The sequence below is a fragment of the Protobothrops mucrosquamatus genome, unplaced genomic scaffold, assembly GCF_001527695.2.
Source record: "Protobothrops mucrosquamatus isolate PMUCROS unplaced genomic scaffold, P.Mucros_1.0 scaffold10, whole genome shotgun sequence".
Taxonomy (NCBI): Eukaryota; Metazoa; Chordata; class Lepidosauria; order Squamata; family Viperidae; genus Protobothrops; species Protobothrops mucrosquamatus.
Genome location: NW_015386397.1, coordinates 2,137,575 through 2,206,873, shown reverse-complemented (window position 1 = coordinate 2,206,873; position 69,299 = coordinate 2,137,575). Strand labels below are relative to the sequence as shown.

Below are 69,299 nucleotides of genomic sequence, written 5' to 3'. Positions count from 1 at the left end.
CCTGTGACGCTGGATGCCATAGCCTTGGAGGCAAACCTGGTGGCTTGGAGAGATGCATCTGATGCATATTCAATTGCCGCTATCATTTTACTAAGGTCTTGGTGAGAGCGGACATCCTCAGTTGGGGTCCGGGCCTGGAGCTGTTTGAGCCAGCGATGGGCGGATCTATTAAAGAATGAAGCGGAGGAAGCCGCTCTAATCGCCCAAGCCGCCGCCTGGTGGGTCTTACGATAAGCAAGCTCGGACTTACGGTCCTCCGCTTTGAGGGCTTCAGAGACATCCCCGGGTATGGCGGTGGCTGAAACCAGGGGACCGAGTGGTTCATCCACTGCAGGTACCTCCAAGGTCTCTTCCAGCTCCTTAGCCACATTATAAAGTATCTTGTCAGTGGTGCTAGGTAACGGGAGAGAAGCTGGGGAAGCCCATTGCTTTTGTATAGCCGTCATGAACATGGGAGGGCATGGGATGCGATGTTGAGCCGCCACTGGCTCAGTAAAATTGGGATCCAACTCCGGATCAGGGGAAACAGTAGCCGCCATTGAAGGGGGCTCAGATCCCCGGTGGGCTGTTGATGCGGCCTTTCGGAGCAAGGTGACGAAAGCAGAAGGATTAAACATGCCACTGAATGCCGGAGCATCAGGGGAAGTCTCCTCCTCCTCAGACATTGGGAACCCCTGGTCAGTGCCCTGGTCCTGGAGGGATGGACCCTCTGAGTACGAGGAATCTGATGGTGAGGAGGGTGCGTCATAAGTCTCCTCAACCTGACCCTGTGTAGGGGTGGGGGTCGCAATCGGAGGTCTAGGCTGAATCGCTCTGGCGTTCAAGGCGCTCTCAACTGCTTGCGCAATCAGGAAGGTCAGGCGATCCTCTGAAGGCATGGGGACCGACTCCGTAGGTCGGAGACCTGCAGCTGTAGGGGTGAAGGTTGCCTCTGGGGGGCCGTAATGTGACCTCGGAGCAGGAGGTACGGGGGAATGAGAGAGTTCTCCCGTAGTCCAACCCCTCGGGGAAAAGGCGGGAGGTCCCAAGGGTAGAGAGGATGTTAATCCCTCGGTTTGAAGAAGATCTAGCCTAGCTGCCTTTTGTGCTCTAGAAAATTCCTTTTCAAGGGCCTGATGTCTCCGGCTGGCTTGTTTGTCTGCCCTCTTGGAGGTTTTGTTCGTAGACCTGCCCCTGGTCTTAGATGTAGGCAAGTCAGGACCCTCCAAACTGGGTGGAGCGGCAGACATCAAGGTGGGTAGAGGAGGCGCAGCCTCTGCTGAGGAAGAATTGGTAGCCTCCATTCTCAGATAGCACAGGGACTCGAGTGGGACCCCCCGGTATCTGGAGAACACAACTTCTGGGTGAGGACACACGCACTGAGGGTACGGATGGAACCCAGGAACTTTCTACCCACTAAGTAATCTTATTGGTCGGAAAAGGACAGGCACAAGTCGAGTATGTCTGGAATCCGGCCTAATTTGAGGAGGAAAAGGACAGGTGCTCTGATGGAACACCTGGAATCCTCGTGGCCAAACTGGCAACAACAGTCACGAAAAGAGTGACTTTTGCTCTTAAATTGTAAGTAAGCAGGCTAGGAGACACGAGGGCCTGAGGAGGAATTTTGTAGGGCTGCTCAGGATCCCTAGCACAAGCTAGACCTAACTGTTGATAATGGGTGTGAAATTCAAGTCAGAGGTGGTTCCCAAAATGGCGGCCGAACCTCAAAATGGCGGCCCGTTGAATATTGGGCGGTTTGCGCAATGCCAAAACCCCCCTGACTATTCCTTAAACCTGAATTCAAAATACAGATGAGGAAAAGAGCTTTCCTGGCTAATTATCCCGACGCGCGGCTCAAAATGGCAGCCGTGCGCGATTGGCAATAAGTCCCGAGCCACTGCAAGGCTTTCCCAGCTATTCCCCTCGTCGCGCGATGCAAATGGCGATAGCTCGCGCCGGCAATTAGCCCCAGGAGAGCTGCAAGACCTGAGGAAAAACAGCTCCGACGATCGAGGGAACCCCCGCCGGTGCGCCTAAAATGCAAATGAGGGACGAACGGCCGTTCGTCTGCTCGTCAAGCCAGCAGGTCTCCCTCGACACTCGTGCTGCTTCCCCGGCCGTTTGAAGGCCAAACGGCCCGAGCGGTGTGAGGCGCGCGCGCGCGTGTCTCCTCAGCAGGGAAGCCGAGCGGGGAGGCCCTGAGTGTGAAATCGCCTCAAAACGGGCCTGCAAGGTAAATCTTTTACTCTCCGTTCGTCACCGGGCCGCAGCCGCGAGCTCCAGTGAGAACGGATCCAATGGATGCTGGAGGTGAGAGGGATAAGAAGGATCCCCTTCTACCCTGTCAATCCTGGGAGGGGGAAAGGAAGAAGGAGCCCCTTCTCTTCAGTAACCAATTTCCTACTCCCAACTGGAGACTTGGTTAAGCTATTATTTTCTAACAGCTTATCCAAGATTGTTGATTTAAACTAAATAGCTAAAGAAGGTGGAGGATTCATCCAGAGTCTAGACTATACCTGCCTGAGAGCCAGAGTTATACGTCCGTCCATGGGCAAGATTAAGTCAAGACTGGGATCTAGGGTCCAGGACGGGCGTGGCAACTTTGGCTGACTTAATCTGATTGGGCAGGAATACAGTCTACTACCCATGGGTGGATCCTCCATCTCCAGTGCTGGAGAACTATAAAGTTTCTTAATCAAATTTTCATCTCTTTTCAAGAGTATTTGATCAAATTCTATCTGTTCTTTATAAAATCCCACTGTCCTTAGATCTTTCTCATATTTTGTTTTGATTTGTAAGTAAGGCCACCATGATAAGTCAATACCTTGTTGTTGTAGATCTTGCCTGTCTTTAAGTTTTCCATCATTATCCAAAATATCTTTATAGGTGACAAGTTTATTATAATTAATTAAATTTGGGTAAGCAAAAGCTTCCATTGCTGAGAGCCACTCTGGTATTTTAATATAGATTTTTTGTTTTATTCTGTCCCATTCTAAAAGGAGTACATTCCTTATAGCATGGCATTGAAAATATCTGTGTATTTTATTTTTCCCATACCACAGAAAGGCATGCCAACCCAATTGCAGGTCATGCCCCTCTAGGTAGAAAAGTCTTTTATTTCTCAGCATTATCCATTCTTTAATCCACAGTAATAAACTAGAAATATCTACTAAATTGTTGCAGAAAATAGAAAAATTTGGAGAAGTGGCTGGTTTGAAAATAGAGAAAAGACTAAGGTATTAACAAAAAATTTAACAGATAAACAGAAAACCTACTTTACAAAAAAGACTAATCTGCAAATAGTGAAAAAAGTGAAATATCTAGGCATCTATTTAACACCAAGATGTACAACATTAAAAGAAGATAATTATGAAAGACTGTTGAAACAAATAAAATTAGATTTGGAAAAATGGAAAAGCCTCCAACTTTCATTGCTAGGAAGAATAGCAACAGTGAAGATGAGTAACCTACCGAAACTACTCTTTTTATTTCAAACAATCCCTGTAAAACTGGGGAAGACTTTCTTTGATGACTTAAACGCAACAATATTAAGATTCATATGGCAAGGGAAGAAAGCACGAATTAAAGATAAAATGTTACAAGAAGCTAAAAATAGTGGAGGATTTGGACTTCCAGATTGGATTCCTTGGGTCTTTTCAATGATGGTTCTAATGTTAAGTATCCATTTTAAGCCCTGGGAGATTATAAAACCCCCAAATCTGAAGGACTCTGCTGCTGATATTGTGCTATCGAATGTGGTAAGAGATGGTAAAACACAAGGGCTCCTCCTAAAATCTGCTTTCATCTCTTTAAGTTTATTCAGCTCCAGATTGTTATGGCTCACCCAGGGGCCAGTTGTTCAACCTCCTGTTTACATGCAGACTCTTCCCTGTTTCGAATGAGGCCAATGACAGTTGTATCATCTGCAAATTTCAGAACAAAGAGTTCCCTTGAGATGCAGTCATTGGTATAAAGAGAAAAGAACAATGGAGAGAGCATATAGCCTGAAGGGAGCCTGTACTTTCATCGGGTACTAGATGAAATTTTCCCTAGCCTTACCTGTTGGTTCCTAACACAAAAATAATTGTGGTCACAAATCAAGAATTATTTGTATTCTTTGCTTTTTTCTATCAATGTTCTATGTCACTTCATTACAACTGGATTTCTTTGAAAACTAGACAATTCTCTATGATATAGAGGACCTGCACAGAGGGGATATGATTTAAGGACACAATTGCACTCTTATTCCAAATAATAACTAAGGTTTCAGTCAAATCATGCACAAGAGTTCCACAAATGACCCCAACCCTCTTCTGAAAACCAATCAGCCTGGGGCAGACTGATCAAATCGTTTCTACCTCTCTGTAGTGGAATACAGCCCAAGAAAAATCAAAGACCAAGTGGGAGTGATCTGTTCATGGCAAGGGATTTATGTTAGTACTCTTCAAGTCCAGTTTATATTGCAACTGTCCCAAGATAAAGACAAGGTTCAATGTGTGACACTTTTTGGCCCCTGTTTTGGCATAGAGGTAACTTCAGTCAGGTACTTGGTAGCCACTTGAGTAGCCTCCAAATTTGCACTTGAAATCAGCAGATTAAAATTTGCCATACCATAAGCCCATGGAACTCCACTGCCAACCCAGCTATGAACTCCAACTAGCATAATTCTCTCTGAACCCCTACTGCCCAACTTCACAAACAGGAATTCACAACTGGGTATTGCAGAACAATGCACCTGAAAGCCATCAGACTTTTCAAATGACAATGGCTATACCACCATCTTAACCTTGGGCTACCCTTGCTGGTCAGCTAAGTTTTGGTAATTCAAAAAAAAAATCCAGCCCTTTCATCCACAATTAAGCTGTGGAGGAGGAGAGCTTTATTATAAGTCTTATCCATTAAGTAGCAACAATTAGAAACCAGGACATTTGAGCCTTCATTTCCAGATCTTGCAGTATAGCACAAGCGTCTATCAAGACTGGTACCAAATACCAAGGCGGTCATTCCTGGAAGTGGCTATAAGGAGCATGGAGATGATGTTGGAGAAATTATCCAGAAGCCATTAAGAGGACAGCACATGCAGAAGTAAGTGGTGAATCTAGAGAGCCTAGGAATATTAGAAACTAATTTGGCTATCCTGATTCGTGGAGGCTAAGATGGAGGGAAGGAAAAACACAGGCAGACTTGTAAGACAAATAAAGGAGAATATTTGTAGCTCAGGGTTGAAATGAGGAGTCCTTGGTGCTCTCTGAGCTTGCTTATTTTCTTGCAGATGTTTCATTATCCAAACTAGGTAACATCATCAGTGCTAGTAAGGAGTGCTGTTTGCTGTCAGTTTATATTCTGGTGGCTTGTCTTGTCAGTGCTGATGGGGGTGGTCAACCAAAGAATCTCTAAAACCACCCAATCAATATTGACAGGGCAAGCCACTAGAATATAAACTGATGGCAAACTACATTTCTTACTAGCACTGATGATGTCATCTAGTTTGGGTAATGAAACATCTGCAAGAAAACAAGCAAGCTCAGAGAGCACTAAGGTGCCCTCAAACTTGTAAGATTCTGTTATTATAATCTATCTCAATAAATACAGTTCTAGTTTTTCAGTGAGTTGGTTTCCTTGTCTAACCTTGTCTACCTCATATATTTCAGTGATCTAAACTGTTTTCTACCGCATCTTCCCCTGCCCAATATATTTTCCTCTGGCTGCAGTGCAGCACCATAATATCCTTGGTTTCTTATCAAGGACTGATACATATTATGATCATCACTGAAATATAATCCATTTCTGGCCTAGATTTAAGAAGGCACCATGACAATAATTTGCAGTGGAGTGTGAGCATATTACTATCCTGTCTTGTTTGTATGCTGGTAACTGTAAAAATAGAATATTAGATAAGAGATGACTTTGATTTATAGCACAGATTTTATTGTTCATGTCTATTCAATTTTAATATTACTTTATAATTATATGCTTGTTTTTTTACAATTAGACATTGAGCAGAATTCATACCTCACATCGGAAAGGCTTCTCTCCTGAATGCTGTAGTGAATGAACCTTTAACGACATACTGCGTTTGAAAGATTTTCCACAGGTTTCACATGTAAATGGCATGTCCTTAGTATGTGCTGAAACATCAATCAATTAAGTAAGTCAGTCATAACTAGCTTAAGTCTCAGTGGTTTCAAGAGGTATACTCTAAAAATAGATAAGATTGGATCCAATTGTGTTTTTATTTTATTTAAAGTATTTATTTGGGTGTCATTCAATTAGAATGGTTCTTGTGGTGGTCTATAGTTAAATTATAATATAAGCAAAATAACTTAAAGTAGCAGTTAACATTCAGGAAATAAAAATGCTATTTATTGTGCCTTATAATACAGAAATCAGCTTAGTACAGAGTAAAAACAAAGCATGCTAATTTGACTATAAATTATGATAGGCATGGACACAGAGAACTACATAATTAGACTTCATGTAATCACAGGACAAAAGTGCCCTTTTTCATTAATTCCCTTTCTCAACAACTCTCTTCTAAGTTCGAACTTCCTAGCTATCTCACTAGGTCAAAATTATTTCAGCCAAGTGAGAATATTTTTTTAACAGTTTAGTTCGCCCTGAAAAGGAGTTCAAATGTTTTTCCTATATCATTTAGGTCTACAGATGGGTATTTTACCGTGAAGGTATCCCACATTTTACCCATATTATATGCTTTAATTCTTTCAAATATAGATTCTAGTTCCAAAGGCAAGAGGAAATGTATAAACTCCCTAACCTCAGTGCTTGCATTCAGGAAGATGCACATCAAAATATACAAGTTTTATTATAAAACTAGTACCCTTGTAATAAATGGGGCTTAACTAAAACAACAAATTGCAAATAGACTAAAATGACATTTACCTTCTCCAATTGCATCTAAAATATATTCCCCACATTAGAGCCTCAGATAGTCTTACATTGGGCAGATTGAGAGGCCAAAGACTAGATTTCTCTTTTTACTTCTATGGCTTTCTCTATCCCATCCAGTAATGACTAACGGAGATGAATAAGGACATAGTTTCAGATAGGTGTTTTTAAAATGACTAACCTATCTGTAAACAAGGAGCCACGTGAAATTCTACATGGACAGTTGGCTGAGCATCAGAATCATAAGTCTGAAAGAAGCACAATGCTATGCAAAAACAGACAGAAAAACTCACCAACCATGTGCTTTCGCACGTGAGCCATGGTGTAGAACTTCTTTTCACATATTTCACAGGAGAATTTTTTCTCTGCATATCCATGGACAATCTTGATATGCTCATGGAGGGACCAAAGCTTCTTGAATGACTTATTACAGGAAACACACTGAATGGGTGGACAGGATAAAGAAGAATAATTTAAACAAAGTTCACTTCAGATGGCACCAGGAAGCTGTAACCAAATGAAATGAACATACAGAAGGAAAAGGCTACAACAGTATGTACACTGTTTGTGACAAGTATTAAAATGCCATTCAGTTGATTCAGTCACTGAAACCACAGATACAAGGTTTAAGTGAGTACAGTATTCGTGTGCTTACATCGCCACCTGCTGCTTCCTCAAGAGCAGATCAGCAGCAACATCCAGGCTTCTACCAGCCCTTCACACAGGCGCAAAATACATTGATGGAAAGAGCAATGATGTTGCAGAAGGATATTGACTAAATTCAATGAGCTAGCCTGATAGCTTGAAAATGATGTTTGATATCAAAATAGCTCATTTGTATTTAAGCATAATCTTGGAAATATATCGCTATGAACTGTGGGATTATAATAAATTACTCAAAATGAAACAACTGTTTTTCCTATTTGGAGTACAGGAAGTTAGACTACGGATAGGAAATAAGAGAAAATGAAATAATACATTTTCCTCTAGCCAAAATCATGACAGATTATATTTAAAGAAAGTAATGTGATTTTGTATTAATGGCTAATTTTAGTTGGCAAGGACACTTTGTAATTTTTATCTTGTGTAAGATAAGATGGTAAAGCAAAGCAAAATAAAAATATTTGTAATTTGTGTCATTATTCAGTACAAGTAGTCATTAATACATCTTACCATAACCCTAGCAGACCAGTTATACAAGAAAGTAATGCTCTCTCTCTCTCTCCCCAAATTTAAATTCTGTGCCAAGAAACCAGAACATTATCAGTTATTTATATTGTGCGAAACATTCAGGAGTAAGTTAGCAAAATATAATTTTAAACAATACATCTAGTGAGATAAATATAAACTCCGTGAAGATTTTTTAAATTAGTCCAAAGCACTTTAAAAATAATAAACCTACTACAAAATGCAGATTAGAGTTATCTGATTTGAAACTCGTTCTTATTTTCCATTCAAATTGGAGGACAGAAGTAGATTCCAGTTCCTAGGGCATAACAGCATAAGAATTCTGGACCAAAGGATTGCTGAAGCTGGCACAAGGAATAACAACGAATTGGAACTGTTGAATAAATTGAACAGAGCAGTAGCAGAAGGAACATCTGTGTCTTATTCCTCTGGATTCACATATATATCAGAAATATCACATCCAGTTTACAGAAAAGAGACAAAAATCAGAGTCTGGGATAACAGAATACTAAATCAAAATTCCACTCTTGATCCCAGCAACAATAATCAGCACATTGAAGGAAGCAACTGCAAACCGATCACATAATTGAAGATCACTTATCCTTTAATCCAGACTGGGCATTTAATAGCTAATAGGTGGAAGACCCACAGAAGAATTTGAAGGTTATGTTTTTATGTCATATTTATTTCAAATATTTATTATTTTTTAAAAAATCAAAATCGATTAGAATAAAAAGTATAAATGCTACCAGGTTAAATATTGATATTCTCAGGCAGAGTCTGTAGTTGAAAATAAACATCTTGCTGATCCATTTATTAAACCCACATAAATGCTGACCATATGTACACGGATTCTTCATCTGTATTCATCCAAAGATTCTTGGATTTGCTCATTCTGCATGTTAACTTACTAACTTGAATTTAATCTCCAATGCTATGGGAAAGTAATTAAAAATGTTTTTTTTTTTTTTAAGGGAATCTTTCTTTAAGGGAACCTGCTCCAAAATGTTTATCACTTTGCTCTATAAGTCCCTCTATGATCTCTGTATACAATACCTAGATTGGTAGATATTTATCTACTTATACTTTATTAAGTTTCATTCAAGAACTAACTTGAATAAATTGCATGCAAAATGCAATGTATTTTATCCAATAATTTTCTGATATTCAGAATTATCTGTGTATAATTCACAACTATCTTTCATGGAATCAAAAAGCCCAAACTCACTTTTTTCTTGCTGTCTGATTGATCTGCTGTTAACTGCTGTTCCCCATCACCCATTAGCAGTCATGAAGTCCATATTTTGCCTTCACCGTGATTATAATGGTAAGTTAACCATTGGTAATAGGAACAACAACAATTTCTGATAAGATGGATGAAATAGGAAGGCTAAAATACTGTTTCTTAAAGTGTGAGAATGTGAATGGTTTTGAGCTTGTTTATCCTGGCTGAATGCTTTATTTCTTATTCATCCAGCTCTACCCATTCAGGCAGTTCCAAAAGGATTCTGAGGAAATAATAGCTCTCAGTCCCCAAACATAGGTCACTTATTTTTAAATAATTATTTCAAAATCTAACAACAATCCATAGCATACTAAATAGCAAACAGATATTTGACACACTTACAGACCAAATGTTTTTCTTACATTTACTGAAAAGTACAATAGGCTGTTTAGTTGACATGAGATGTCTCATTGTATTATATATTTCCTAAACAATTTATAGCTAAGTAAGATTTATGCAATTTCATTATTACAAATTACTTGCATCCTGTCGTATCTTGTCTACATATGCAAGTCTACATATCTTGCATAATGGTTATTTTTTTAACTAAAGCAAACTGCAGAATGTGTCTTCCATTTAATACTAACCAATGTACAATATATGTGTATGTTTAGAATGCAATGTTCCATTTCTTCTGCAAGGTTGTGTGGAGAACTCTTATAGCCAAGCATCATTCCCTCCCCTCCCCACATCCATGCAAGTCAATTTCCTTAACTATGCAAGAGGAAATGTTGATCAAAGTAGAAAGGTTTGGGAACTTGTCCTCCTCAAAGGATTTCCCCCCTTGCAAAGTGTCCAGGGGACAGCAGAAGGTAGGGAAATCTGGCAAACCAGTGAGAAAACCTACCTGAATGTTTTTTTCACAGTCTGTTTGCTGGTGAAGGGAGAGCTCACTTTCTAGAACAAATTTCTTTCCACACTTGTCGCAGATCTGCATGCGCCTATGAGTGACGTTCATGTGCTTCTCCAGATACCAGCGTGTGTTAAACACCCTGGGGCACTTCTCACAAGTCAAAGTCTCCTTTTCTTCACACTTTGATTTCTGCACAGGTGCCTTGGGCTCCTTTGCAGCTTTCTTCTTACGCTTGGGAGGCTCAATGCTCTTTCTACGGCCCCTTGTAGTTCTGGAAGTAGGGGAAGATGTGGCGGCTGCAGTAGATGCAGCTCTCCTTGTCCTCCTTTGTGCAACACTATCATTTTCCTCTCTTTGCTCTTTTTTCTTCTGCCTCTCATTTTCCTCATCATTACTGTCTTCAGTGGCCTCTTCCTCCCCACTGTCACCCTCCTCTTCCTCACTGCTGGTCTTAAGAACAGCAGTTTCTTTGGATTGGGAGGGGACCCCCTTCTCCCCTTTTGATACATTTAATGTTTGGTTGTTAAGGTTTACCTCTACTATTATCTGCTCCCTTTTGTAAGTCACTTCATCTTCTTCCTCGTCCTCGTCCTGCAAGTCGTCAGAGTTCTCCCTGTCTTCTTTCACGGCTCGGGCCTCTCCTACTGTTCTGTCCTCCCTGAAATATGGCTGCTCCTCTCTGTCATGAAGATGTGGCTTACTTGCTTTTGGGTCCACCAAGACAGAATAAGGACTCCCAGACTCCCTTTTGTATACCTTGGTGGATAAATCAAGTTCCTGGCTGGCACCATGATAGAAAGTGGGTGATACTTGACCCCTGTCCTCCTGTGCCATCCCTGCTACATGTATGGTGCAATTTTTAGCCATCTGCTGGCAAGAGCTGGCTGTTTCATTCATGGGGGCTCTCGATTCATTGAGCACCTTGTATTCCAGAATATCAATGAAGTAACTCTTTTGGAAGAGGATGAATATCTGGAAATAGCTAACTCATGACTGTTTTGGGGGAGCAGAGCAAGAAAGCACGTGTAGGTCATGGAACTCTGGTTTTATAGCAAGAAGACATCGACAGCAGTTCACAGGAAGAAAGCTGCCACTCAACAGATGAAAATTTTGTCTAGAAAAAAAGGAGAAAATTAAGTTAGTGGCTTAAGCATAGCTGGAATAAATTATCCTTGGAAAAACCTGTTGCTTAGTATAAGCGGTATATAGAATTTGCTCCAATAATTGTTAACCATTTATATTAATAATAGGCTAATCATGTTATTGTCTACAGGATAAAAATGGGAAATGCTTTTTTGCATTGCTGACAAATATACATTATTATCTGAATTTTAGAGCATTAGAAGGTGCTAAATATAGTTAAAAATGGTTTTATATATTTAAGAGATGATGTGTAATAGTTTCTCTTACTCATGTTTAACCATAAATAAATACCAACATCACCTCAAATCTGGTATTTTTAATATCAGATTTAAGGTATTTGCCTATTCATATATTCAAAATTAAAACAGAACTGCAAAAGATATTATACAACTGTGATTAATTAGGAAGGAGAAAATTTTCAATCATTTGAACATTTAATATTTACTTAACACTAATCTAAAATTCTTCTAAATTTTTCAAATGAGTATTAAATGCTAAATAAAAATGCAGTTATGTAAGATTATGGATGTAATTATATGTTCAGTTATACAGCATAGAGCTTTGCATATAATGAAAATTTATAATTTCATTTTTCAGAAGATTATAGTTATGTAACTATAAAGATCATCTTGAAATATCATGATTGTGCCTAATGAAATAGGAATCTGTGATTTGCCCATATAACCTAGTATATATGAATATGTTCCTGAGAAAAAGCTTAATATACAATTCAACCATGATGAGCTTCCATAAAGGCATAAAGATCTGGGGTAAGATAGAGTGATCTGCTCCATATTATTTATATATATAACTAACGCATATTCTTCTATTAATTGTGTCGGTGATTTTTGCTGTTATTCTATCCATTAACACCTCCCCCCACTTTTATAGCCAAAAGATCAGAAAAAGAGCAAGTGAATGTATAATTTAATCCTATTTAATAAGCCTCCTAGTTCCACTCTGTGATTGAAAAGGCATATAAGTTGACAAACAAAAGTTCTGTTCCAAATTTGAAAGGCTTGACAGCCTTTTAAACTGGCTATGTTTTAATGGAACAAAACTCAAAATATTTCCAACTTCTGCCATACTGAATAGTAGGAGCATAAAACAAGTCTTTTGTTTTTTGTCCTGGAATCACAGATATTGTATTGTAGTCTATTTCCTCCTATTCAATTGACAGAAAATTTGATGAAAAAGATGACTTAAAAAGTTGTTATTGCTTCTTAATTAATAACAAAAAGAAAAAAGAGCAAAAAGAAAAAAGAGCAAACACAAAATAGTGATGATACATACATTGTCAAAAAAAAGGAAAAAAGAACTCATAAAAAGTGCTCTAACAAAAAAGTGAAAAAAAATACAACAAAGAAAAATATGCAGATAGAAACCTCACAATATTTTGATTTGAATTCAGAAATACTAAGTGCCCAAATTTTGAATGAAATGCATATAAAACATATATTTGCAATAGAATTATTGCTTATGCATAATGCAAAAATAAAATTAAAATTAAAAATAAAATGGGCATATTTGAAAAATGAATGAAAACATTTATGGCTAAACATTTATTTATACAAATATTGAAAAAGAAATATGCATTAACTACTATATCACAGCAGACAGAATTTATGCTTACATATCTACGACAAATATTGGGGAAATGGCAAAAGTTCCAGTAATATATTGGCTAATCATTTAAAATAAAGAAAACTAGGGCAATCATTCCAATTATTTGAAGTAAAAGAGAAGAAATCTATAAAACTACAATAGATATAAATTGTCAATTTTTAAAATTTTATTCAGAATTATATAGTAATATATAATGCTATATTAAATAGATTCAGAATTTCTTTGATATTCATAAAACGGATGAAGATATCGTATCACCCACATCTAAAGTAAAGACTAATGGCATGCTTTCTCTACTTCTCTAGTATTCAGAAGAAGTAGACAAGGATATCCACTTTCACCCATGCTTTTTAACATCCATGGAACTCTTGGCTTATGCTATTAGACAACATGTTTGTCTACATGGGGCTCCCCTTGAGGAGCACTCGGAGGCTCCAGTTAGTCCAGAATGCAGCCGCGCGGGCGGTGTTGGGAGTGACTCGTCGCTCCCATGTAACGCCGCTGCTGCGCGAGCTGCACTGGCTGCCGGTAGCTTTCCGGGTGCGCTTCAAGGTGTTGATTATCATCTTCAAAGCGCTCCATGGCATCGGACCTGGTTATCTCCGAGACCGCCTGCTGCCTCAGATTACCTCNCCTAAGGGTTACTTTTTTAACTTGGTTTTATAATAATTTTTAAAAATAGGATAATAATGGCCTCATAATAATATTTTATTTTAATTAACATTTTAACTCTAGTATTTTTGTAGTTATGTACTTGTTTTTAAAAGGCTGTAAGCCGCCCTGAGTCCGCAGGGAGAAGGGCGGGGTAGAAATATAAATAATAAATAAATAATAAATAAATAGAGAGATCTATGGAATAGTAGTTAATTCAGTTAATTAACTTAATTAACAAAAATAATTTTGTTTGCAAATGACATTATTTTGTTTTTTTCTAAACCGTATACTACTATCCCAGTGTTTATGTAAAAGATAGATGACTTTAACAAAACAGCAGGATGCACTATTAACTGGTCTAAATCAGAATTGATGCCAATAGGTGAAAATTGAGTTATCTATCCATTTAAGGAATATCAATTTGGTATTTGTACCAAATACGTTATATTCCAAAGGAAATAACTCAGTTACTAAAATGTAATATAAATAAAATATGGATAAAGGTTTCTTCAGATATTGATAATTGAGAGCTATTAAACTTTATCCTTTGGGGAAAGGTGAATACTGCATCAACGTAGGGATAGTATTAAGATCACATGAAATATTACTACTGCTTTATGCTGCACTGATAAGGCCACATTTCTAATATTGCAGCCAGTTTAGGTTGAGATTCTATGGTAGGAAGAATGTAGAGAATAACAAAAATTGATTAGGAGACTGGCTAAACCAGTGATGGCAAACCTTTTAGAGACCGAGTGCCCAAAAACTGGCCCTGCCCCCGCTCCACCCCCTGCCCCCCGCTCTGCCCCCACCCTGTCCCCCACCCCACTTGCCCACAGGGCCACTCACCGCCTCCAGGGCCCACCGCAGATCACCCAGGCAGCCCAGCAGCGCCATGGCGGCCACGCCCTCTGCCCACGCAATAGGGCATGAGGGCAGAATCTTGTCTACACTGCCTGGCTGCCATGTTCTTGGCTGCGCTGCGCTGCTCCGCATGAGCCATGCTTGGGGGCAACTCTCCTCCAGGGGGGCTGCTGGTGAGGAGGGAGTCGTGGGGGGAGGCAAGGCTGGGGCAACAGCACGTGTGCCCACAGAGAGGGCTCCGAGTGCCACCTCTGGCACCCGTGCCATAGGTTCACCACCACTGGGCTAAACCATACGATGAACATTTGTGAGAATTGGGAATGTCTAGTCAAACAAAGAGAAGGATTAGGAGCAACATGATAGCAGTCTTCCAATATCTGAAAGACTATCACTGAGAGAAAGGGATCAACCTATTCTCCAAAAGTCCTAAGGACAAGGCAAGAAGTAATGGATGGAAGATTAACAAAGAGATCCAATCTAGAATTAAGAAGAAATTTCCTGCCTGTGAGAACAATTAATCAGGGAAACATCTTGCCTCCAGAAGTTGTGGGTGATCTATCATTAGAGATTTTTAAGAAGAGGTTGGACAGCCATTTGTCTGGGATAGTATAGGACTTCCTGCCTGAGCAGGGGGTTAGATTAGAAAACCTCCAAGGTCCTTCCAAATCTGTTATTTTGTATTCTGTAAAATGAACATTATTACCAGATTGATTTATATTTTGATAGGATTATATACTAGAAAAGTTTTCAGAAAATAAATTGTTTAGAAAATTTTTAGTTCTTTGATTCCTGGAACATCTTTACAAAAAGTACAATTATCAATTAATGAGGGAGGATTTAGTTTTACAAATCTTTACAAATCTATATCGTCATGCTTATCTATTGTCAAGTATTAAATACTGGAAGCAAACAATTGGTATTTTCTAATTTGGAATATACATACATAGCACCTTTGATTTGGTAGACATGATTATGATCTAAATATACTAAAAGTCTAGTTATCTCTGGACACAATGATGTCCGTTAGGAAGTTATGGATTGGAATGTCTGATAAAAAAAAAGATTTGACCCTTTTCTTATGCCAAACTGACTTTATGGGAAAAACCAAAAAATTGTATAGAAGCAGGGACAGAGGATGAACATGAATTTTAACACACACTATATTAAGAGATAAATATCATTTCTCAGATATAACTCAATGGCAACATTTACAATTATAAAATTTTTAACATTATTTGGATCAGACATTTCAGCTTCGGAGATGTCTAAGATACTGGAACAACTTGCAAAATCCTTTAAAATAAAAGCAAACATACAAAAAAATCATTCTACTATTGTTTTAAATGTATATTATCATTAAATCAATTTCATATGCAGTTGTTAAAAAATAAGTATAATAAAGAATTAGATTCCTATAATGTCTAGATAATTAAGACACTCTCTAACTTCTAGAGAAAATGTAAATGGATCTAAAATTATACAACTTATCCCTAAAAAAAAGTAAGAGTCCAACAAGTTCTAAAATTAAAGGCTGTCAAAATCATTTTTTGTTAAGAGATGTTCTTTTAAAAATGTTCCTAGAAGTCCTATATTCACCAAGTTTGGGGAGAAAGTGGTGGATTACCTAAATATGATTGTGCAAAAAAAGCTAAAATTTTCAGAGGATAATATTCTTTTGAATCATATACTTACCACATGGCATTTTACAATTGGATAAATGGATTTTCCATGCTCTTAATATGGCTGAAGATTGATATTGTAGCATGTGAAAGATAAATCATTGTGGATAAAATAGAAGGAGGAAGGAGTTTGCTTTGTTTGCTTAAGTACAACTAATCATAAAAGTAATTCAAGCAAAGAAATAATAGTAAAGGATTCAGTCTAGCTCAATAATAACAAAACAGTGAAACAAATTTCTTGGCTAGTGGTCCAAAGTTTTGTCCTAATGCTGTTTGTTCAGTACACACATTTGTATTTGACAACCTGCCCACAGAACTCAACAGATAGGCTTTGTTGAAAAATTTAGCAGCTGGTAGGCAAATGGCTTTTTCTTATTACAAAGCATTTTTTGAGTATTCTGATATCTGTGGTTTATATATGTATTTTAAATCACAGAAGCTATATTAGCAACTCAACCAGCAGGCCCATATTCCATCGCTGCTGCCACTGACAGGAAGGAATTGAGGAGAAAGAAGTGTGTGATCAGATCAGACCTGAAATGATTTTTGAAATAAAAACAAATATCCTGTCTATCTGTTGCTAAACTTTTAGGATGCCAAACCTTAAGTTTATGTTGATTTGCTTACTTGTTGACCTTTGCAGGAAAATAGGCCCTTAATCCACAGTAAAGGCCACCTGTGAAATCGCAAGAAAATAAACAAGTTGTTCTGCTAATATCTTTTATAGCTCAGGAGTTTGGATGTACCAGCAGCTAATTTTATAAACTTTAGTAGAAGCACAAAGAACATGGAGTCCTACTAAACTGGAACTAACAGAAAGAACAGACTATATTCTAAAAAATGAGGGATGCTGGATCCTGCATAAGCAGCGTGCCCCAAGTTGGCTTATGACATTTATCAGAAAAAAAAATGATACAGGAAATAGTGACTTAAGAGAAAGAAAAAGAGGAATTGTCATTTGAGAAAGTATTATGGGATAACTAATTGTCTCTATCAGTTGCATTTCAAACATTTGATAGATAATTTCCAAATGTGGCTACAAAGGTAGGCTTTCATTTGAACAAAATGAAATTGGAAGTAAGAAAGAAAATTTTAAAACTCAGCTAAAAAAATTAATGTTCTTCACAAGTATGAGTTCTGCAAGCAAAATAACACAACTTTTTTCTTTTTTTAATTTATTTTTGTTGTGTTCAAAATAGTAATAGAAACAATACAAAAACAAAATTCAAAGACCCATACATTACAAAATGCATAAGGGCTTTTATTTTTAAGTAATAAATAAACAACATAGAATATAGTATGTTATTAGATCATTAAACAGTTACAATTTGATATATAATTATCTTATGAAAATACTGTGTGTGTGTGTGTGTGTGTGTGTGTGTGTGTGAGAGAGAGAGAGAGAGAGAGAGAGAGAGAGAGAGAGAGAGAGAGAGAGAGAGAGATGGCTTAGAAATCAGGAGATTGTGAGTTCTAGTTCTAATTTAGGCATGAAAGCTGGCTGGGTGACTCAACTCAATCCACTTAGAACCCCAGTTTTTATAGATACTTATTATAAATAAATCAGTTTGATATGCAGATGTTAAAAGATCAATGGAAGAAAGAACTAGAGATTCCTATATTACCTAGTCAATGGGAGAAAGTCTCATCTTATATACCAAGAATGTCAGAGGATCTTATACAACACAAAATATTTACAACTTACTGGACTCTATTATATCTGTATATAATTAATACAATCTGTATTATATCTCTGTAATATAATCTGTATTACGGTATATAAATGTGACTGTGGCAAAAATTGATTTTTTTAGAATATGTTCTTGAATTACATATTTAATACATGGAATTTAACAACTAGACATAAATATATTCTCCATGCCCTTACTAGAACTAAAAAACTGATATTGCAATTATAAATGTATAACCCCTTCACTTAATGTATTGAAGATCTAATTAGACTTGCTGCTTATGAGTGGATTGCCTACAAACATACGATTTTGAATGGATATGTATAATGAAATATGGGGCTCATTTTTACAAAATAAGTAGGCTAAGAATGATATATAAATGTATTTGAAATAATTTTTAGTCTCACTTTATTCTCATTTCAAATTTGGGGCTTGTAGATGCTTATGTTCTGCACATTTTAAATTATGGACAGACTAAATCTATTTTTCAATTAAACTACAATGAATATGAAAAAGCATTTACATGATCTACTGCAACAAAAATATTTGTTTTTCTATCTTTTAAATAGAAATAGAAATGAGGTCATTAAGGCAGTCTATTTTTATTCAATCTCTCATTTTCTGTCTCACATGTAATTTGGCCAAACAGAAGTTTATTAAGACAGCTAATTAAGAGTTAGCTTCAAGTATGTGGGAATTCTAAGTATGCATTGAAAAGCACTGCAAGAATAAGACATATTCACAATTTCCTTTGATGATGGTGGAGAAACACAATGGATCTATATACAAATTGGTTTTAAGCCATACATCACAGATATACAAATAAAAAAAATACTGCTATAGTACCTGGGAAAAGTAAAAAAGGTAATAATTAAAAATTATTTTTTTTTTTAAAAAAAGAACATTTAAAGATTTTATATATTTCCCCACACTAAGCAAATACATATTAAAGAAACATGAAGAAATCACTTTTCAAATGAGATCTAGTTATGAATCATAGTTTATAAATATTTAACAAAACATCTATGAAAAGTACCATAAATAGTAACAGGAAGCATCTTATAAGACGACTATTCTCAATTGCTAGTTCTGTGCTTTTTATGCAAAGATGGGAGGAAAGGAGAGGCCTCTGAGTCAATTTTGGTTCCTGCCCATTCCATTTACATGTGCAACTTTTTGTTTTCTCCAAGTGATTTGCTATGGACTTCTTAGTACTGAAAGACAGAGACTAACTCAAAATCACCTAGTTGGCTTTGTGCCTAAAGCAGGATTAGATCTTAGTGTCTCCTGGTTTCTATCTCAGTGCCTTTAGCTATGTACTGCATCAAATTAACTCTCATGGCAGATTATGGAAAGATAATTTTAAAACTTCTATTACAAAGACAAGGTTACTATGCTCTGCATCGTCTTCTCATTATTAGTAGAACAAATATTTCTTATTTACACTGTTACAACTTATGCCAAGTAAGTGTAGAAATATAGTTATATGCTTAATATATTAAATGTAAGGATATAATTGAATGCATGAGAACTACCGTGTTTCCCTGAAAATAAGACCGGGTCTTATATTAATTTTTGCTCCAAAAGATGCATTAAAGCTTATTTTCCAGTTAGGTTTTATTTTCAGGGAAATACGGTAGTAAATGTGTCCGTCTGGCTGACGATCTTCTGGGGCTTATTTTTGGGCTAGGGATTTTATTTCGAGCATCCTGAAAAATCATGCTAGAGCTTATTTTCCGTCTGTGTCTTATTTTTGGGGAAACACAGTATAAAGGATTAAAATCTTGGGGAAATTCATTTTCTTTTTTAATTAATAAGTATGTTCTGAACATTTAGTTTCATAAATATATTTAAGTGTGATAAATCTTAATAATTAACTTTTTAAATTTAAAAACTAGCACACATATCAAAAAATTCTAGGAACAATATTCCAATAGCAACACTTGTGGAATTGGAGTAAAGAAAAAGAGGAATAATGGATCATTTTCTCCTAAATTGAATTAAAAGTAATCTTTCAAGTACATCTCAATATTTCCTTCCTTTTCTATATCAATGTTTACATTACAATATTTTCCCATAATTTTCCGTAATATAGATTTAGTGATGGAGCCTCTTGATTTTTACAATACAGGTAGCTATTGACTTACCATCATTTGTTTAGTGACTGTTCAAAGTTACAGCAATACTGAAAAAAGGATCTTATGACTGCTTTTCATACTTATGATGGTTGCAACAACCCCACGGTCACATGATCAAAATTCAGATGCTTGGCCACAGGGTCATATTTATGACAGTTGCAATGTCCCGAGGTCATGTGTTTGCCTTTGTGACCTTCTGACAAGCAAAGTGAATAGGGAAGCCAGATTCACTTAACAACTGTGTTACTAACTTAACAACTCCAGTGATTCACTTAAAAACTATGTCAAGAAAGGTTGTAAAATGCGGCAAAACTCACTTAACAACTGTCTCAACAGAAATTTTGAGCTCAATTGTAGTAGTAAGTTAAGGACTACCTGCACTATGCTATGATCAGCCTTACTTCATTTATTATGAACTGGTTTTCTTTGTTGTTGTTCTTTTTGAGTTGCCTCATTAAATAATGACAGTAAGCATATCTTGGGACTGAAAGTAAATTTCCCTCTACCTATATACTATTAACATTTTTAATTACTTCTGAACAGAACTTCTGAACACAGGGCAGTCATATAGGAATATAAGCACCCTTCCCTTTGCTACACTTTTATCATTTATATGGGCTTTCCCCAGCAACTTTAGTTACTTGTATATGCATATACAGAACCACTCTGATATAATGGATTAGGCATCAGGCTATAAACCATGAGACTATGAGTTCTAGTCTTACCTTAGGAAGAAAGTAGCTAGATAAGATTGGGCTGGTCACATTCTCTTTGCCTTAGGAAGGAGGCTATGATAAGCCACTTCTGAAAAACTTTTGTCAAGAAAACTGCAGGGACTTACCCAGATAGTCTCCAAGAAGAAAAAAAAATACAGCAAGCAGATAATAACATCAATGATGAACGGCTTAAGTAATTTTCTCTGTTGTTTGCTAATGTTGACTGTAATGTGAATTCTTCAACCCAATATCTGTGTCAGAGGTATTATATCTTAAATCTAACACGAATATTAGACCTTTAGAAGACTAATAAGATTCTCATGTAAGATTTTCAAACACTTTTAGCAGTCGCAATGCAGTCGTCTTGCAGATTATATTTTTAACCAAAAAACTTACTTAGTAGTAACAATTCATATATGCCATTTTTTGCTTTAAAATATATTCTGGCATTACTTGATTATTTATAAAACAATTCCTTAATCTAAAAAGAGTTTGCAAACAGGTAGCACTGCTAAACTATTTGGAACAAAAGTCATAACCCAGGAGGGAGGTAGATCTAATTTTCCTCCTAGGAGGAGGGAGGTAGATCTAACAGGAGGGAGGTAGATCTAATTAACAGGAGGGAGGTAGATCTAATTTTCCTCCTAGTACTTCCAAATCTTCAAAGAAGAGTCAAGAAACCTACTTAAATATGGTTTATGTTTAAAACATATTTAAAAATTTGTTTAAAAGTCAAATGGATGATTCAGTCAGGTTCTGTTCCACTAAATACTTGTTGGAAGAATTTTAGGCCTGATGTTATGTACAAGAAGTCCAAAAATGGTACAAACCATTACAGATGAACAGCACAAGAAAACATGCAGAAATAAACAATTATAAGGTAAGGTAACTAAGTTTCAACGAGTTAGGGGAAGAGTACATCAACATTTTAATTGATAGACAGGCGTGATTCTAATGGGTAATAAACTCTTGAGGATAAAGATAAGGTTAAGGAAGAATCCAACTAAGAATAAAGAAGGCAATGCATGATGCTTGCAAATTTCTACAAATATAATTCATGCAATGAAATTCAAAGAAATCCTTGACAATATTTCAGTACTATACACAAGCCGTGTTCAATGAGTTCACACAAAAGAAGCACTGGCTTCCAATCGCAATGTTCCTGAGACGGACAATTATTACATCACTTAAAATTGTTATCCCTGTATTGGAAATCTTGATATCTCCCAATCCTTTTTCAGCCTCTGAGATCCCTACCTAGAACTAAGGAGAAATTTCCTGACAGTTAGAGCAATTAATCAGTGGAACAACCTGCCTGCAGAAGCTATGAATGCTCCAACACTGGAAGTTTTTAAGAAGAGACTGGACAGCCATTTGTCTGAAATGGTATAGGGTTTCCTGCCTGAGCAGGGGGTTGGACTAACTGACCTCCAAAGTCCCTTCCAACATCATCATCATCATCATTATTCCTACTACTACTACTACTACTACTACTAATACTACTACTACTGAATCCTGTGGAAGATTGTCTGTTACATGTTATAAAATGTTAATATAGTACTTTTAGAATCATAGTTATTATTATAAAACATAATTAAAAGAATTTAAAATATATTTAAACATTTTTCTGCTAAGTATCAATGATTATATAAGTGCAAGATTTTCAGGAAATTTCATGTGTTTTGCAGGACTTGTTGATATATAACTCCCATGAATACAGAGACTGTACTGCTTAACATTTGTTAGAAGCAAATTTGCTTGGATTCAAATTACAGATGCTTTATTTGCTTCTTAACATAGAATATAATATAATTAATATAGTTAAATTGTAGCTTAAGATGTTAAGGTGCCATTGAATACACCAGGGGTATCAAATTCAATTTCATGTATCAGCATTGTGGTTGTCCACAGGGAGGGAGCAGGGAGATGTGGCTAGATGAGCATATGAAAGCCACTACAGTATAGTACATAAATTATGCCTACAGTATGCCAGTTCAAGTAGTTTTTAATTTATGTTCATTTGATCACTTTCAGACAGTTGCCATCTCTCAGTCCAAGCATATATATATAGCTTTTGACATGATGTACATTATTATTAATGTAGTTTGGGAAAAAATGAATTCAATGCACTTATTTCTAAGAAAAAATAACTGTAATTATTTAATAATTGTTTTTATTACCTTGACTCAATATTTTTTGACAGAAGATATAATCAATTATATTTTGGTAGTGCGAAAGGCCTAATTTGTGACAAGAAGTAATTTTCTACGTTCTTACAAATCAGGGATTTTTTTTATAAAAAAATTTATGCCACAGGAACTCTTTTTCTTTTTTAATCCCAGAATTCCGATCCTCAAAGTGGCAACCATAGTGAGAGGGTTTTTTGTGAAGAACAAGCCCCATTCCTTCTGTTGTCAGAAAAATTGCTATGGAATTCCTTGCTTGTGTTTGATTTTCCCCTCCTTAGTCTCCCACAGAACCCTAGCATTTTGCAGAACATAGTGTAAAATATCCTATTGTAAATAAAACCAAATCAGAAATCTGTCAAAAATATTGAAAGCCTAAATAAGCAAAAATTTCATTAATGTTTAAAAATAGTAAAATGTTTTATGTGCTCGCAAAAGAAAGAAAAACTAATAAAAATTACCAAATGATTATTTTTATATTACTGAGATAAAACATTAGCATAAATACTTAGGTTGCTAATAAATAATTTCATGTAGTCCTCAACTTATGACTGGTTGCTTAACAACCGTTTGAAATTACAGCCGCTCTGGAATGATTACTTTATAGCTCATAAAGCACTTCTATTGTTGTAAAATGTTGTGCCACTTCTGCTGCATTTCAAGTGCTTGATAACCTATTCACCTTTATGATCAGTTACAGCATCCCAGTCATGTGACCATGATTTGCAATGTTTTTTGCCAGTTTCCAGCACAAAACACTCATTTGGAAAAATGGGTTTGCACTTAATAACCATGGAGATTCACTTAAGAATCACAGCAAAAAATGTCATAAAATCAGGTCCAGTCATGTGTGCCTCGATTTATGACTGCAAAGACAAGAGGTATAACCAAAAACCCAGTCCCAATTGCAGTTGTAAGTTGAGGACTACCTGTATGATGCTAATAAAGAATACATGTACTAGTATCTTCTTATGTAAAAAATATATATTTTCCTTGAATCATTTTACAGTATCTGAACTATTTTCTCTTCAGCACAATGTTATTAGATTAGGTAATCTCTGAATGAGAAACAGATCATGACTATGTACATTCTCCATTAAAAAAAGAACCCTGAATAAATAATTTGAACTTTTTATTTGAGAAAAATTTCCATAGCATACTTTCTGCTAAGTTAGTCTTTCAGGTTGTTATATTGCAGAAGCTGTTTGCCATTATTGGACACATAACTGATTCATGCTAAGCTCTAGCTCTGGTTTCTTCAATATACTGTAGTTTCAATGAGAATCTTTTTTGGTATTGCTAGTCACCTACCTCCTGATTTTTTAAGAAACTACTTAAGAGCTGAAGTCAAACACTACGTCTAATGTGTGCAAATCCACCAAGGGGATGGGGAATAGAGAACATTCCTAAGAGCTAAGTGGAGACAGATTTCCCCCTACACTCAGGGGTGCCAAACTGCTGGCCCACGGGCTGGACGTGTCACAACAAAACCACTGTGCAATGGGGAAAAAGTTCCGAGACGTCATGCGACGTCACGAGTTTGACATGACTGTTCTATGTGTATGAATTTTACTTATTTCTTTAGCAGGTTTCATCTTAGCTGCCTCATTTTGGTTTGTGAATTGTAAAATTTCCCTAATTCAACCATCAATGTAAGTATATTGTTCAGTATATGGACATACAAGTAGTCCTTTCTTATGATCAGAAGTGGAACAGAAATCCTGTCGTACGTTGTTGCGGTCATAAATTGAGACACTCATGTGACTAGACCTAGCCTTTTGACATGTTTTGCAGCGGTTGTTAACCATGGTTAAGAAAATCAAGCAGACAAAAAGTTGCAAACTGTGGTCAGGTGACTGCAGCATACTGCAACCAGTTGTAAAGGCAAACCAGTTGTCAATTCTCCAATGTCAATGCAGCCGAATGACCAGGGCAGGGGAAGGGATATTTTGTGATGGCTGGAAGTACTTTATGGACTGTAAAACACCTGTACCAAGGCAAGGACTATACATACACACAACCAACACACTTCTGAGTTGTTGATCAAAATTTCCATATTATCTCTCTCTCTCTCTCTCTCCTTTTTTTATCTTTGTCTTTTTCTTTTCTTCCTTCTTTCCTTCCTTTCCCCCCAACTAAAAAGCCATAGTTAACATAATACATGAAAAAATATCTCTTGGTTCCATGAATTTTAAACATACAATTGCTCTTAAAGGTTTTTAAATTGAATTTTCAATATTTCTGCATAAGTATGACCTAAAATGTGATCTGATTTTCCACATAAGATCTAAAACTAAATAAAGATAACCTAATTAACAATGAATCAAAAATGTTCATTAGTTTATAAGAAAATGATCTAAACCTACATATCGGAGTGTAGTATAATCAGAAGGAGGGGATTGCCCACCAGCAAGGTAGATGGACAGTACAATTGCAATGGGCCATCACTGGAAGTCTTGAAGGTCCAAGTTGGGGACAGATCCTCTGGAGAATAACAGTCTGTGTGACTGATAAAAGTGGACACCAACATGATAGCACATAATCAATCAAACAGGTACAACCACGTAATTTAAAATACTAATCTATCTATTCTTCTGAATAATACTGACCACCAGGCGGCATCATTTTATCAGTTTTATTCTTATTAGGAATTGCCAGTACTAGCATTATATCCCAAGTACTAACTGGAAAAGCAAATTACATTTATAAAAACTAGGCTTCTACAAGAAAACAATTAATGGGATCCCAAAGGCCATTGAACTTATTAGATTTTCTTCCATTCAAAGTTGCATGGGAAGATATCGTTGAGGGGGGAAAATTAAATGATACAGCAATGAAATATCCATCAGTTTGAAAGAATTGTACATATCATAATCTGAGATTTGAACTTTTTTGAGTTCTGGTCATTGCAGAACTCAAATAAAGATAAAAGATAAAATAAAGATAAAAGTTGCCCTTTAGAGAAGAATCTCTTAGTAGAATACAGGATGACATTTTCTGGATCATACTTTCCAGAATAATATATATTCAAGAAAATGTCAATTATAACAAATAATACATTATTTTATTGTGTTATTTATAAGAGGACACAAACATTAGATATATTTTTTCAAATTTCTTTAACATATAGAAAAGACGTATTTCATAATTTAGGTACATTCATGGGAAGGTGGAAATGAACAAAACACAGAATTTTGCACATTTCCACATGCACATGCATATGAAATGAACAATACTGGGGAAGGAGAAAATGAGTGATACAAAAGGTAGAAAAATTCCTTTACCAAAGTATTCAATTTCTATCATAAAGCAATATTTCATTACTGGAAATATAATAAATTTAGTGTCCATGAAAGCTGCATTTAAATATCCATATGAAGATTGAATCATATGAAGGTTCATTGCATAGTCAGCCAGATATTTAGAATGGATTTGGCTTTTTTATCCACCTATCAAGTCATTCTCAAGGATCTGGATTAGGCAGATGTTGTTTGTTCATGCTAAAGTATGGTGGCAAGATGTAAACTGTTTCAAATAAAGCTGCCTTTGAAATCTACTGATTGTGATTTTTGTCAATGCTGAACGATTATTATCACAACTGCCAGTTCTTTAGTTAGTATTGGCCTTCGTGTGCAGTGAGTTCTTCTCACGAATTTAGGATGTTGTAATATACCAGCATAGTATAGCATGGATCCAAGTAATATGGCCTTTTGTATGTAATTGACAGAAGGAACTTAGATTCTCTAAGTGTCATCCAAGATTTTTTGGTATGGCACCCAATATGTCAATAACCACTAGGACAATCAGGGCCTGCTTATATCATAATCTTTCCACTTTGATGTTCAGATCTTAGTACTTTGTGATCTTCTCCAATTCTTTGTTTTCTATTCTACTATCTGTTGGTATTGCTGCATCAATTATTTTCTTTTCAACCAGAGTTAAATCTGGTGTGTTATGAACCAAGATTTTATCAGTTTGTATTTGAAAATCCCACAGTATTTTAATCTCCTCATTTTCAACAACAATTCTATATTCCTACCAATTTTTCATTACTGGCACATAATAATCTTTACATATGTCCCATTTAATCATTTTGGCGATTGTGTTATGTGATTATTTTTTATTGGTTGCATAGTCAGATATTTAGACAGGATTCGGCATTTTTAGCCATCTTTCGAGTTCTTCTCAAGGACCTGCGATAGACAGATGTTGTTTGAGGGTGTTAAAGGCAGCATTGTTAGTTACTTATTATATTCTCTGTTAAAAAGCCTAGCTGAATTGGAATCCATGATTGAAGAGGAAGTGATATAATATACCTGTATATTAAGATTGTAAGAGTTTTAAAAATTTATTTACTTAACCATTTTAAATAACTGTCAGTTCCGCAACAGTGACTCTGATGACACAAAGGGGATCAAAGCCAAAACAAACAAGCAAAAAATTCTTCAACAACTTAATATAATGTACAGAGTGAAGCACTGACATATAGAAATAAGACATCCAAAATGTAACATACTCCCCAGTATAAAACATCATCCCATTTTCAATTAATAAGGGCAAAAAAAGACAGATCTACCAATAAGAGCTCATTTAGCTTCTTAACCCAAATACTTAAGGGACATGAAACAACTCAGAATTGAAATCAATAAAATATTGGTAGATGTAACTTGAAACTAGCCAGAATGGATTTGATTTAAATCAAGATGATTAAAATCATGATTTAAGTCACTAGTAAAAAGGCTTGATTTAAATCAACTCAATTTAAGTTATAATTTTTAAAAAGCAACTGTCATCTCTGTCCCGCAGTGGCCCCTCCTCTGACCTGCTGTTGACTCACCGACAGTCCCATTCACTTTAATGGGACAGCTGGTGATGCCGCAGTGACACAACACGGTGAGGGACGTGGCGGGCAGCAGGTGAGTGGATGCCCACTAACAGGCGCTTCCATGATGAATCTGAAATGACAGGTGCTCTTTAAATGTAAGGACTCATTCTTGATGGTAGTTAGAATCTTTAATATTATTTGCAAAAACAATGAAGGTTTTCTATTTAGAATAATAAGCTGTCAGGTTAGTAAAACAGTGATATCAGAACCAATTTTAGGTTAATAGGTTAATCACACATAGTTGGAAAGTTACTCAAATTGTTTTATTTAATTAAAACACTTAGAGCCTGGTACAGATGCATTTCTCTTCAAACAATCATACAGTTTGTAATATACATGGATTTGCAAAAAAAAATGGGATAAAGGAATATTCCGGAACTTTGTTTTATGATTTATCTCATGGTTATTGTGAAATTGTGTGAATGCATCAATGCAGTGCATGTTATCTCAGCTTGCAGAGCTTGAATTCACTGAACGAGTTTATAAAAAATGTAAATATTGCAGAATATACAACCTCATGCTACATAACCAAGCTCCACTTCATGGTGAATAAACTAAATTATTAATGTATCTTAAATAGAATATTTAGATAGATTTTTACTCCAAAAGCATTTTATTAAAATACATTTGATAAAAATCAAAAAAATCCAATTTAAATAAAAAAAATCCAATTTAAATAAAAAATATCCGATTTTTTTATTTTTTTAAAAAATCATTATTATCCATCCTGAAACTAGCCTTTATGAGGTACTTTAATTACTACCCTCCATGCAGGATGCATTACATACCCAAGAAGAATTCATAATAATGCAGCATATACTGATTTCATATGGCATGCCATAGTTTTTGTTAACATAAGTCAGAACAGACTAACAAATAAATGTATTCCATTACTTAACTGCTGTAATTTGGAAAGACAGGGTGGTCACATTGGAAAGAGGATTGATATGAGCAATGCAAGCAAATAAAACTTGTATTCACTATATTCTCTCTTTTAACTTGTGGTTTTTCTATTAATCAGCAATTGTAATAAAATACAAAAACAATGCTAAAGTAGATTTAAAGTAATATTTTAATTAAAAAAATAATCATTATAACATTAATATCAGCACCCTCAAAACATTCATAGAAAGAAAATGGTATAGATTCTTGTTCTCAATAATTCCAGGCCTACACACCAAACAATATGCTACGCTATGAATATCTGTAAGTATTATTTGCATTCATAATATAGTGTAAGAAGACTTTTCATTATTAAGGCTGTGTAGCATTTCTGATTTGATTCTTTCAAAATGCTTTGGAGGATGCTGGAGCATAAACATGTCTGCAACTTTTTAAAACAGCTGGGCCTTCTGCCAGGTTCACATGGCAACCAAAGAAAGCACCTTTTGGAATTTAATTTGAAGTGAGGCATAAGTTCAGTAACTGTCCGGAAACTATCCTGTCATTAACTCACACCACAAGCAATCCAGCATATGTATTAAAGCAAGCAATAAAATAAATAATATTTAAATCAACTCTTAATTCAATTATCTAGAATGCAGAATGAAAATGTATCTCCCAAATCTAGATTAATTTTAAATCAGTTAAAGCATCCTTCCCCTTCATGCTGTCATTGCAGAAAACATTTTTTTCATTATGTTAAGTTGAAAGAACTAATGTGCCTCCAAATGAACACAGATTATTATAGCAACTGTAATCATTGCGGTTTCTTATCTGTAACAGTTTGCTGGGAAATACACACTCCCACTGATTGTAGTATCTCAAAGCTGCAGTGCATCTGGCTAATATCCATATTTTAGAATTACTGTTAAGCCTACTGGTACTAGAAAAAATATTCCTGCCTTTCCTAACCATGTAATACAAATCATGATACAACTACCTTAATGTCTTCCTTTAAGCCTTCTATTTCTTCAGCATATAATATACAGAACATCAGCATAGCAATTTCCTTTGTACCATTGTTACCATGCATTAATGTTACAGAATACAAATATGATTTAAACATCTTTCTCTTGTTAAAAGTAGTGTTACTCAGACACACACTAACCTGAATATATTTTTTACTTATTCACTTATCCATTTATTACTTTATTTAGGCCATGGGTGTCAAACTCGCCATGTCACGTAATGTGTCGCGACGTATCGTGACTCTTTTTGCATTGCTGGCAATGGGGTGGGCACAGCTTCGGTATGATGAAACCCGCGGGCCGGCAGTTTGACACCCCTGATTTAGGCTGATGTGCTATTCCAATTGTTATCAACTCTGCATGGCTTATATTCCCTCATTTGTAAATAGGATTAAAAAATACATAAAAATAGAGAAAAAGAAACCAAAAAATCATCTATTATCTATTCACCAAGTAATTATATCATTCGTCAATAACAATTGCAACCATACTCCAAGACGAAACAAACTCATAACATTCCCCTATCCTGATGATGTAGCAGTTTTTAAAAACCTCTGTAAAATCAACAGAATGTGAATGCAATTCCAGAGATGAAGGAAGGGAGGAATCATTGGGTGGGCAGATATAATCAGAACTAGGCAATCTCTGATATACCCGGGTCCAAAGCCCTGAAAGGTTTTAAAGATGAAAACCAGAAACTTGAGCTGCATCTAGAAGAAATATAAATATATCTCAACACAAAGTGGAAACTGTTTTCTGAAGGATGTAAATTATGCATCCTTGTTCCATAAAGTTGTTGTACACAAACAAAATCTGAACTAATATAACTCTGGCAAGTATATTACCCAAGTAACTACTTATCAGGCATAAAGACAAGAGGGGAAAAAGAATAACTCAGAATGAGTTGGTTGTCAGGTTGTTAAACATCTCTATAATACTATAAATTTTGTTTTCTTTATTCTTTTATTGCCAGTCCCCATTAACATCTGATGCCAGTAATGTATAATATTTTCAAGTATTCTAAGTACAATATCTTTCCCATTCCACACATTTCATCTCTCTCCATTTTGTTCTTGCTCTGGGAAATATCATGTCCATCTCCATCTAAAGGTATTATAACTATTGCAAAACCCATCTTTGTAAAAAAAAATAGTGCAGGTCTGTTTCCTAATTGCACATTTTTCTTGGGAGTAGTAGTTTCACAAGTTGTACTATTTTGTCAGGCAGAACATCAAGGAGAACAGATATTTATGTTAATTCAATCACAATGTTGGCTTTCCAAACACAATTTATCAATTTCTCTCACAATATCATTCTCAACATTTATCAGAAGAAATATACTGTTGTTCAACATACAACAAAAGATTAGCACTTGAAGAATAAGATATATTCTTATGCAGAATGTCTGAACTCAGACTTCATATGGATGTATCACCCAAAGCCTAATACATAGCCATGCTTTATAAAAACCACATGCTGTCAAGTATTTTATAACCATGCAGACATTGACATTTTATTTATTAATCTATTTGGACAACTTCAGTGTATTTCACAATTGGAGAAGAGCATGGAAAATAGCTTCAGATTTCTTTACATTATTTGAACTACAGCAAATCTTTATTAAATGCATATTCAGTGGAGATTACTTTTAATAGTATATAAGAATGCAGTCTCTATAGGTTGGAAAGGGAAAACCATACATATGTCAAAAAATATTATATAGTATTTCTTGTTTATAATCACCAAGAATCCCTTTGCTTTCTGGTGGAATTCAGAAAACAAAAAGGAACTGTTAATGTAAGGATGCAAAATATACATGATATTACTTCCTCATCTTGAGATATTTCAAAGCTAAAAATTTCAGGTAGTGAAGTCCAATTCTTTTTGAAGTGTCAAAGTAAATATTTTTTCTATATATCTCTCTCAAACCAACTTCTATCTCAACTTTTCAAAATTTTGTGTTTCAAATAAACTTCAACTTAAAAGTCTTCAAAGTAACCAAGCTCATAACCGTTTCATTAGCTCTACAACCTCCACTTCTGCAGAGTGAAGGATGGTTGTAAGAAATATTGCTCCAAATATAAGTTTCAAGATGACCATGCCTACCTGAAAGCCATCTCCTCTGGGTTTAAATCTTGCTAACTTTATCCAAAGCATATCAATATCAGTTACTTTGTACATGCTCAGATGTACGTTTGACAAAATATACTTTTATTGTGCTGGAAACCTGTATCACTGCACTTCCTGGAAAAGTGGGAGATAACTAAATAAACGAATGAAGGGGCTCATCAAGTCCTGCTCCTTTTGCCAACTGGGCCTCTTTCCTTGCACGAACTCACCCAGGCCGGGATCGTCCGCCGTTGTCGCCTCCACCGCTCCATCGCTGCCGCCGCCGCCGCCGCCGCGATCCATGCTTAGGCGGGGGAGGGGAGGGGGAAGGAGAGGGCGGTCAGGGCCCTCCTTCCTTCCTGCCCTCCCCTGGTTAGAGCCCCCGCCGCCGCCTATTTTCAGGACTAGGCCTTGGCCCCTCTGCAGCTACCTCCGCCGTGGTTCTGCCTATCCTTCGCTCGCCCTCCCTGCTGCTGCTGCTGCCGCCGCCGCCGCCGCCGCCGCAGCGCTACGTGGCCCTCGTCGCAGCCAACCAAGGCAGTCAGTCAGTCAACCTCGCGATTACGCCCGCCCCCCCCACTCGTTTTTCCTGAAGCGTCGCTCTCTGGCTAGTCCTGAGGAAGATAACGAATGCGCTTGCGTAGAAGCTCTCGCGCGAGAACGCGCGGCTTTCCTCAGCTTCCTTTTTCAGTGATTTCTGCTTCACCACCCCCCCCGGTCCGTTTCCTGCGCGCGCATGGGCGCGAGTCCTACCGTGAGCGCCAGTTAAAGAGCTTACTCCATCGTCATCTCTTGTTTTGCTCGCTATGCCACTGCTTCCCCCACCCCCCGCCTCGTCCCGGGGGAATGAACGCGCTTACGTTACAATGGAAAGGTTGGCTGGCCAGCGCGTGCGTGGTAAAAATCAATGTCTGACGTTCCGGGGAATTCACTTTGCCTCAGGTGAGAGCCGAAGACAAAAAAAAGCGGAGGGGGCGGGGGAAACAAAGCATAAAATATCCCCCTTCATCGAAAAGCACTAGCTTTGTGCGTGTTTCTTTGTGTGTGTGTGTATACTGTGTATATATATACTGGAAAAAGCCTCTGAACATATGCTGAACAAATCATCATCAATAATTCGGATGAGGGGAATAGATGGGGAACTCATCAGATTTGCAGACGACATCAAGCTGGCAGGAATAGCCAACACTCCACAAGACAGACAGGCTTAAGATACGGGGAGATCTTGACAGACGTGAACATTGGGCGCTATCTAACAAAATGAAATTCAGTGGTGAAAAAAGTAAAAGTAGAGTTGCTACCTTGTTCAATAATAGTAACTGTGAGAGGGATCTCAGAGTCCTAGTGGACAATCACTTAAATATAAGCCAGCAGTGTGCTGCAGCTGCCAAAAAACCCCAACACAGTGCTAGGCGGAATTAACAGGGATAGAATCAAGATCACTTGAAGTGTTAATACCACTTTACAATGCCTTGGTAAGGCCACACTTGGAATACTGCATCCAGTTTTGGTCACCATGATGTAAAAAATTGTTGAGGCTCTAGAAAGAGTACAGAGAAGAGCAACAAAGATGATTAGGGGACTGGAAGCTAAAACACAAGGAACGGTTGCTGGAATTGGTTTATTTAACACTGGCGAGAAACATACAAATGGCCACTGTGCACGAAACAGCAGATCCCTCTTGGGTCAACTAGGAAGGAAGGGGAATGGCATCAAAGTTTCAACACCACTGTAGTACTTCAACATTAGAAAGGAAAGGAGAAATCTCAGAAGCCAGGATAAAATGGAAGTTCTTACTGTGCTGATCGAATTTATTTATTTTTTTGATATGCAGCAAAGATCCAGGACAGATTTTGGACTTTGAACTGTGATTGCCTGCAGATTTGAAAAACTCCCAAGAGAAATTTGGAGAAAGAAAGATTGGATCTGGATTTGGGTATGTCTAGCTTAATGAAAAGAAGGACTAGGGGTGACATGATAGCAGTGTTCCAATATCTCAGGGATTGCCACAAAAAAGAGGGAGTCAAGCTATTCTCCAAAGCACCTGAAGGCAAGACAAGAAGCAACAGATGGAAACTAATCAAGGAGAGAAGCAACCTAGAACTAAGGAGAAATTTCCTGACAGAACAATTAATCAGTGGAACAACCTGCCTCCAGAAGCTGTGAATGCTCCAACACTGGAAGTTTTTAAGAAGAGACTGGACAGCCATTTGTCTGAAATGGTTAGGGTTTCCTGCCTGAGCAGGGGGCTGGACTCAAAAGACCTCAAAGGTCCCTTCCAACATCATCATCATTGCTAAAGAAAGCCTGTTTTTTGCCGAAGTTTTTGATAAAGAACATCTGATACATCCGGGGCTTGAAAGGGCTTATTAAGATTGGTTTGCACTTTTCACTAAATAAAACAATTTTGTCTGGACTATTTTAGTAGGCATCCTTGTTTCAAGTTCTTAATGTGAAACAAACAAAACAAAACTATTCATTGTTAAAGTGAATTAAAAAAATTCAAAAATAATTTTGGCTCAGAAAAAAAACTGATGATCTTTTAATGTGTTAATGCTGAGTTAGGCAGAAAAGGTAAATCAGAATCTAATGGCACATTTCTGTATATACTATAATATACAGTGACAATAGAATGAAAACGTATTGTTGCAGTGGGAATAAACTTGGGAAAGTCACTCAGAGTGAGATAAGTGATCTCCAAATTTCATAAGGCTAGTTAACTAATCAGATGTAGAGTCTTCTGTAGAGGAATTGTACAAACTAATACAAACAAGGCTAACTTGAACAAATAATTCAGCAACTACAATGACATTTTTGGGTTATTTGCTGGAACATACTAAAAGAACTCAAGTTCTGGAATGACAAGCTGTAAAGAACGTAGTTCTTGAATTTGACAGAAACACCTAGTTCCTTTGCAAAGTGGTTTTTTTCAAACACCCCTTATGTGAACCACAAATGCTTTAGGCAAAACCAAAAGCATTTTATTGAAATGATGGGTGAAATTTTCATATAAAGTACAGAAAAAATTATGGATCAATTCAATATACAGCATGTCATGCATCAGAGCAACAAATCAATAAAAGATTAGATGTGAGAAAAGATAAAAACTCTTAAAACATGTTGCATCTCCCCTCTCCCATTCCTTTAGCAGCAATCAAGGACTTCAGAATGTTTAATTGTGAGTCCCTGAAAGAGGTAGTTTTTGCACATCAAAGGAGATGGCTTTTGCTAACAGGAAAAAATGGTTTGTCATATTAAAACTTTTGTGTCTGTAACCTTTGTGAAACAATGCATCATAGAGCAAGTTTTTGAAGTTAGTGACCTCAAATGGGCTAATTTACAGAATGCATTCAAAATCATGAGTCACATGGAATTGGAATTTGGCAATTGTTATAAAACATTTTATGAAATAATACAAAATGTCATAAAATGTCTGATGTGGTCAACTCCTTGTGATTGTGCTATTCAGTACAATGTGGGCTAATTTCATAGCAGATATATCTATGAATATCTCCCAGAATTTCAACTTTTCCTATGAAGGCAGTATATTAGAAGCTCTGCTGTTGTTGAAGACATTGAGAAATCTGCTAAGGAAATACCTTTGAAATGATGACCCAGCAGATCACAGATGGTCCAGTGGTTTCCTAAACTTCAAAGTAGACTGAGACGCCATGCTAAAATACTAATATTAACATGCTAATAATAAAGGCTAAAATTCCAGCTAATAATTCCACAACAAATGTAGCTTATCCCAAAATTGTGCAGTGTGTGATGTTTGTCTTCAATATTTTGTGTTTGATATTGCTGCCTTCAATCTGACTGGGATTTCCGTGTGGTTAAGAATTTTAACAATAATTGTACAAACACCTAGAAAGCACTAGGCTTTAGGGAAGCCTGCAATTTATTATTGCAGCAGTAACTATTTTGTAATGAAGGCTTAGACCTATCTAGGTGGTAGGTCTAAAATCAATAAAAGCATTTTGCTTCTTTCTTTGGATTCCATCATTTAAATAGAGGTAAATTGCACAATTGTCACTGGACATATATAATATTCAGTTAGCTTACTGAACCCAAATACTTCAGTCATAATTGTTGCTAGAAAGAGCTAGAATTTAGAAACAGTTCAGATTGCCTGAAGTTCAGCTCTAAGACAAAACTGTTATTTATTAAATTTATTTAATTCTGGGCAATTTACAGAATATTTAAAATTTGAAAACAAGACAATAAAAACAATAAGAAACAAAAAGTTAAAAATGGTAGAATAATAAACTTGGTTAAAAGGAGATCATCCTCACCAAAGGCATGGGTGAATAATTAGGTCTTCAGGCTCCTTAAAAACCCTGGAGTGGGATCTGGAGGGGAATCTTATTATATAGGAATCTTATTCTAAAGAGACTGATTATAGGGTCCTGACAGAGGGCATTATTTAATTGAAGGAACTCAGACACCAACCATGTCAGATCAAATTAATCAGGCAGAATGGACCCTCAAGTACTCTGAAGCAGATAGAACAAGTGCAGCTTTCAAAGCAAAGGTATTACATGGGTATACTGAGATATGTGTCACTACTTGTATCACTGCATTCTGGACCAGTTGAAGCTTCTGTGCAGCCTTCAAGGGCATCCCCAAATAGTGTGTGTTTCAGTAGTCAAGCCAGGAGTGACCAGAGCCCCCTGATCTAGAAAATGGCACAATTGGCACACTTCTTAGTTTTCATGGCATAGTGGTTTAAAAATTAACACTCTACTTTCTGTCATTGTGGCAGAAAGCACATAAAAATAATGTAAGATCTAATAATAATAATACGGTTTAAAATTCAAGTCTCCTCTTGCACTGAAATAAACTGAAATGCCACTTCCAGTATGTAATCACATCCATTAAAGCATATTTTTCAAAGCACCATGTGCAAAGTATTCCACAGACAAATGGGTTATTCTAGTTTTCAGATTGTTTGGGTTGTCTGCAATTTTTTTCTCCCCTTTGATTTCAGTTTTGGCACGAAAGGACATATTGCCTAGGCAGGGAAGAAAAGAAACATAACAAAGCACATCTGTCTCTGCTCTGTGATCTGTTTGCTAACAGATAGGGTGACATAGAAATTTCTTTGCAGATATTATCACTTCTGTGATTTTCCTTTTGTCTCCTTGGCTCTGGAAGTTGGAGATTCTTAACCTACTTTCCACAGAGAGGTGCATTCTAGCCCTCAGTATTTCTCATGGCCTTTTTCTAGGTTGTGATCCCAATTTCTTCCTAATATTTTCACTTGGCAACAGCTCAGAACTTGAATTCTTCTAAATTAGCATGTGGCTTCTCTATCTTAAAACATCTATTTGACAAATAGATGATTTTAAGCCTTGGGCTTAATAGTGTTAGTTTCCCCCCCCCTCTTTTGACAGCTATGGATATTTCTTGGAAATAAGCTCCATTTTATTGAGAAAAAATTCCTATAAACACTTATGCTAAATTTTTCAGGCTAATTGTTTTTGGAATAAGTGATGTCATACACATTAGAGAAAAATAAATCAAATGAGGAAACTAGCAAAGAGGTTTTTTGCTTCTGTTTACAGCTTGATTTTGTGGGACTAAAGAACTATTGACAAAAGAAGTTAGATTGGAGCCTAGATATCACAAAAGGTGATGTCTTGTATCAAGGAATCCTAGATATATCTATACTGCAAATGGCAATGGAACATCTAGAGATAACAAGTATCTAGAGATAACATGGACATGCTGGCCAATAAGGAGAGATGTATCACATAGGCATAGGACAAAACTAATGTAAATAGTCTTCAGGAACACAAAACAGAATATTTTCTTTCCAGAATGCTCCTTTACTAGTTCTGTGGCATAAGAAGGAACAATATGTAAGGCAGATTTTATGCATGCTTGCATAAATCAGAAGATTGAAAAACCCAGAATTCAGACATCTTGGTCTTTTCCCCATTTTCCTGAGTCTCAATATTTAGATTGTTTTATATCTGTCTCAGGGCAGGATGTGAAAAAGCATTATAATTGGTGAATACAGTGCCTCTTAACACAGTAAGAGCAGGGGTGTCAAACTGCCGGCTGGCCCACAGGCCGGATGCATCATGCCAAAACCACACCCACTCGATTGCTGGCGATGAAAAAAAAGTTGCAATACATTGTGACATGTCACGTGACGTTGCGAGTTTGACACCCCTGCAGTAGAGCAATGAGCCATGGTCAGGGCAGAGCAAAGTTCACCTTTTTTATATTGATAATACTTAATTGGAGAGTTGATCATCAAAGACTGTTTCAAGCCAATCTATTTCCAACTCTAATGAAAAAAATGTTGGGAACTATTAATTGAAACATTATGTTATTATAAATACATGCAATGTCATAGCACAATCAATCACTTTCTAAGTACTTTATTAGAACGTTTTCTACAAACACACACATACCACACAAACACAATATACTTACACAAAAAAAATACAAAAGAGACCCCTTACTTGTTTACAAAACAGAACAGAAGTGGAGGGTTCAAAGGGGTTTTTGCAGAGTAATCTCAACTTTCCAACACCGTGGTTCCATTTTTATATTGTATGAATCATATGTGGACTATTACCCATAAGGAATGTTCCGCAAATCTCAGGGGTTCCACAAACATTAACCCAAGTCCTGGGAACAGGGCTCCCTGATCAGCCTTTTTTCAAAAGAACAAAAAGGTGAATGATTTTTCTCCCAATTTCATGATATACAGGAAGAAAAGACTTGACACTGTGCGTCCTGTGTGTATTTTCACTGGTCCTAGCGTAGTTTACTCAAGAGTAATACCTAAAGTGTATATGCTAGGTATATTATAGATTGCTGTCTTTTTGCCTAGGAGACAGGTCAACTGTTGTTGATATAACTGGTATCTTCCAACATTGCTGAATCTTCTGAGCAAGGGTTCCAGCTTGCATTCAGTTTCAACTTTGCTAAGAATCTCACAAGTTAAATCCAACTGCACTCAAAATAGTGGTAATTGGTAAGTCCAATTGCCATTCTTTCTATATAACCAACTTTAATTACTTATTTTTCTATTGGGCACTATTTGTTATCAATCCATTCAGTTCTAATTTTTTTCTGGATTTTATTTTATCACAACACTTTTTAAGGAATCCATTCTTGCTGCATTAACTTTTATGTTTCTCTTGACATCCCCAACTGTACTTTGCAATTTGTATATCCAGCTCTTCACCGCCTAATAAAATACGTTTTAAACAAGCAATGCAGCAGATGAGAGGTCTTGAATTTTGCCACTAAGTGCTTGCTACTCTGGGTCTTTATTAGGCACTTGTGATTTGGCCTGGAGATCCTAGCTTTGATGCGCCTCCAGTCTTAAGCCATTTTATAAATAGAGCTATGATTTATTCTCCTTAACTTTGAGGAACATAACAATTTGTTATATATTAGATCAAATTACTTACCCATACTATAATCATTAGCTATCAGAATGATATATAAAGTCCACCTTTCCATCTGAAATTAAAGAGATACTCATATTTCATTGCTTAACCTCATGTAATTTTACATGACTTCCACGCCATCTCTTGTGAGAGTGGAAGGAATTTCTCTATTTTTACACAGCATATATTCTGTGTGGTATATTCAGTTAAACTGACCTGTGTGGTATATTCAGTTAAAGAAGCATCAAGCGATCTGTCTAATTCTTACAATTAGAGATTTGACTCATGATCCTATTAAGCCTTCTCTATAAACCCCCCATATCTAGAAAGATTGGACTGTCAAGTCCATCCTTCAGTGACCAGAATAGTATCTTATGTTATGTGCTGTGGAGACACTTCTGAACAGAATGAGGTTAAAATCAGAATAGCACTCCTCTTTTAGAGACCTTAGAACTTAAGATTATTATCTGCCTGCATAAGAATATTTGCCAGTCCCTTTTTATAATAGTTGGGAAGAGTCTTAATAGTTCTGGGACCCCTGCAGCTACAAACAGCAGATAGCTAGTAAGGCTACATGGGCTCCTCCCCTGCAATATAAGAAAATCTATTGGCTAGAAGAGAGCAACTAGGTCATTTGTATCTTGAAGATTCTCATCTTGCAAACTAATTTGGCCAGTATAGATATCACTGGAAAGGAATACAGATATCCTCTAAGTCAGGGCTTTTCAACCTTTTCACCCATTGTACCACTTTTAGGATATGGCAATATCCAAGTACCACCAGTCGCCTAGCAAGGTGTCAAAAACTTGATGACCAAAAAAAATAATAAAAAAATAGTGGGGGTGGGCTGGGGGGTGTTTGGTTTTTATTCCCCCCATCTGCTGGGTGGTTGCAGCAGGTTTTGGTCACTTCACATGACCCTGGGACACTGTGACCGTTATAAATATGAATCAGTTGCCAAGCATCTGAATGTAAATCACAAGACCCTGGAGATGCTGCAACATTCCAGCTGATTGGCGCTTCTTCTGGGCTCAGCAGAAGCGCCAGGATCAGCGCTGCTTTCCAGCTGATTGGTGCTTCTTCTGGGCTCAGCAGAAGCGCCAGGATCAGTGCTGCTTTCCAGCTGATTGGTGCTTCTTCAGGGCTCAGCAGAAGCACCAGGATCAGCACCGAGCTCCAGCTGGTGCTTCCACTGAGCCCTGACAGCCCTGTAATCCAGCCATCTCTCGCTTAGGCTTGTGCGGTGCTGCCACAGGTTCAGCTCATTCCCCTCCCCCGCTACTTTTCTAGGGTGGTCGCGTACCACCTGCCAGGTGCCAATGTACCATAGATGGTACCCGTACCACTGTTTGAAAAGCCCTGCTCTAAGTCACAGAGTCAACAAGGCATTGGTTCATACTACTCTGTCATCTTGGAATCAGAAATATTTTATTTGTTCCCTGCTGTTGAAAACAATGATTACAGGATGTCTCCCACTCCCCTGAAATCTTGTGGATCTCTAGTGCAAGACATTGCTTATAGGATATCCTGTTAATGCAGCTAATTGACTGTAATATTCAGTAATATGTTTATTAAGATTGTGTGTCCAGAAATGCCCCATGAAGGCTTTTTTCATTTTGGTGAACCTGGATGCTGAAGGGAGTACTATGAATTGAAAATGGTTCTTCCCACATATGAACTGGAGAAATCTTTAGAGGGACAGTTTTTCCAGCAAGCGGGCCTGACCTAGGGAGGATTTTAGGTAGGGATAATTTTAAAAGTATTTTAATTGGAAACACAGCTGGTAATATTTGGTTTTAATTCGGCTTTTATCGGGGTTTATTTATTTTTATTTTTTTTTGTATTTTTGTATTTTTGTATTTTGTATTTTTTGTATTTTGTGTATATTATTTGTTTTTAATATGCTGTGAACCGCCCTGAGTCCTATGGGAGAAGGGCGGTATACAAATTAAAATAATAATAATAATAATAATAATAATAATAATAATAATAATGTTATGTGGGTAGGCTTCAAACATGCCCACAGAGGCTAGTAAGTCATCTGGAATGATGGCTTTTATGTCAACATCCTGAAGATTTGGTGCATGATGAACTTGTTCAAAGATCCGAGATTTAAGAAGGCTCTCCAAGTCGTTTTTTTACAGAACAATAAACAGAACTAAAAACATGCCAGAAAAACAGCTTGTACCATGACATGCTATATTACACCAATTTCCCAAGATGTGACTTACTGCTTCCTCCATCTGATATATTGCTTTATTCCTAGAGGTAAAGAAACCTTCTTTCTTGGTCTCTTATTATCTCCATCATCCACTTGTTAGCATACTCCCTAGTATCTCTGAAGCTCTACCTGAAAAATAAAGCCTTTCCTTTTCCAAGATGAATACTGACTTCTTAGCATTCAGTGAATCCTTCATGTATTCCACTGATACGATTGCAAGATGCTCCAGCCAAGCATTAGTGTGCTTCTTTTTGAAGATGCTATTCTCATATTTATCTAAAGCTGACCACTAGAGGAAGAGATGCCCTTCTGATCTGATCCAGCATTGCTCTTATGAACTTGAAATCTTAATTGCTGATAGGATTGTGATTCTCCAATAAATACTCATCCTGACCTAAAGTCATCTACAGAGACCCTTCAAATAAGCCTTAATTTTCACGGTCTAAGAAAAATGACTTTTTGATGGTTGGTCTTCCTTAAGCTCATAGTTTCAACAGCAATCTAGAACTTTCGTGTTTTTTCATATGTTCTGGATATATTTTCTATAGTTACAACTAATATTTCATCCCTAAAGTGTGGTATTAACTCTTTCATTTTATTACATTTTATTTCTCAATTCAGCATAGTTATTGCTTTTATCTTGAAATGATTCAAATTACTGCAATTTTATCCAGCTGTGTTTTAAATGTACAATATTGACAAATATCTATTTTATGAGATTTTTAGAAAACTTTTTAAAAATTCTATTCTATTGAAATATGGCATTGATACTAGCTCTTGCTAATATCATACTTTATTAAACACAATTATTAAAAAAAATTGATGGTTTATGAAAGGAAAAATAATATTCTCACTGTTGGCAGCTTCTGTGCTAAATGAATTTTTTTTAAAGTAATCATGATCCTCAATTGCATGAACATCAGGCTATAAATGGAATATATTCTAAACTGTTTTATGGGCCACAGATTGCTGACAATCAACATTGCTTTCTCCAGAAGATGTATAATTTAGATTACTCAGCACTATCTTGCCAATTCAGCCATCCTTTACAGCTTTTATTCTAAGTATTGATCTTCTAAAAAGAATACTCTAGAAGGAGAATATGAAGAACGATTGCCTTTATTACTTGAAGGGATTTTCAATCAGCCTTAATTTCTTATATTTTTAACCCAACTGAGAAAGCTTAGGATTACTTTGGCAAATTTGTCTCCCCTCCCACAAGGAAAGAGTAGAAAAAAGGGTGGGGAGACAGCAGGTGAAGTCGGAGGACACTTATTGGGGTAGTTGAAGCAACACTGACTGTCCCGATGGCAGATAGGTGATGTTACGGGACCGCGAGAGCTGATAAGCAATATCTTCAGCTGCTTCAAGCTTCCGCAATTCTATAAGGCCATCACCTACTGAAGCCAATGAATCGGCAATTAACTCAGCTGCTTTTGAATCTCCCTCAGCTGAAATTATAGCTGCTTTCTTCTGCTGCTCAGCCTGTAGAAATGCAACAGAGAGCAAAAAAATTACATCAGGAAAAAAAAGGTAAGTGCCATGTATTATCTAGCTAATGAAAGAATTGTGGTACTTATAAGGCAATAACCAAAATAAGGCAATTAACAAAACAAATATAGGACAGACAGAATGAATATGCTTGGAAAAACAATATCAGATTGGTACTTCTGATATTTTGATAAAGCAAGAGTAACAATTCTGCTTACTATGTTAATGTTCTAATATTGGTATTGCTACTATTCCTAGCACATGAGAGAGAGCAGATGTCAAGAAAGAGAAATCCCTGCTATCCTTTTTAATAGAACCATTAAAGAAGTTTCTCCCAGAGCAAGCAGCTAGAAAGAATGATCTAAGATCAATTAAATAGGTACTTTGAAAGTTCCCACTATATATGCATGGTGGAGACTTTGATATTTTCACTTATGCTTTTGCCATGCCCTAGATCAGTGGTGGCGAACCTATGGCACGGGTGCCAAAGGCGGCACTCAGAGCCCTCTCTGTGGGCACGCGCCCTGTCGCCCCAGTCCTAGGCCTTCAGCTGGGTTTTATAAAACCTTTTCGCTTTAGGCCTCCGCCGCCATGTGCAAAAAAAAAAAAAAAAAAGAAAAAAAAAAGGTTCAATCAATCAGTCAACATATAGAATGTGCAGTTGCTTATCACACTTAATGTATTTGTATTGATTTTAGTCATTTGTATGTGCTTATGACTAGAATGTGCAAAACTCATCAAATCGGGAAAGTTTTGGAGAATTTGGGAATGTTCCATTTCTTTCCTTAGATCGTGCTATTCTAGGTGCTGTTCAATGATTCTGGAAGTAAATCTTTTGATCTAAAAGCAGTTTGATGTACTCCACTGGTAGTTCAGTTTCAATACAAGGCTGCTTGTATTTGAAATGCCATATCCAGGAGATCTCAAACCACTTCCAATTTAGTAGAATTGCTTGTGAAAGCCACCAAACTGTGGCAAAAATAATATGGTGCAGAGGAGATTTCAGCATTATCTCGAGGAGAAACAAAATGTTCTGGAGTTTTTGAAATTAGTTCCTGAATAAGTGAGTTCTGCATATCCCTATTTATGGCTATAACTAGATGCTAGAAATGACAATTTGTGACAAATGGAGCATTAAAAAAGGAGATGAAAATCTTTTCAGCAAGGAGTGAGCTAAAGTTGCCTGTACACATTCTCACCTTTTCCACTATGAATCTGGCCCTTTCAGCTTCTTGTTGGGCAACTTGCTTCATTTCTACTGCTTCTGTGAATTCTTTTCCAAATGTCAGGTGTGTCTGAGATGGAAAGTGAAAAATAATATCAGTGAGTTATAATAATATAAACCACTGTTTCTCAACTTTGACAGCTTGAAGATGTGTGGATTTTAACTCCCAGAATTACCTAGCAAGCATACTGGAGAACTTTGGGAATTAAAGTCGATATATCTTCAAATTGCCAAAGTTGAGAAACACTGATAACAAACTATTAATATCACTTCCACAGGTAATTGTGTCCTCCTAGCATATATATAACGAGAAATGAGAACAGTTTGGCTTCCAGAGACCTTCCATTGCTATTTCCATTCCCATTCCCTACTTCCAACAAATCATATTACCAGATAGGTTTCTGTATCCCACTGAAAGATTGGAAGAATGGAATTCCAGCTTGAACTCCATGGCTCCCATAGAGCTAAGATTTTAATTTCCATAATCATCCAGACAACGTGGTGAATGGATCTTAAAGGGTGTCAAGTTGGAGAAGCCACAAAACAAAACATACATGTATCCTCAAGACAAGCAACACAAGGAGTGGAGACAACTTCCCTTGCGTCAAGTCACTCTCACAACCATCTAGGGGTCATATGAAGTGTAGATCCGCCTTTTTTCCATTCTGTATTTTTGTGGGCAAGTGAGATTGTCTTCTACGCACCCTCTATCTCATTCACATGCTTGTTTTGGTTAAAAAATAGGTCAGAAAACTATGTTAGAAAGTTAATTAGGTTTCTATGATGGGGTCAACTAGCTTATGAACTGTCAATTTCTGCAGAACAGAAGAGTCAAAGAATATGATTTCTTTTGATACAAATAGGAAAGTTGTAGTAGGGTATTGAGAAAGATTAATTTTGAGAAGGCTGCAAAGGAGTAAGTCTCATAGCGTTGTGGAAAACGAAAAGCAAATGAGGAATCTGAGCAAAATTAATAATAGCAGTGTGTTGAAATGTACGAAGAAAGATAAGAAGCGGCAAGGCCACTTAAGGTTTTTGTGTTCAAGGAAAATAAAGATTGTGCAGAAACCAAGAAAAAATAAAGATAACAGAGCAGCATCTAGAAAAGTTTTAAATACATTTCTCACAGTAAATGGAGCCAGTTTTTTAGTGGGGGATTCTTTTGACAATACTGGGGACATAGTCAGTTGAAGGCAATTTTTGTCATGCATTTATTTAGACTTGTCCTCTCCTTATCCAGAGAGGAATCACAGAGAGCAGATCTACTTCTCAGCTTTTTATTCCATTGTGGCTGTTGGCTATGATTTTAGTGGAGACATCTTCAGCTTGCTATTTCTTCGCCAGAAGTGTTATGGATAATATATATTTTCTAAATATTTTCAAATGCTGAGCTATATCAGTATAGTGTGCTATATGTGGAAAACTTCTTGTGTGAGATTTTCCATATCATAGCCTTAATGTAGACAAAAACAACATAGAATCTAAGCTTCCATTTTCTTTCCTACAGAAGTTCAATCTTGTGGTTGAATTTGGATGTTGGATATTTGGAATGATAATTATTGGAAGATAACCATTTTCTCATGTTCTCCAGCAATATAAGTTATTTGATGAAGCAAGTTCAGCAACAAGATGAAACATAATAATGATGAAACTTTGTCTTTTTCCAGCTATTGTTTTTTTTGTGCGCATGGAGTTTAGAAAGAAGAAAATTTCTGATTAAAAAGCCAGAGAGAAATTTATTCAAATGGGTACAGAAGTAGCAATCTGTTTTGGCCATATATATTACTTTAGTATTTTTTTTAAGTTAGGGATCTCCTAGTTGGGGAGGAAAAGGTGCTTCTATGCTTTATTTCTGCATGCCTTGTAAGACTAGTGTTTTTTTCTCTCTCTCTCTCTCTGTATGTTTTTAAAATATTTTTATATGTTTCTACAGTTTTTATATTCTTGTCATTTCTAGTGGTTTCTTAGAATGTTACAAGCTCAAAATGTCTTTCCAAAGACTTATTATTACTATATTTTAATAGTTTTGGTAAAGTAAAATTTGAAGCCATTTTCTACAAGCTCTTGTTTTCCCAGACGAGGATTTTTAATCTAACCTATATAAACGGAATTCCAAAACTGCTAAAAAAAGGTGGTAAATCTTCTAATTTAGATGTTTTTTAAATTTTGGTAACTAAAGGTTGGTGGTGCTTATTAGCTGCTATGGGTCTATAAAGTGACATAATCAATTAATTTATCAAAACACAGTTGGATAGAATGAGTTCTAACTTATGGCAAATATCACCAGTTTTTTTATTATAATTTTTCTGACATCAATTAAGTAGGTAATGTTCTCATAAGATCCAGCAGAGGGAACTCCCAAACTTTCTAAGTCTACTATTGTATTTATCCTGAGAATCAGTCTTTTGCTGGTTATATAATTATTCATCTATTTTAGAGATTGCTTTTAATCTTAAGGCACGAGTAGGGGAAAAGATTTGACCACAAAGCTGGATACAACTATAAACTCTCCCACAGGGGAAACAAAGTCATAACAAAGTCTCATTCCCATCACAAAATTCCTGTTTTCCTTCCACAAATAACATCCACTCCTGGAAAAAAAATGCCGAATTGCGGTAACTAAAAGCACCAGAAATGCTTTGAAGCAGTTTCTCTCCAAGAACATGGAAAATATAGGACAGGCCCAGCTCCATGTGCTAGTTTCATCCAGCCTGTATCTTTCCATTTTGAGAAGAGTAGAGAATGGGACAAGCAGAGGCAGCCTTATTTCAAAGAATTACTAACACTTGGTACAATTTCCTCCCTGTGAAAAGACATGAGTAGAATAAAGACAAGTGTTTTGGGGAAAACTTCCCTTTCTGATAACTGCAGCAAAATTATTTACACCCAAAGATGGAAAAATGAAATACCCACAATAGAATATTAAATTATAAAATTAATGACATTTGTGGAAATGACAAAGCTGACTGGTTTGATTGGGGAAAAGACGATAGACTTTTTTTTTAAAAGACTGGAAGCCTGGATTTTTTGTTAAAAGAAGACTGAATTAATGATTTATAGACATGGGATTTAGAAAGGTCAAAAATTCTGGAAGGAAACAGAATAAGATAGCAATTATTCAATAGAAAGAAAGACAGAAGTGATAAGTCTATATTTTCTTTCCTTTTATGTTACTTTTAATCTTTTAATTTTGTATCCTTTTACTGTGTTAAAAAAATCTAATTCAGGACCTGTGATGCAGAGGCAGACTGGATATTCACTATTCTTTAAAGTATGTTAAAGTATGAATATTTTATAGATTAAAAAAAAAGAAAACATTAACTTTATGAGTGGGGAAAACAGAAAAAAACCCTATAGACCAATCTACTCAGAAATGGATCTTTTTTTCTGATTCTGTATCAAAGTTATACAATCCACTAATAGACAAATTGGCCACAACTTTAGAGTCCTAGATGAGGCTTTTTCCTCTCATTGACAGAGATGATCAGGTATTGATGCCTCTCAGCTCCCAGTCCACTGTTCAGGGACGATAGGAGTTGGATTTTGGAAATATCAAAAGGTATATAAGTACCCCAACATCTATGAATGAATGATTATAGAAAGCACCTATACCCTTTATTGTGGTACATTTAATTAAGGGTAGACTAGAAATATATATAAAATTACACAGCTTCTAGATTAGAATGCCTCTTACCAAGGAAACATCATCTAAAATGAGTCCAAATGTTGCTGCTCTTTCTGTGAGATCTTCACTCACTTGTCTGGAAACCAGCTCTCTTTGTGTGATTAGCTCCCCAGCATCAAAGCGAGCCTGGAATAATGAGATATGCAAAACATCAGTTAGAATAGACAGCAAAGCTAAAATTAGAACTACTGATTTATTAACGTTTAATCCCAAATCAGATAGAATTTTGGCCCATCAACAACTATTATGCACCACATTTAATAACAAGCATTATTTTCTTGCTGTTTCAGTGATAGCCTTCCCACAGGCATCAACTGCTCCTATGGGAAATAGCAGGTCAGTCTGAATTAGATTTCAGACTAAACTGTTCGTTGGAAATGAATTTCAATCTGGTCCATCCCTAGTATGTCTTGGATTAAAAACCTCATTATCTCTTTCCCTAATAAACATAGGGATATGTCACATCAGTGTGTATGTAAGTATATAGATCTGTCCGAAGCCTTGCTATAAAAGCAGGATATTTTTTTAAAAAAAATGTTTGAAATTATTTCCTTATACTTTTATAAAATTAATCTTAAATTTCATATTCAGCTTCACTCTTTCACATATACATATATAAATCATTCTTATACACTGAAACATACTCCTATAATCTACTCACTTGTACCAGTAGAGAGTGAACAAAAAGAAGTAAAAAAAGCATCCATGAGATATAAGGCAAGGATGGGAAATGGGATAATAAGATTGGATCAGATAAAGGAAGAGGTTACTAAATAAGGAAGGAGAAATAGGAGTGAAAACATAGATCTTACTGTACAGACACTAAGTGGTAAAATCTCATCACCACAATATATGCACACTTTCAAGTTCATGCCTCTAAATCCCCAAGTTATTTTTTAAAAATGTGATGCCTCATATTCCTCTTATTGTTTAGTCCCTGCAAACTGTTTGCTCTGGAGTGTACTGGATTAATATAATTTCTGAGTATTCCTTCTAAGATGCCTTCCTCCTTTGTTTATGTATGGCATCTTCCCCTTTTCTCCTTCCAAGAAAGAAAAATGTAATGTCCACATGTGAAACTGACAGGAGGCAGGTTCACTAGGAGCTTTCATGTGCTGTATAAAAATATGTCCAAAGACAGAAAAGAAAGGTAACAGAATTAGAAAGGCTTTTGACAGTCAGAAGGAATAATTGGCTCCACAAAATAAAATGAAATAGTCCCTGCCCTTTGCAGCATCCCACTAACTGAAGCAATTAGAACTGTGAAAATAATTCCTAGCCTCATAAGAGAAGACATTGTCTTATCCTATCTCTTACCACCACGGATTTGAGGATCTCAGTTGTGATGGAAGGCAATACTCGTTCATCATAATCTTCGCCAATAGTGGTGAAAATGCGGGGGAGTTGCGTCATCACTGGCCTGAACAAGATTCGGAGTGTGATATTCACATTCTGTAGATCTACCCAGAAGACAGGAAGGAGATTGTAGCAGTTACATATTTATAAATCAAGAAGGAAGCCGTTCTGAGCCTATACCAAGCTTCCCACACCTAGTTTTTGAGAGTCTATTGAGACTCCCTGAATTCCATCAGTATAGTCATCCAGAAGATACTTAGATAAGCCTTGCACATACATATTTTGGAAGCCAAAATAAAGGATGATCTGCTGCCAAATAATCTAACCCAATTTTCTCTCCTAAATAGTTCTAGGCCAACTTTATTAAGGATAAAGATGACCATCACAATAGTTCCCCCCCCCCACTCCAATCCTATCTAGTAAACTTTGCTAGTTTTTACTTTCTTGCTGCATTAGAGAATATAGGCTCCAGGAAGGGAAAAACATCCCAAACTAGGTAAGATGAACTGCAAACCATTGCCCCTTCCCTCTCCCCCAAAATGTAGGAGTATGTGCATGGGGGAAGAGGATAACAAGTTGGTGTGTTTTTAACTCTTATTTCCATAATACAAATAGAATAGGATGGTTTGTTTTGGTGATACTTTTTCATTAAATTATAGTTTTGAGTCCTTGTAATATTCATAGCAGGGATACAAAAGTGGCTTGCCACTGATATCTACTTTATCTTCTTGGGGCTTTCTGGTGATCTGTCATCTAAGTACTAACCAAATGAAATTTGTCTTAATTTGAGATGAAGATATGCTAGATGCTATTATATGCTCAAGCTTTACATGTCAAATTACCTACCTCAGCTCTCCATTCTATTAATAAAAATAGGGTCTGTCTCGCTGCTTACCTTTGCTTCCAGTGATTACAGGCAGATTGCGAGGGCGGGAGCGGCAGTCAAAGATTATTGGCTTTTGAACCCAAGGAATGAGAAAATGGGTTCCTTCTCCCACCACTATGTCTTGAACACCTTGGAATCGATCAAATATGACAGCCCGATGGCCTGCATCCACTGCAAATAGGGGGAAAAAAATCAAACAACATCCTTTGAATGCAAGAAAAGCCAGGAAAAATTAAATCCTTTTTGTATTCTTTATTTGTGTCAGAAGCACCTACAAATTATAGACTTACAAAATGCAACAGTGACCCAATAAAATAGGTAATCAAAATAGAGCATGTATAAAAAGCATATAAAATAAACAGGATTAAAACTAAATGACATTCGCTTAGCATTGAACTACGCCGACAGTGTTTTCTCTTGCCAGCATGAGGTCTTCTTCCATACATGTTGAAGGACATCGTATGCACTGTAGTATGTGTGAAAGTATCTTCTGTAAGGAAGCCCCATTTTCTTAGATTGTTTTTGATCTTCATACTCTGCACGCAGTCTATTTAGTGATTTTTATACAGGCCAAGGCTGTTTTTGACCAGGTAGCAGACAGTTGTATGGTTGTACCCAGTTGCCTGGTAGCTCTGTATTCACTTTCTATCGTTTCAGGGTGATCTCTGACAGCCAGTTGTTAGGAGGGACAGAAGTTTTGAGAAAACTGTTCCTCAATCTCAGCCTTGATCTTGGGAGATTGATGGCCATAACCCCCACATTCTGCGCAGCACTTTCTTGCAGAATTTCTTTGGGTGTGGGGTGAATACCAGCTAGATAAGGTTTTAGACACTCTGTGACCACTCTCGCTGTTTCATTTAGGGCCACATCCACCTGTTTTGCATGTTTTGATCTATACTAAACAGAGCTGGCATATTCTCTTATAGAGTTAACATAGGGCTAATGCAGATGTTCTTAATGTGTGTGGTTGGGCACTCCAACTTATGCCCATTATTTCTTCAAAATGCTGTTCCTAGCAAATATTTTCTGTTTGGTATTAAAATAGTGGTCTTAAAAGTAAGTGAGCAGTCCAGAGAGTTAATCCCAGATATTTTGGAGTAGTGCAATATTCTATGTTCTTTTTGCATTATTATTTCCAGATTGTAGCTTTCACCAATCAAGTACTCACTGGATATATAGAATCACAACTCATTTATTCACTGCCATTATTATGTGTGGAAAAGTAATAATCTCCAGTTCATGTGCTTTGGTAGGCCTGTGGCCAAATACAAATTGCCCTATCAGAGAAATGGAGAAGCATCACTGTTGTGCTAATTATTTCATTAACTGACCAGTTCAAAGCAGCTTATGACTGGATTACTTACAATTCTGCCAATGCTCCCTAAACTCCATTCTAGCTGAAACTGATTAAAGACATTAGTGATTAAATCTGGAATGTTCTATATACAATAATTTGTTCTCCCACAAAGTGATAGCTCCTCTATGCTCTTGTTTATATCAGATCATGTCAAGAAAAAAATCAATTCCTTGAGATTTTATCTTTATCATAATCATCTCTGCCTCACTAATGTAACCCTTATGTCAGCTCTTTCTCAATCCTGAAGTATTACAACCATCAGAATTTGCACTCTGAGATACATCCCAAAACTTATGAAAAACGCCTTGCTGGGGATGTTTTATGTCACTAATATCATTTTACATAGAGGTAGTCTTCTACTTAAGAACCATTCATATAATGACCAAAGTTAAAATATCACTGAAAGTGACTTAGAATCAGTCCTCACACTTACGACCACTGCAGCACCCCCAAAGTCATGGGATCAAAATTCAAGTACTTGGCAACTAATATGCATTTACAATGGTTTCAGTGTCCCAGGTCACATGATTGCCATCTGCAATCTTCCCAGCCAGCTTCCAATAAGCAAATTCAATGGGGGAAGCAGGATTCGCTTAATGACCATGATTCATTTAACAACTGTGGCTAATAGATAGTAAAATCAGGTGCAACTCACTTAACTGCCTTGCTTAGCAATGGAAATTCTTGTCCCAATTTTTGGTTGTTAGTCAAGAATTACTTGTACTTCAACTGAGAATATAATAGCGTACTGTGCTACTGTTCAGAGTTTCAGCCAACAATGTCCTTTTTTAGAGTGCCCCATCAACTTATTCTTCAAATTAGCCTATATCTCATTTCATCTTATACTTGGGGTTGATTTTGAAAACATTATCCCATCTAGAACTTTCCCATTTATTTTCTTCTCTTATATTTCTGGAAATCTTGTGGTTTCTGAAGCTTGCTAATGCTTTTTTCTTTCACTGGGATAATATTATATATCAGCCCCACTAGTTAGATCAGACTAGGAAACCATGTTTAAGGACAAATACTTAAATAGTATTTGGGAAAAGGACAATTGTGCCGTCCTCTGATTTTCATTTGCTCAGATAGAATTATATAACTGCTTCTCTTTTCTCAAAGACAAAATGCACAATTTGGGAAAATTCTCTTAGATTCAGTACAAGTCTCCATACTATACCCAACAAGGAATTGATCTGCTTATGCTGTACCACAAACTATGGTTGCTTGAGAAACCATTATTGATGACCAATGCAATGTTTTTTTCAACCAATCCACTTTTAAAGATAGCTTGGAAATTTCAATTAGTATAGAATACTTGAATAATGTAGAAGCCAGACATTCAGATCATAGTTCACTATTGTGTGCCAATCACATTGGTTACGTCTTTGTTGTGTACTTAAATTGTTATTGTAATCTCTTAAAATTTTGAAATAAGCTACTACTTGCTTCAGCGTTAATTTTAGACGTTCTATTAGATGTTATCAGAATCAATAGATCCTAGAGATTGGGTTTTTCAGCAACACATTCATATCTTTGTACCAGTAATTTGAAAATATAAAGGTGTGGGGAAATCTACTTTAAGAGAGGTACAACTCTTGGTGATTGCATTCATACTGTTTTCTTGGCAACATCACAAAAGTACTTTTAAAGCACTTAACTTTAATTACTAACAGTAATTTAACTTTTAGGGGTTTTTTGCAAGCTCTCCAGCCTGTCTAGTTTACAGTCCCAGGATTTCCTAGTGCTTTTCCATCAAAGTATTGCCCATATCTACTATTCTTAGCTTCTTCAAGATCAGAGGTCAAAGGATGCTGCCATCTGCTGAGACTTTTAAGGCAGAACACATTGCACACATTTCAACTTCTGTTCAGGAAAACAGTGCAATGCTACATTTTAAAATTGACATTTAGTTGCACACAATTTAAAATATAATTGTGATACTCCTTGCAAGGTTTTGCTCAGAAAAACCTTAAAAGCCTTAAAATGTAACTGACCCATGATAGATAAACAGCACTGGTACTAAATTCTACAAGAGTTAGGAAAGTACTGTTCAATGGCTAAAGAAGAATAACTGTAGGACAGCGGTTCTCAACCTATGGGTCGCGACCCCATTTGGGGTCGATTGACCATTTCATGGGGGTCGCCAAGCAAGGCTGTCTGCCATTTTTTTTTCCTTTTCCGGCGGGTGCCTTACCTCCCTTGGGCTGGGCCAGCTGGTGGTCGGCCTGCTCCATCTCTGCCGCTTGCCAGCTATGCCTAGGCCGGCGCAGGGGGCGGAACCACGCATGCACGGCGCTCCCGGGCAGGGAAAGTCCTTGACTTACAACCGGTTGGGTAGTCCTCGACTTATGACCGGTTTAGTCCTCAACTTACAACCGGTTTAGTCCTCGACTTACGACCGGTTTAGTCCTCGACTTACGACCGGTTGGGGGTCGCGGCATTAAAAAGGTTGAGAACCACTGCTGTAGGAAATGGTAGGGTTTGATTATAGGCTTAATTCTACTAGAATTGTCATTCTTCCGGCCATCACAGAAGAAGAGGAAAAAATGAGCTATGTTTTCTGTAGTTTTTTAAATATTCTTTGAAGAATTTAAAAGAATCTTCTAAAAATGTAGACTTCAGATTTTTAAACAAAATCATTATTATTCAAGCTCATCAGTTCCTATCTTAAAATTTTCTTGGTTATCTCACAGGAAAGAAAATGCCATGCAGAGAAACTCTTCCTTACCATTATACAGAGCGGAGTTGACAACTCCACCAACTATTGCCAGTCCCAAGCCGAGTTTACCCACAGTCTCAAAAATTTTGGAAGCCATTGTCAATATAAGTCCTGCTTCTGTTTTCTGGCAGAATAACACCTATGCAAGTAGGAAAAAAAATCCAGTAATAAGAGAAGTTGGAGCAAAGAAATGGCTTCTCAGATAATCCTTTTGCATAAAGAGCAGCTTTCTATCCCTATTTTTTTTTTTAAAAAAAGCTTCATAGAATACAGTAGTTTCTTAAGAATGCTATTTGGATAATTTAAGATACAATCCCTAGAACAATATGCAGCAATCCAGACTTTAAGGGGAAAAATTATTAGAATGCTGATATAGCTTTGAAGAAATCATGTGATCTCAGTAAAAAAGCAGCATGCTTGATTTAAGATGAACTTGAATGTGCAATGTGAATGCCCAAATCACCTTTTCCTCTTTGAATCCAGATTGCTGCACAACCCTAGACATTTCCAAATGTAGTATCTTACCTTATCTATATATAGAACATTTCCAAAAACTTATTTTCCCATATTCAAGAACATCAGAATCTAGAATTAAGGGTGCTAAATTAATAAGATTTAATCTTTAAAAATTATTCTTTAATCCTAGGATAAAATGTTCTTATTGAATACAAATTATGGAAGAATATTAAGATAGTCTGCTCAGATTAGTCTTGTCACATTTTTTCTGTTTTGGGGCAATTAGCAAATACATTAAGAAGACTAAACTGGCAAATGAATAAGCATGCCTAACTGTCAGACCAACTTTCATCAGCCTCTTTAACTCATGTGACTTTCAAATGTTTTACCTCAGGAAAACTCCCATCCACGGTCTCTACATTCAGTGCTGCAATGTGTTCTGTGGACACATTCTTAGAATCCTGTAACTGTTAAAGCTTGATGGGTCTGACGGGACTCTATTTTCCAAACAAAGTACACATCCTATACTCCTTGGGTGTTCTAGGCTCTGGGTTAACCCAATAGCTGTGGCAAGCTTTTTTTTTTTTAATGAACTCTTTTTAAGATGTAAGTACAGCCTTTTCCAAAGCTCTTGAATGTATTTTAATATAAATTTCCACAGCAACTTTTATTCTAGCTAATCTCTCCATTATAACATCTTCCTCTCTCAGGAGCCCACTCTTTGCAAATCCTCTCTCTAGTCTAATCCCTACGATCTATATTGAAATACCTAAGATACTTGCTTCACTCCGGTTTTAGAAGACTTCACGACGAGCATGTGCAATTCATTTCCAGAATCTGCCCATCCCCCCAAATCCCCTTACCTACCCCAGCCATTTCTCCATTTTGTGGTCATGCTTTTCCATCTGCGGCTTAAAACGTTCATTTGTGAGAATTCTGCACCGCATCCATTCAGCAAAACCCAAATATCAGAATTTTTTTTCAAACATACTTTTGCATTTCATCACCCCGCGTTTTGCTAATTCTCCACAGTTATTTCACAACAAAAGATATACCCAGTTCAGCAGAAGGGAAAAGAAGGCAAAGCTCACCTCCTAACGAAGAGTTGACCTCCACATGAAGACTCCACCGAACTACCTATTTTTCTGTGCTTACGCACAAGGCGCACCCGAGCGTTGGCTCTTGCTAGCTGTGGCAGTGCCTGACGGGATTCGTAGTTCTTTCAACGGTAAAGACAAAAACAAAAGCCTCAGCACCATGGGTCGTGTACAAGCAAGATGAAACTTCGAATCCCGAACGGCATCGCATTGCAAAGGCCCACCCTTTCCTATTGGCGCACGCCGCAGGGCTTCATGGGAATTGTTCGCTGGTTAAACTGAGCCAGGCGGTAAGCACGAGGGAAAGGTGAACGTGGGAGTGCATGATATTTTTTCCTCTTCCGCTTGGAGATGAAGAACTTAGTGGTTAAAGCTTGAATATGCCATTTTTGGAATTGGTGTAGGAAAGAGAAGAATGATGTATACAGAACACGCCCCCCCCCCGCTTTTCTTTCGCAGCTGGAAGTCCTACACCTGTTTAAGAATATAGAGCGGGATTAAAAAAAAGTTTTAATGGCCTAACAGGTTTTGTGCGCAAAGTGGAAGCCGTGTTCATGGTTTACTTAACCGTGGTTTTTTAAATATATGGGGTGTGAATGAAAGTCTAACCAGTGAGATTTGCAGTTTAGTGTAGTTCTAATAGTTAGATTTAAGTCATGCCTTTTCTCCTGGCATTTACCTGGCAACTCCTTACTCTTAGTTTCAAATTACCAAATTAAAATCGTCTATGGCTGTATTATAAAAGTGTGGGCACTATATGCAAATAACAAGAGCAACATTGCTGTTCTAACCTTAGCATATTTGAAGAATATACAGAGTGCTATTTCATCCAAAAGCTGAAAGGTTTTCTTGTTTTCAATATGTAAAGATACTTTCATGTGTGAAGATAAGTTAACCCTAATTTTGAATTTTTTCTCCAAATTGAGATAGGTTCATAAAATCAAATGACTTTGTTACATAATGACATATAAATATAATAGCTGAGGTGACTATGCTTCAGATGTAATTTGAATTCAGAAAACTGGATTGGTCACATATTATAGGCTCCTTCAATATATAATTCAGAAATAAAAATTTAAAAGTACAGCTAATGTGTTCAACATTTTAAGTTGTTGACTGAATTGAAGGAAGCAATTTTTCAAAGAAACATTTATCTAAAAGATCAAGAAGATACTTTTGCTTTTCATCACAATAATTTATATCTATGCATATGGTACAGAAGTGTATATATAGGGGTTGTCTCCCATCTATATGAATTCTTTTAGTGATGGTTGACTATCCATTTTGACAAATCTGCATTCAATGCATCAGATCATAGTTGTACCAATATATTCATGATGTATATTTAACCAAAAGAACATTTTTCAATGAACAGTGATCACATACCAATGGATGGATAGCTAATATTAAACATCATTGTTTTTTTCCCCTCCCACCCATCAGTTTTCCTTCAGGAGGAAAAATAAAGTTTACCCATTTAAAGCATAATACTTAAAATACAAAGGTAAGAGGATTGCATTCTGACATAGGTAATTCTCTAGAAGTTATATGGCAGTGCTGGTTGGGACTAAAGTTGCAAATATTTCTTATTTGTGAACTTATGTGTATTGCCTTGCTGATTTACGCAGAACATATTTATTGAGCAGAGTCTCTGTTTTTTAGTGGGGAAAAACAACTAATTGCTCCATGAAACACTTGGAGGGATAGTCACAGATATTTTTATCTATAACTTTTGTTATTGTTTGGAAGTTTGAAAAATGGGTTGTGTGTTGGCTTTAATAGCAAATACTTGAATGTTTACTGATTAAGAGGTTACAATCTGATGCCCAGAGTTGGATGTAACATCAGATAAAGTCCAAAACTAGCAGAATTTTTATGTGGTAATATAAAACTAGAGAATAAATAATTTAATTGAATTTAAATACAATTTAAATGCAAATGAAATGGAACTTAGCTTTTGAACTGAATTAGAGTCACCACCTTTTCAAATATGATAGCCACCCCCTCCACCCCCATTCATCTAAGCCGAAGGGCAACAAGTATCTCTTTAAAAGTTGCACAATCCTTGTTTAATTACTTACAAAGGTATATGATTCCTAACCAAACACTATGTCACTAGTGGCTTTTAGTAGATTTTTCTCCATTATTTGCTAATTTGACAGTCAGAATCTAGTGAGAAATTTTGTTTTGCAGGACATAGGCTCGTCATTCAGTTGTTTCAAGATGAAAACTAAAAGAGCTCCAAAGCTAAGGAAACTCCTTGGAAAATGATATAAATATACTGCAATCAGTAAGACAATGCAATATTTTCAAGCAACTGCAAATCAGATAGGCCACTGTGGGGTATTAGATCTTTTGTGTTTTCATCCAGGGGTATTTCTTTTAGCTTCCCTATGCTTTGCTGCTTCCTCTGAATTAAACCAACTGAACCAACTGAGTAGAAAGTATTTTCATATTGGTTCCTAGGGATTTAAAGTGAGAGCATAATTTCCTCTAGCCACCTCTATTTCCATTTAATAGAAATAAAGACACTATCCTCCTTCAAATCAAATTGACAAGCATTTCTTAGCAAATATTTACCTGTTTGATTTGCTTTAGTTTTGTATTTATTATCAAGATACCAATTAGTAAAAAAACAAGCTAAACATTTTGCTGAACATCTGTGAAGTTTTATTAGCATTTTTAAAGCTCTCAGAAGAGGTCTATCCTGCTGAAGGTTTTCCTATTTACAAAATTGCTACCAAAGGAAACATAGCTAAAGTGTTATTTATTATTCCTAATTCATCTTTTAATTTTATAATCAAGTGGTCACTTTTTCAAAGTGCTAGGCTTCAGCTGTTTACCAATTTTCAACATCTATAAAGTGTATGTGGGATCCAGAGTCATTCCTGTATACATGTATGATACTAACATTTAATGTTGCTCAGCATGCTGGCTGCCACTTTAATATTTTCTAATTACAACATTTAAAACTATAATAAAAGATAAGACAGAGAATCCTGTAGCTGTAAAGGGAGACTACAGCATTGTTTCAAGAGTTAATTCAGTCAAATCTTAGCATTGTTCAGGGTTTGAATGTTCGTTACAAAGATGATCTTTTAATCATTTAAGAATTAGATCCTCAGTGCAATGGTTAAAAAATATAAAAATAATGGAAATAAAAATATTTGTTTCTGTTGCTTAGGTCATCATTCCTAAGTTAGTAAGGAAGACAGTGATACTTGTAAATATGAGCAGAATATCATTGGATGGTTTTCTGATCCACCTGAGACCCTTTGTGATCCACCTGAGATCTCACATACAAAATGATGTCTTTGATACCATTTCTATCTCCATCTGTTCACCACTACCCCCCCCTTTCTTTCTTGATCTCTTTTTAGCTGACTGGGTCAAACCTCCATTAAGCACTAAGTAGGCAGAATCAAAGCAATTGGCCATTACATAGCTTCCATTAAAAATGAAGAAAAGACAGAAAATTGCCTTCTTTACTTGAACATATTGCTGAGAGAGCAACATTTCTAGGAATAGAACATAGAAAAAAGAAGTCACAGGATCTGCTGACTGAGCACCTTTGGGAGGCATAATACACTCATCTGTCTTACCAGGAACAAAAATGATTGATTCTGAAGCTAATATCAGTAGTAAGAAGCTATCTTTTCACTGCTGTGTTTGATTTCTCACAACTACATTGTGAGAAATCAAACACAGCATTTTGTTTTTATATGGTGAAAGAAGAGCCTTGCTGTTCTAAAAGCTATGTAATCAAAAATCCAAGGTAGCTAACTTGGTGCCTCTGAGAAGACCAAAAGCAGGATGTGAGCACAGTATTATTAGACATTCTGCTCAGGAGCAACCAACATTCAAAGCCTAGCTATAATGAGCCAAGATGCCCTTCAGTTTTGGATTATTACTCCAAGCCCAAGAAAATGGTTTATTAGGGCTACCAGAGGTGGCGTCTAATAGTCATCCATTCTTTTGTAGTGCAGATCCGATAACCTAGAGTGAAAAATGTATAATGCAATAACATAAGCTATAATGGGATTCAGCCTAGCATGATATCCAGTCATGGACCATAGGTTAAATAGTGGATAAGGAGGAACTGCTTATTCCAAATTTGTAATTAAGGTTTGTTCTAAGATTGCTGACTTAAACCAGAGTTTGGTATGTCACTGGGCAGGGAAATGTTAAGCTATAATTAATTCCTCCTTTTGGCCTTGGCTCAGAGATAGCTAGGAATGGCTGCAAAATGAGATTATTGTGGCTATTGCTTTTCATGGATCTTATTTCTCTGATAACAGCATAGATGGGTGACTGCTTACCTGTAGTGCAGTGGTTCCCAACCTTTTCTGTACCCCAAACCCCCAGAACGCTTCTGATATATTCTCACACCCCTTACAGAAGTAATACCTGGTTATGCATATACACTGTAATTCTAAACCCAAGTTTTAGCATCCCCTGGAACATCGTCTCGTAAGATTTTCTTACATCCTACATGGGGATGCCTAAGTGACTATGGTAACCTTTATTTAACCTTTAGTACTTTTCAGGAAGAAAGTTTCTACTTCCAGCAGCTTCCAGCAGCTTTTCTTACTGTGGTGCCATCACTAATGCTTCTCCCCTAGATTACTGCAATGCATTGTACAGGGTTCTGCCCTTGAAAATAAACGGCAACTTCAATTAGTACAAAATATTAGTCTGGGAATGTTGGCTGAAACTAAAGTCTGTGCTTGTATCCATAAAAAATGGATTCCATTTTCCCCCAAGTTCAACATATTGCTATGTAGACATTATAAACCTGTAAAGCTCTTACTACTTGGCAGCTAACTAGCTGAATATAGGCACTGCCTATATATTCTGCCTAAATCCAAGTTATCTTTAAAAGACTTGTTCTGTATGAGGAATAGCCACCCTTATTTTATTTTTTCTGATGTTAGGCAATTAAAATTTTTAAAAGGACTTTTAATTTAACCTTTTTAAAAAATAAGCTATCATTATATCCATAGCTTTTATGCTACAATGGAACTTTAAAATTTCATGTTCCAATATTCAGTGCAACATTGTTTACCTGCTTTTTTTTTACTTTAAAGATTTATTTTCAGTTTTAAAGTATTTATCAGTAATCCAGCTATCCACAACCGTATTGTGAATGATAGCATAGTCTCTTTAAATAAATAATTTGGGTTAACAAGATTTACTTAATTGTAGCCCTTTATAAAACCCAAAGGGCTACCTCCTTGATTGATCATTTGCCTTCTAACTGATTAACACAAAGATTTAAATAAATTTAAATAGATTGTGTATTTTTTGAAAAAACAAATGGATCTATGTGATGATAATCACAATGTATTTGAAAATAAAACTCTTAAGACAAAATAATCCTAAAAATAAAGTGTACTGCACAACAAAAATTATTTTAACCAAGAAATCTGCTCAATTGGTTGAATTAAAAATTACAACTCCTTCTAAAATATTAATTGAATAATCATGTCAATTTTTTCCTTCATTAATGTGGAGCACATATTTTTGATCTTGTAGGTACAATACTGGATCCACAAGGTCAAACCCCACAAAAGATGAATTTATCCTTGAGTCTCCTATCGTTTTTAGTTTTAACTTTGTGAGATGGCAGTTTTGACAGAAGCAGTAGTAGGAGATTATTATTATTATTATTATTATTATTGTTGTTGTTGTTGTTATTATTATTATTATTATTATTATTATTATTATTATTATTATTATTATTATTATTATTATTTTGTCTATCTCTAATGCTCTGTGTGGTCAAATCTTAAGAGTATTCACACATAGAACAAAATGCATCATTCTTAGCCTAAATACTGTATTATGCTGACATTTTCTATGTAGAATTAATATAAATGTAAAGTCATCATTAGCGAAATGTATCTGAATAAATTTTTTATCATTCTCAGTAAAGGTGAATAGAATGATGGGAGATATGTAGTCTAATATATTTAGATGATCACAAGTTGGGTTTTTAATAAAAAAAAGTGGCTAGCCAAATGGCAACCACCAGCATGTGAAAAGGAACAAAAAAGGCTTCAGGAGGAAATCCAGTTAAAGATGTCCAACTTCACACATTCTTTAGAGCCCAGATCACCAAACTGTACCTTCCAACAATCCCTCTGTCCCTAAAAAGATGTCACTTAATGTTTTACTCGAAGACTTTCAATCTTGCCTGATTTATTTTTTGTATCCTGCCTTTACAGGTAGTTCTTGACTTATGACCACAATTGAGCCCAAACTTTCTGTTGTTAAGCGAAACATATTAAGTGAATTTTACCCAATGTTATGACTTTTCTTGTCTTTCTTAAACAGTTGTTAAGTGAAGTGACTGCAGTTGTTAAGTTAATAACATCGTCGTTAAGTGAATCTGGCTTCCCCATTGACTGTGCTTGTCAGAAGGTTGCAAAAGAGGATTGCATGACCCTGGGACACTGCAAATGTCATAAATATGAACTAGTTGTGAAATATCTGAATTTTGATCAGGTGACCACAGGGATGCTGCTATAGCTGTAAGTGTGAAAAATGGTCATGTTACTTTTCTCAGTGCCATTGTCACCTTGAACAGTCACTAAACCAGGGGTAGGCAACCTTGGCTCTTTTATGACTCGTGGACCTCAACTCCCAGAATTCCTGAGCCAGGATGGCTGGCTCAGGAATTCTGGGAATTGAAGTCCACGAGTCATAAAAGAGCCTAGGTTGCCTACTCCTGCACTAAATGAACAATAGTAAGTTGAGGATTACCTGTATTATTTTTAAAACAACTCAGGGCAGAAAACATATATCGAACACAGCCTCCTCCTATTTTCCCCACGACAACAACCCTATGAGGTGGGTCACGCTAAGAGCTGGAGAATCATGGAGGAAATAAGGCATTCAGCATAATAATAAGACTTTTCCTTATTGTTTGAAATTGTGATTTAACTATATTGCCTAGAATACTGGTTTTAAAAAATGTGAAAGGCAGCCCCACTGTACTGGCCCTATCCTGCTGAGCAGTTTCAGGATTTCTTCTCAAAATCCTGTCCTGATGATCTCATCAAATGGAACCCTGTCCAAGCATTTAACACCGGAGTTCCAGATAGTGCGGTAATCCTTTCCTAAGTTTTGGAAGCACCAGTTTTGTGGGTAAGGAAAGTAGTAATTATGTATAAGATAATTTGTGTTCATTCTGCTTATTAAATATCAAGACCTAGAAAATTCTTACCAGCATGAAACTTGCAGCCCATCCCTATTCTGCCTCTGTTGCCTCTCTTTCAATTCACTTCAGGTACCTTATTTCCCTCAAAGATAGGTGAGGACAAAGATTGCCTATCTGATGGAACTAGAATAAGGGGGAAAGTCCTTCCTTAACCCCAGTTCAGCTAAAGATAACTAATGCTGGTGCTGGGGTTAAGGTAAGGGCAACATCATGGGGATGTGGCAGATTTTTTTGGGCTAGGACTCATTTGTTGATACAGTTAAAAACCAGTGGAGAAAGGCCTACATCAGTGTTTCCCAACCTTGAAGATACGTGGACTTCAACTAGCTAGTTGGGGAATTTTGAGAGTTGAAGTCCATTCATCTTCAAGCTGCCAAGATTGAGAAACACTACCTAGAATCATGAACAAATTGTTCCTTCATAGTAGACTTCCATCCCATCTCGATTTCCTTCCTTTGCAAAAGTTGCTGCTCTTGAACGGCCACTGGGAGGCATCCTTGTCCTCCTCTGTAATCTGACTTGTGGGTGGTGATGACAAATTATCAGAGTTGCTAAAAAGCTAAAAAACATATGAAATGTTTTGTCCCCAGATTGTATCCCAGAAAGGAGAAAATAATGCTTGCATATATCCAGCTCAGTGCATATCAGTTAACTCCTACTAAGCCTTACTCTCTCTGTACTGTGTCTTAGGCACTTCCAGAGATTTCTCCCCTTCATCCTGCCTTCAGTTTAATACTTCCAAGCATGGGGTCTTCATTAACTCTCAGAGTTAGTGATTTGCGAGAAAGCAGCTTGGATTTTGACATCATCAGGTATCATATAAACCTAAGAGGACTAAGAGAGAACGGGAGGGGTGGGTGGGGTTGGGATCAGAGAGAATCAGCCACTAATGGAGGGTTCTCCTTGTTTAATGGCACAGTGCTGATTTATGAGCTTTTAAATAAATCATTTTTATTGCCGTCTCTTTGTCTTGCTGTCCTACATTTAACCCAAAGTATCAGTCAGAGACTGCGGAGGGTCTCTGTTTGCACCAGGCATTGGAGATTGCAACCCTCCAATGTGAACTGTTCTTGAAATGAATCCTAAATTTCCTTATGCTTTCTAGTGGTCACATATATGAATTCACAAGAGATAAACTTAGATATGTATGTAGCAGCTGATTTTAATTTTTATCTTCCTCGGCTATTTACTAGTCATATTCTCTTATATTCTATTGTATGGGACGCGGTGACTCACTGGCTTAATTATGCTGGATGGTCTCAGCTCTGGCGGTCCGAGCCCAAGCGCTGCATGGCAGGGTGAGTGCCTGTTCCTTGCCTCAACTTCCAGCTAACAGAAAGCATATTCTATGTAAGTAAATAGACAGGTACTACTTCAGTGGGGAGACAAGCTGTTGCTCTGTACAGGCAGTCAGATTCCTGGGAGCTCTGAACCTTCCCAGTTGAGGCGCCCATTTCTGAGGGAGCTTTGGGAAGGGAGGGGGGGCTTGGATAACACTGTAGAAAGAGCAGCTCATCTTTATTTCTGATGTGAAACCAGCTTGCCCTCCTGGGACACACCCGGGAAGCACATAAGCCTGTCCTATGACAGGATTGGTATTTTGGCAAGCCAAACTACTATGCAATAGCACTGTGGTCTCCTGTCTACTGTAACAACACCATACATTCATCATCACTATCTGCAGTGCTATCTAGTTGAAGTTTATTCTGTTTTTTTGATAAACATATGAAAGTAATTTACTATTATCTTCTAGCTTTTTGATTTCTCAGTCTAGCTCAGGGGTCTGCAACCTTAAACATTCAAAGAGCCACTTGGACCCGTTTCCCAGAGAAAAGAAAACACTGGGAGCCGCAAAACTTGTGCGTGCATGTGCACGTGCACGCAAGGGGTAGGGAGCTTGATTGAAGAGTTTAATTAAAAAGAAATAGAGGCTGCTGTGCATGAGTTCTCTCTTTCTCTTTCCCCCCTCTCTTTCTCTCTTTCCTCTTTCTCTTCTCCCTCTCTCTCTTTTTCTCGCCCTCCCTCTCTCTTTAGTCTTTTTCTCTTTCCTCTTTCTCTCTTCTCCCTCCCTCCCTTTCTCTTTCCTCGCTCCCTCCCTCTGTCTTTCTCTCTCTCTCTTTAGTCTCCCTCTCTTTCCTCTCCCTCCCTCTCTCTCTCTTTCTCTTTCCTCTCTCTCTCCCTCTTTCCTTTCCCTTTCTCTCTCTCTTTCTCTCTTTCCTCTCTCTTTCTCTTTCCTCTCCCTCTCTCTCTCCCACTCTCTTTCTCTCTCTCTTTAGTCTCCCCCCTCTCTCTCTTTCCTCCCCCTTTCTCTTTCTCCCTCTCTCCCTCTCTTTGTCTCTCCCTCTCTTTCTCTCCCTCTCTCCTCTTTCCTCTCTCTTTCTCTTTCCCCTCTCTCTTTCTCTTTCCTCCCCCTCCCGCTCTCTTTCTTTTTCTCTCTCCCTCTTTCTCCCTCTCTCTCCCTCTCTCTTTCTCTTTCCCTCTATTTTTCTCTCTCTCCCTTTCTCTCCCTCCCCCTCTCTCTTTCTCTCTTTCCCCTCTCTCTTTCTCTCTCTCTCTCTCTCTCTTTCCCCCCCCTCTCTCCCCCTCCCTTTCCCTCTCTCCAATCTTCTGCTCACCTGGCAAGCTGGCTTCAGGCTCTTCTCCAACAAGCTGACACACATTATTGGGCTGGCTCTCTCCTGCCCTTCCTCTTCCTGCAGAGACACAGCAAAGGGAGGAGCCCCGCCCAATAAGCTTGTCAGCTTGTTGGAACAGCATGAGGCCACTCTTTTACACACACACAGAGAGAGAGAGAGAGAGAGAGAGAGAGAGAGAGAGAGAGAAGGGAAGCAGGGAAGCGCAAGTGCCTTTCTCTCTCTCTCTCTCTCTCTCTCTCTCTGCAAATGGCAGAGGAGGCTGGAGAAGGCTCAAAGAGCTACATGTGGCTCCGGAGCCACAGGTTGCCGACATGTGGTCTAGCTTATAATGCTGCCAATCTCCTATCCTGATACTAATTAGGTCCAAACTCTAACCCATCCAGACACTAACCAAATCTAAACCAAGAGCTACTGTACCCAAACCAAGAACTTTTCTCCACTTGCACCTAACCATGACACAAATAGGTTTTTTTTCCCCTATGGGATCCCCATGACTTGCCTTTATCTGATTTTCAAGCCATCCCGAGTCACCCTTAAACAATCCTCAGCTGTTCTACTGTTAAATTAGTGTTTTCCTCCTTATTCCAAGGTATTTTCTGCCATGGATACAATTGGAGACATTTCAATCATTTCACCATTTGTGCACTCCGGTGCCTCATGTGGTTGGTGGGATCAGCCAACTTCCCATTAGCTATTTTAGACCAGAGCGGGCACATGCCCACTCTTCTGGTCCCTCAGCCCTTTCCTCCAGAACTATTTTGGTGAGGCCTATGTCTCTCCCCCAGATCCCTCATCAAAAACTTTAAAAGATACATCAACCAACTGATAGGTGACAGGTGCAAAATAGCAAGCAGGGAGGTGGTTAGCAATTTACCAGGCGAGAAAGTCTCACTGCACCACACAGTCCTTTCCACCATGCCTGACAACTATTAGTTGGGCTACTTTTAATATAGATGTAATGATCTGACCCTACATTTAAAAATAGTCTTGACAGGTATGTGTGGTAGCAGGACAGCATGGTGCAGCCTGCTTGACTTTGCAGCATAGAGGGATAGTGAGATAGAGATAGCGTTTGTCAGCTGTTAAGTAAGGTTGGCTGGAGGGGATGTCAGGAGAAATGGAAGAGAGGTCTTAAACAGCCTATAAGCACAGTGGAAAAGGTTTTACAGTGCATAAGAAGTTTTCAACCATGGTCAGGGTGTCTCCAAATATGGATTTAGCTGTGCTGCACCTATCAGATCTTTGAGATAGGTCATCCATTCTTCTTTGCTATATTCCCCCCCCCCCAAGCCTGGGAGAGCCACAGACGAAACAGGAGATGGCTCAGCTTCCAAATCTCTCATCCTACATAGGAGTTGACCTGAGGGTAAAGAGCTTATCTTCTCCATTACTTATCACTTCTTCCATCCTGGGCAGATGAAGGAGGGCAGAGTGCAAGTTCTGACAGATGGTTAAACCTGTGCTTGCTTAGGCAGAGAGTAAGCACGTGTTTAATATTTGTTTGCTATGCTGATTTAGATTCCTACTGGCTCACAGTTGGGGGAAGAATACTTTGGACTCATTCTTATATTCCTATACCCATAACAATAAGATGCCCTGCTAAGAATACTTATTGGCATTGCCCCATGACAATGCTGTTATCCCATCCCTGAGCCCAAAGTAATGAAATTATCCTTAGCTATTCCAGTTCTCTTGTCCCAACATAGACATGCCATGGACATGTTGTAAGATGGTTTATCAGTGATGTGCTCATTGGCTGGGAGACATGGTCTCTCCAGTCAGGAAGCCACTGCCCTCCATATCCATTGGAACTTATTCTGCTTAAGAACTGCCCAGATATTGCCTGAGAAGCATTTTTTGAAATGTTTGTAAAGCTTTGTGGGCTTCTTACATATACAGCATAGTGCTCTTTGGGGGAAAAAACTAGACCTGTTTTTTAAACACAAGTTTAACAATCTTTTTTTTTTTCAGTCCTGATGTAACTTTTATATTTTATTGATTTTTTAAAACATAAATCACAATAATTGGTGAACAGTGTGTTGTCTGGGTTACTTTTGTAAAACAATCATTAATAATTGATTTCTATAATCCATAATCCACATAAATGGTTTTAGTTGATTTCCTCTTTTCCCAAAATATCCTCTTTTGCAAACATTGAGTTAATGCAATTCTTATTGTTTTGATAGATAATAATTAAATATATAATTTTTCCCAATATTCCTGAAAATAATAATCACATCAATATAATATTTCTTTTCTAGCCAATCATTCTGGTTGCCTTATCATAGATCCTGTTACAGTACTTATTTTACTGTAATTTGTTTCTCCCAACAGATTCTAGGTATTCTCACTGGTTAAGATTTTCTCAAAAATTAATTACATTTAAAAATTAAAATCTATTTTTCCATATGAACCATCTCACACTTTTACATTTTTAAGGAATAGAACAATGAAAAAAAAGGAGAGCAAGAGTAAAGAAACATAAAAACTAACATACTAAATATATATCCCTTCTAAGCTAATATATATTTATTTCCTAAATTTCTTATTCTTAATTAACATAATTAAAAATAAGTTTAATCTTTAAACATTCCATTTAATACATCTAGTCATCTAGTCCTTTAACTCTTATTCAAAACATTTTTATCCATTATAATTTTCTTAAATTCAATCACATTTAAGTATCTAAAACATTTCCTTTATCTAAGTCATTTCAACTTTTTTATATTACTTATATCAAGAAAGAGAACAAAAAAGAGAAAAAAGCATACTATAGTATTTAGGGAATTCATCCCTCTTAGAATGGCATATATATTCCAAAACTTTTCTATTTCTTTAACCATATTCAAACCAATGTTTGTTTTTTAAGTATTCTCTCTGATAAGTCCCATCGTCTATTTTCTTGGTTTCCACTTTAGTCTTTTTCCTTTACCCAGTATCTTTCTTAATCAATGTATTTTGCTGAATCAAAAAGTTTTTATGTATTTTTGTAAATGTTGCTGTAGATATAAAAAGTAAATCAGGTGAAGTGTCTTTGTACAGGACTTCTGCCTTTCCACGTTTGTTGAAAATCTTTTTCTTTTTCTTTCTCTCCACTTCTCTTATCATTTCCTTTCTCTCCGATGTTCCTGACATCTCTACAGTCCATTTTATCCAATCTGTTTTCTTGTCCTCAGATTTATTTTGTAGTCTTAAGGGATAAGTTGTCTTTTCCGATTCTTGTGAATTTTTCCCCACTAGGATTAAATCATGTTTCCTTGTTTTGTTAAATTCCATCTTTAAGTCTCTATTCTCAGTTCTATATCTATTTATCTGTTTTATCTGCTCCTTTTCTGTTGTTGTTTTCTGGGAATTTTTTTGTTGTAGAGTTAACTTAGAAATAGAGTGATTTATATTTTCAAAATTATTTTGGATTTCTTTGTGGTTTAAAATCATTGTTGTTTGAATTAGTTGCAATATACTATATATCTCATCCTGTGAAATGTTTATGTTTTCTTGATATGTTCTTTCTACATGTCTCTGATCCAGGGCTTTTTTTCAGCCGGAACGCGGCGGAACCGCGTTCCGGCACCTTTTTCCGGGCCGGCCGCACCGGGCGCAACATCTGGGGGGGCGCGCTCGCACTCGCAGCTCTCTGCCCCTGCCTGGCTCACAACCGCGGCCATAGGGAGGCTCGGTCGGCGCGCCCCTGGCCCGTTTCCTAGGCGACCCTGCCCGAGCA

The 69,299-nt window shown here is 36.9% G+C and overlaps 2 protein-coding genes across 2 annotated transcripts in view; both read right to left on the bottom strand.

Moving 5' to 3' along the window:
• Positions 1-11,309, bottom strand: part of ZNF652 (zinc finger protein 652) — a 32,964-nt gene extending 21,655 nt beyond the window's left edge. Inside the window, exons 1-3 of the mRNA XM_015810424.2 lie at positions 10,206-11,309; positions 7,179-7,326; positions 5,992-6,107 (exon numbers count right to left, since the gene is read on the bottom strand). Coding sequence (XP_015665910.1) covers positions 5,992-6,107; positions 7,179-7,326; positions 10,206-11,108 — 1,167 coding nt within the window. The 5' untranslated portion in view covers positions 11,109-11,309. The remainder of the gene's footprint in view (positions 1-5,991; positions 6,108-7,178; positions 7,327-10,205) is intronic.
• A 31,242-nt stretch (positions 11,310-42,551) lies between these two features.
• On the bottom strand, positions 42,552-55,826 carry PHB (prohibitin). Its single transcript, XM_015810422.1, has 7 exons — positions 55,715-55,826; positions 54,177-54,306; positions 50,101-50,262; positions 49,167-49,309; positions 47,859-47,975; positions 44,139-44,234; positions 42,552-42,933 (listed from the first exon to the last, which is right to left on the bottom strand). The coding sequence occupies exons 2-7, from the start codon at positions 54,262-54,264 to the stop codon at positions 42,721-42,723; spliced, it is 819 nt and encodes a 272-aa protein (XP_015665908.1). The 5' UTR covers positions 54,265-54,306; positions 55,715-55,826; the 3' UTR covers positions 42,552-42,720.
• Positions 55,827-69,299: the final 13,473 nt, after the last annotated feature.

What these genes read in the sequence shown, in the direction of transcription:
- PHB (XM_015810422.1), bottom strand. Translation starts at nt 54,264, where the DNA reads ATGGCTTCCAAAATTTTTGAGACTGTGGGTAAACTCGGCTTGGGACTG. An exon ending in TGTAATCACTGGAAGCAAAG is followed by an intron (nt 49,310 to 50,100) that starts GTAAGCAGCGAG and finishes TCTTCTGGGTAG; the next exon opens with ATCTACAGAATGTGAATATC. An exon ending in AGATCCTCAAATCCGTGGTG is followed by an intron (nt 47,976 to 49,166) that starts GTAAGAGATAGG and finishes TCATTATTCCAG; the next exon opens with GCTCGCTTTGATGCTGGGGA.